Raw genomic sequence first — 68,924 nt, 5'->3', positions numbered from 1 at the left:
TGGAAGGCTGATCGGAAAATATTGACTTTTATAATGTCCAGGCGCAAACCCATCTTCACTGTTCAATGTCTATATTTTCCTAAGTAATCATTACATACATAGAAATGGTAAAGGCAGTTAAAGCCGTCTCCGTTTGAGCCCCGTTTTATCTAAAGCGATACTATGATCTATATTTTAGCTTGTAAATGCCAATCCCTTCCGCCCGTCATCGCTTATGCTCCCAGAGGCGGATCAGTCCCCGTTCATTGGGTAGCACCAGTCCCCAGCTGCGGCTACACTCTTACGGCCACCCATCCAAATACACCTTCTGGATCCACTTTCAACATCGGAACTCACACCGTGAACTATGTGTACTCCACCGTGGCTGGTTTTATTCTCACCTGCGGGATTAACATTGATGTGCGAGGTAACTGGAATTGACTATCGAATTTTTTAACTTAAACAAGCTTTTAAATTTTGGGGTTTTAAGTCAACCTCGTTCCCATGACCCGTACCGCGCCAAACGGCGCCATGAACACAGAAGACAGTGGGAACGAGGTTGTTTCGAAGAAGTCTTTCTAGTTTATATAGATTACTAAACTAGATCCTCAGTAGATTATTACCGTATAGAACTTTCTCGAATTTTAAACTTGTGCAAACTATGTTCGGTTTTGAAAGTTGCATTAGGTTTGCATGCTGTACATTTCTGGAAAACCTAATCATCTCAACGTTTTTACCATATTTAAACTGTTCCTTTTGAAACTCGCGAGGGGTAAAACCGTATTTAAGCAAAACTGAAATTCCGTCTCTTTTTGTTTCAGAGTGTTTCTGTAAGAATACCAATGTTGATATATACGTGCATCCAGAAAAGAGAACACGAATCGTTAACTGGGAGGAGCCAAAACCGAACTGTCCTGGGTTGAGGATCGTGCGTACCAAAGTAGAGCCGGCCATGACGCCTGGGGCGAGCCTCGGCATTGGGAGACACTTGATAAAGTATTCGTACGTCATGAGCAACGGAGTGAGCCTGCAATGTTCAGCTTCTGTTATGATAAAAGGTATAAATACTTATTCCGGAACAGGGAGCTGCCGGGGCAGCTGACCCCTTGCCTTTTAGGAGCAGGGGCAAGGGGGGGACATGCGTTTTCATTTTAAGTGATCACATTCTAAATCTTAACCATCGAACTCAGTTCCACAACACCGAAATCTTCTTGTAAAGTGAAAACGCGCTGAAACGAAGTTTAACAGACAATGTTCCAGTATGTGCTTTACAGAGGTGCCCTTTAACGAAAATCTGTCCCCTCGCATCCGAATTTATGCTGTCCGACAACTTAGTCTGTAGTTTTACTACAGGAGGAAACCTAAACTAAACTAACTTTATTAATACTGGATAGTTTTATCAGTTCTAAACTGTTCTTCCTAGAGGTCCAGTAAGGATCATCTCTTATTGATCCAGTGTTACTACAGGAGGAAACCTAAACGAAACTAACTTTATTAATACTGGATAGCTCTATAAATTCTAAAATGTTCTTCCTAGAAGTCCAGTAAGGATCATCTCTTATTGGTCCAGTGCTACTACAGGAGGAAACCTAAACTAAACCAAATTTAAATTTACACTGAATAGCTTTATCAACTCTAAATTGTTCTTTCTAAAAGTGTGGCAAAAATCATATCTTATTGATCGGCCAGTGTTACTTGTTGAACTAAACATAGTTTATTGTAACGATGAGGTCAGTAACGATCATATCTTTCGGCGCTTTCCTTCATACGGAAAAACCAGCCAGTATGATCTCCATAAGTATATCGCTATTTACATCTATCTAGCTCGGAAAATGCAGTTTCGCCGCTATATTCTTACGAAATACTCTATTCAGTCAATTTGAAATTGGTTGCTCAGTAAAGGAAAAAGCGCCCTTACTGTCCAGATAGGCCCAAAACTATTCCGATATTTTTTACTGGACAGCTCTTTTCAAAAGTCATTTCTACTTTAACCCAATCATTCTATTTTCTACAGTCATTCCATGTCAAGGGCAAGACTACAATCCAGCTACGCAGTTGTGCTGTTGTGGTAAACTGCATATTCTCAAAGTAGGATTCAAATGTTGTGGAAGACGCCGGTATGACTCCAAGACGACGAAGTGTTGTCCAGTAGGCTTCAACATTGTTAAAAATAATGAAACATGCCCGGAAGCAAAGTAACTTCTCATTTCTCCCTGAAAACGGCAAATTTTATGTTAAACAATTTAGTATACAAATGATTAGCGAATAAGCAATACATGATTAAATGAAATGATTGATTAACTCAATATAAAGCAGAACTAAAACAACAAAATTTCTCCTTTCTTTCCGGCAGACCAAGTTTGCTAGTCAGGTCCTTGCTATATTTGAAAGTTCATTGAGTGTGTTGAGAAATTTTTGCTCCCCCCCCGGCCAACAAATCATCGACCCTTGGCCCCCCCAGTTTTTTGGGAGTTAAACACATAAAGGGCTCCAGCACTCACTGAGAGGTTTGAAAACGGCAGATGCTGGGATCGGAAAGCGTCCTTCAGTCCGGAAAATATTTCTTATTTTCTTATCAAACCAAAGTGGGGCCCGCAGTCCTCGAACCAGAAGGCACGATCCTGCTCAGTGCTGCTGGACCAAAAACAAGAGTGACAGATCATTGTAAAAAACATTGTCCATTATACCCAGAGCAAAATGTCTCAGGGTGACGACAATGGTCTCCCAACTGTCACGATGATGGTTCGAATGCTGTATGGGGAAGATATTTTTATCATGAACCAAATGAAAAGATTAAGGTAAGATAGAAAAACATAGATGTTGATGATCTAGTGGTTAGGGCAATAGTCTCGCAACGTGAGAGACCCTGAGATACTGAAAAACTTTCTTTATTATGTTAATTGGAAATTTGCAGACATGTAATTCGCGGGAACATGCACGTATCTTTAATTATCTGCGGTTGTGATGTATGCATGTGGTAATTCTTGCACTATATGCACTATGGCATGAAATCAACAAAATTCTAAATGCTCTTTATTCACTTCATTTCCAAACTGATTCAGCCTGTTTTAGTTTAAAGTAAATGCAGTGAGTGAAAAAGGACACTTTACGGTTGTTAAACATACTTAAACGCTATTAGAAAACGATAAAAAGTCAAAATCAATATAAAAAAACCCCGCGCAGTCGCAGTAAACGAATAATAATCCCACAATCACCACATTGAGCAATGGCATATATATTGAGCCTTCGCCTTTCGAGTTTGATTATGACTTTCATAAAAAGGATGAAGTAAATGAAATAACCATAGCTGTTCAGCACAGCATCTCGTAGTCTAGTGGTGAAGACAACGTTTTCCCGAGTAGTAAATCGATTGTTCGAATCCTACCCTAATCGTTTTTTATTATGACTTTCGTTGAAAAAATAAAGTAAATGAAATAGCCATAGCATTTAAGCACAGCATCTCGTAGACTAGTGGAGAAGACAATGGTTTCCCGAGTAGTAAATCGATTGTTCGAATCCTATCCTAATCGTTTTTTATTATGACTTTCGTTTAAAAAATAAAGTAAATGAAATAACCATAGCTCTTGAGCACAACCTCTCGTAGTCTAGTGGCGAAGGCAATGGTCTCCCGAGTAGTAAATCGATAGTTCGAATCCGACCGTAACCGTTTTTCATTAGTGAACTTCGTGAAAAGGATAAAGTAAATTAAATAACCACAGCTGTTCAGCACAAGATCTCGTAGTGTTGTGGTCAAGATGTTAGTCTGATGTGTCTACAGGCGAAGGTTCAATCTCGTTTTAGATGAAAATTTTCGTTATTAATGAAACATAGTAAAGCTATGGTGAATAATTTGGTGCAGGCTTCCAACAATCACCAGTTAGCCTTGTGGTAAAGTCATGGACTATCAAGTACAAGATCGTGGTATCAAGAACAGTATGGTACGTTTCTCATGGCGGTGGAAAGCAAAAGAAAAAAAAAAGAAAAAATGGTGGGTATGTTGCTCGGTGGAGGTTTGTACTCGGTTAATCTTTGCAAATCAAAGTTAATCTTTAGGGAAATCAGGGGATTTGTAGGGTGAATGAGGGGTATATGAGTACAAAAAGACTTAGTAATAAAAAAAAAAAGTAGTTGGGCGGCCTCGGCTGCCGGGGCAAGGAAAAGGGTATAGGTGAGGAGGCACCATATAAAATGTTTAAGTCTTTTTGTACTCATTTAAACCTCTTTACCCCTATTTATCCCTCTATTTACTCCTATCTATCCCTGCTTTTACCTATCCTCATATATCCCTGATTATCCCCTAACACGATTAAATGTTTGAAGAAAGCTTGCTTTGAAAGTCAGGAAAGCCGGGGGAAAGAGAACCCCCCTCAGTCTACTCCTCGCCCAAGGCGAGGGCATATTCGCCCTCTCGCACTACTCCTCTCACACTCACAAATTCTCACCTTATTACCTTTGTTGTTCTTTTTCGGTTTGTCCAGGGCTTGAACCATCGACTGTATACTTGGCAGATCACCGTCTTCACCACTACACCACCAGTTCTTGTGGTGTAAGCCTAGAGTTTTTTATTTTACTTAATCCTTTTTGGAAGGATCTTTGATGAAATAGAAGAAAAAAAAAATTCCCATCTGGGATTCGAACCTCCGCCTTTAAACTCGGAGAGCACCGCCTTTACCAGTAGACCGCACGATCTTGCGCAGAAATGCTATACACCTTTTTATATTAGTGAATACGTTATGGCTAGGATCTCAAAAGAAATAACAATTTAAACGAGTTCCGTTTCATGTTCATGATTTTCTCTCGTCTAAAACGCACACAACTGTATCTTATTCGTAGTTTGTAAGTTGTAACCTAATAAAAAATATCACATACAGTCCTTAAAGCCTTAATTTTCCATAAGTTAGTTATATGCGGCGCAAATGAAGCTAATGGTTACGGTGCGATTGTTTTGTATTTTTAATGAAGTGAAATCAAAGTAAAGTACAAGAATTAATAATGCATTTCAAAATAGGTTTGAAAGAAAAAAACTACAAGAATTAAGAATACCGGAATGCATATTAGGGCGGATTCATATTAGAAACTCATCTTAGACGGGAAAGTTGATAGTAAAAACCCGTCTGAATATGAATTGGACTATTGATGAATTTATACGTATGATGGTTCGGGTAATGAGTAATCATTACGGTAATAATTTTGTTTAGTTTCCCTTAGCCTTGTTCCGTCCTTGACCGTGCTTATATATATCAGAAACTCGTCTCATTTTTCCGTCTAAATATGAATTTAAGACGAGTTTCTCTTCCTGACGGGTTCCTTTCCAACTTACCCGTCTTTTTAGACGGGAAATTTCGGAAGAGAAACCCGTCTGTGATTCACATCAGACGAGTATCCCGTCTTCGATGAGTTTCCCCTCTAAGACGAGTTTCCCGTCTGTAATATGAATTCGGATAAAAGTGTATGTATAACGCGTATAGTCATGAGGCAACAAGCATGCGCCTCGTACTCTCTTCAGTAGATTACGGATTGAAGCCTTTCAAGCAAACGAAGCAAATGAAGCCTTTCTTCGAAGAACTTTCAAATGAAATAGTTATGAATCGTCGCCGTAATATTGTTGAGCTGCTGTTTGTTTGGTTGTTACCCGGTTAACTGCGTAAATTGTGCTTTTGAACTGATCTTTTTCTTAGCGTATTTTATATTGGACGAATCGGCTAGACCAGCTAGTATTTTGGCTCTTTATACAGCAAAGTCTTAAAATAAATAGTCAATGTCTGTTTAACTGGATATTTGCTTCATTTATTTGCGATTTCAGATGATATCTTCGAGAGTACGACTACGAGGTATCGGGAATCCCGTCTGGAAGAGAAACTCGTCTTAAATTCATATTTAGACGGAAAAATGAGACGAGTTTCTGATATATATAAGCACCGTCAAGGACGGAACAAAGCTAAGGGAAACTAAACAAAATTATTACCGTAATGATTACACATTACCCGACCCATCATACGTATAATTTATCCACAGCCCAATTCATATTCAGACGGGTTTTTACTATCAACTTTCCCGTCTAAGATGAGTTTCTAATATGAATCCGCCCTAATATGCATTCCGGTATTCTTAATTCTTGTAGTTTTTTTCTTTCAAACCTATTTTGAAATGCATTATTAATTCTTGTACTTTACTTTGATTTCACTTCATTAAAAATACAAAACAATCGCACCGTAACCATTAGCTTCATTTGCGCCGCATATAACTAACTTATGGAAAATTAAGGCTTTAAGGACTGTATGTGATATTTTAGCGACAACACAAGTGGCTAATATTAGGTTACAACTTACAAACTACGAATAAGATACAGTTGTGTGCGTTTTGACGAGAGAAAATCATGAACATGAAACGGAACTCATTTAAATTGTTATTTCATTTGAGATCCTAGCCATAACGTATTCACTAATATAAAAAGGTGTATAGCATTTCTGCGCAAGATCGTGCGGTCTACTGGTAAAGGCGGTGCTCTCCGAGTTTAAAGGCGGAGGTTCGAATCCCAGATGGGAATGTTTTTTTTCTTCTATTTCATCAAAGATCCTTCCAAAAAGGATTAAGTAAAATAAAAAACTCTAGGCTTACACCACAAGAACTGGTGGTGTAGTGGTGAAGACGGTGATCTGCCAAGTATACAGTCGATGGTTCAAGCCCTGGATTAACCGAAAACGAACAAGGTAATAAAGTGAGAATTTGTGAGTGTGAGAGGAGTAGTGCGAGAGGGCGAATATGCCCTCGCCTTGGGCGAGGAGTAGACTGAGGGGGGTTCTCTTTCCCCCGGCTTTCCTGACTTTCAAAGCAAGCTTTCTTCAAACATTTAATCGTGTTAGGGGATAATCAGGGATATATGAGGATAGGTAAAAGCAGGGATAGATAGGAGTAAATAGGGGGATAAATAGGGGTAAAGAGGTTTAAATGAGTACAAAAAGACTTAAACATTTTATATGGTGCCTCCTCACCTATACCCTTTTCCTTGCCCCGGCAGCCCAACTACTTTTTTTTTTTATTACTAAGTCTTTTTGTACTCATATACCCCTCATTCACCCCACATATCCCCTGATTTCCCTAAAGATTAACTTTGATTTGCAAAGATTAACCGAGTACAAACCTCCACCGAGCAACATACCCACCATTTTTTCTTTTTTTTTTTCTTTTACTTTCCACCGCCATGAGAAACGTACCATACTGTTCTTGATACCACGATCTTGTACTTGATAGTCCATGACTTTACCACAAGGCTAACTGGTGATTGTTGGAAGCCTACACCAAATTATTCACCATAACTTTACCATGTTTCATTAATAACGAAAATTTTCATCTAAAACGAGATTGAACCTTCGCCTGTGGACATATCAGACTAACATCTTGACCACAACACTACGAGATCTTGTGCTGAACAGCTGTGGTTATTTAATTTACTTTATCCTTTTCACGAAGTTCACTAATGAAAAACGGTTACGGTCGGATTCGAACCATCGATTTACTACTCGGGAGACCATTGCCTTCGCCACTAGACTACGAGAGGTTGTGCTCAAGAGCTATGGTTATTCCATTTACTTAATCCAACCTTTTCACGAAAGTCATAATCAAAAACGATTAGGGTAGGATTCAAACCATCGATTTAACACTCGGGAGACCATTGCCTTCGCCACTAGACTACGAGAGGTTGTGCTCAACAGCTATGGCTATTTCATTTAGTTTACCCTTTTCACGAAAGTCATAATCAAAAACGATTAGGGTAGGATTCGAACCATCGCTTTACCACTCGGGAGACCATTACCTTCGCCACTAGACTACAAGAGGTTGTGCTAAACAGCTATGGTTATTTCATTTACTTTATCTATTTCCTGGCAACCTGGAAGCAGACTGCAAGAAGACAACCTTTCCTCGAAATCCCACAAGAGAGAGAACCGATAATTTGAGGTGTTACGCAGTGGATGCGACTCCATAAACCGAAGGCTTGGTATATATGACATTGCCCAATGTTGTGATTGTGGGATTATTTTTCGTCCACTGCGACTGCGCAGGATTTCTATATGCTAAATTTGATTTTTTATCCTTTTTTAATAACGTTTAAGTATGTTTAATAACCGGAAAGTGTCCTTTTTCACCCACTGCATTTACTATAAGCTAAAACAGGTTGAATCAGTTAGGAAATGAAGTGAATAAAGAGTATTTGGAATTTTATTGATTTCATTCAATTGTGCACCTAATGCACGAATGACACAGGACACAAACGTGGATTATTCACGGATGTACGTGTAGAGCGCATGTCTGCAAATTTCTAGTTAGCATGAAAAAAGAAAGTTTTACAAGGATTTGAACCATAATCTCTGAAGTCGCGAGCCATTAACGATACCACTAGACAATCAGCGCTTGACGTGAAAGGTTATACATTTATTTACGGCCAGCTAAATCCTTTTTCAATGTAAGAATGAAAATCATTCTTCCCAGTATTCGAGCCACCGACTTAAAAGTTGCGGCGAGACCATTATCTTCGCCAACAGATCTCGAAATTCACAACGATGTTCTTCTATCCGCTTACCTAAATAGTTTCTTTGGGGTCACGATGTCGAAGGTGTAAGAGGTATCCCGAAACTCTGCCACGCAGTGATTATAGTCGAAACAACTACAAAGGCCGCAGACTTAGTATATATGACATTGTTCAATGTGGTGATTGTGGGGTTATGATTCGTTCAATGTGAGAGCGCAGCGTTTTTAAATAATAAAATTTGGCTTCTTATCGTTTTCCAATAGCGTTTAAGTATGTTGCAGAAACGTATAAAGTGTCCTTTTTCACTTACTGGATTTACTGTAAGCTCTAACCAAATGATTTAGCAGTGAATTAACGACAGTAACCAAATGATTTAGCAGTGAATTAACGACATTTAAACTTTTGTTGACTTCATGCAATTTTGCGGGAATGACCACAAGCACAAATCATATGCGCAGATAATTCAAGGCTAATTTCCACTCCAGAAAACGAGCAGCGGATCGGATCGGATTTTTTTCCGAGCCTGGTCCGATCCATGAAGTGATTTCGGATCGGATAAAAAAAAGTTAAAACTATTTGAACTTTTTTTATCCGGTCTCGGACGCTTTCGAATCAATATAAGCCAAAAATTTCAACAGACGGCGCCCACGCGGATTATCCGATCCGATCCGATGCTCGTTTTCTGGAGTGGAAATTAGCCTTAAGGATAGTACATGTACGTGCGCGTCCCATTTATGACAATTTCCAATCATCATGATAAAAAAATAGATTGAACTAACGGTACTCAGTTTGCGCGACCTTTGTGTATACCATCAACACTTGATTTTGAAAGAGCTATATTTAATTATTTTACCTAAATCCTCTTTTTAAGCGGGTGATAATGAAAAGGATTCCCAGGATTAAACCCATCGACTTAAAAGTTCTGAGACCATTGTCTTTACCCCAATAAAAACAGATCTTGAAATTAAAAGGGACGTTTTTCTATTTAACCAAAATCTTTTCTTTTGGGTGGTAATAAAACATTTCCCCCATGCAGGATTCGAACCATCAACTTGCCCGTGGCGAGATCACTGTCGTCTCCCATAGACCATTTGCTCTTGGGATAATTGACGGCATTTTTATAGTTAACTTAAACCTTTTTCACGTTTATAATGAAAACATTCCTGCCAGTGCCGGACCTCCATCCTTCCACTTAAGACATGCGATAAGACAAAAAGCCAGAGCGCTAGAGCAGAACTCAATGCAAGAAGAGCAATTTCTCTCGAAAATCGAAATCCCAAGAGAGAGAACTGATAAATTGATGTGGCACAGTGCATACGACTCAAAAAGCCAAAGGCTCAATATATATGACAATGCTCAATGTGGTGATTGTGGGATTATTATTCGTTCATTGCGACTGCGCGGGGTTTCTTTGTACTTAATTTGACTTTTTTTTTTCGTTTTCCAATAGCGTTCAAGTATGTTTAATAAACATAAAATGTCCTTTTTCCCTCACTGCATTTCCTATAAGCTAAGAAAGGTTGATTTAGTTAAGAAATGAAGTGAATAAAGAATATTTAAAATTTTGTAGATTTAATGCAATAGTGGACATAGTGGACGAATAACCACGTGCACACATCACAACCGTAGATAATTAAAGATAGTACGCGCACATGCAAGGCGCATGTCTGCAAATTTCTAATTAGAATAAAAATGAAAGTTTTTAGCATAAAGAAGAAAGTATTGAAAATATATTTTCCCAGATTCGAATCACTGACCTAAAAGAATGATCCATATCAAAATATTTGACATCATAACCAAAGAAAGGTGATATTGTTTAATGTTTGCATGTATATGAACACGAAACATGCTTGCAACTTTACATAAGACAAGCATTTGACCATCAAAACAGCGTGGTTATCCATATCAAAATATTTGACATCATAACTAAAGCAAGGTTATATGGTTTAATGTTTGTATATGAACACGAAACATGATTGCAACTTTACATAGGACAAGCATTTGACCATTAAAACAGCGTGGCTATCCATATCAAAATATTTGACATCATAACTAAAGCAAGGTTATATGGTTTAATGTTTGTATATGAGCACGAAACATGCTTGCAACTTTACATAGGACAAGCATTTGACCATTAAAACAGCGTGGTTATCCATATCAAAATATTTGACATCATAACTAAAGCAAAGTTATATGGTTTAATGTTTGTATATGAACACGAAACATGATTGCAACTTTACATAGGACAAGCATTTGACCATTAAAACAGCGTGGTTACCCATGTCAAAATATTTGACATCATAACCAAAGCATGGTTATATTGTTTAATGTTTGTATATGAGCACGAAACATGCTTGCAACTTTACATAGGGCAAGCATTTGACCATTAAAACAGCGTGGTTACCCATGTCAAAATATTTGACATCATAACCACAGCATGCATGGTTATATTGTTTAATGTTTGTATATGAACACGAAACATACTTGCAACTTTACATAGGACAAGCATTTGACCATTAAAACAGCGTGGTTATCCATATCAAAATATTTGACATCATAACCAAAGCAAGGTTATATGGTTTAATGTTTGTATATGAACACGAAACATACTTGCAACTATACATAGGACAAGCATTTGACCATTAAAACACCGTTGTTATCCAAATTGTTATTACTGTTATTAATTGTTGTTATTATATATAATAACAAAATATATAACATCACAACGAAAGCATGGTTATATAACTTATATTGTTTAAAGTTCAGTGACTTCAGTCTTTCATGATGGGTCCCGTGAAAATGCAAAATAATAAAGTGTCGAGTAAAATGCCGCGTTTTTGCAACCGGAGAACATGACATAATCAGCCTGTAGATATTGAAAAAAAAAGTCGATTATGACATCCCGTGCCCAGCTTACGACGGCTTCCGCTCACACACTCAGCTCACGGAGTGACGGAGACGGAGGAGATCAAATGACAAACAGACACTTGTTATATGCATGGATTTCATAGTCAACTCAGCGAAGATATTACGTGCGAAATTCCTGTTTGGAAAGGAACCGAAACCTCTCTTTTGAATTTGGATTCATGCTGTGTATTTAATTTATCTTTGAATTTGAACTTCTTTCTCGTTTTGCATATAAAATTTGCCGTCCATATGACAACAGGATAATATAGTGCACCACTTCCGCGTTGTGGAATGTTCAAGTAAAATCTCAACAGTGGGTTAATGCAGAGCAAAGACTGTATTGTGAAAAAGTTTAGCTTAAAAGGTAAGGTTTTCTCTAGAGAAATGAATCAAACTAACTTGACCTGGGATTGTCTTTTTAAAGATATCATTCTTTATAAATGCTTATTCTGCACGACTGCACACCCATTGCCATAATGCTATGCTATGGCAATAATCTATCAAATAACTCTTTATATCAGCGATACTTTAATCGGCAATTCAATATTGTGGGCGAACGCTAAATATATGTTCTCTCAGATCTGTATATACACGCAATAATGTTTGTAAATGATACGATTGCGTACTTTGAGCTTGATCAAAGTTGCGAAGCTATATGTTCACAGTAGGTATATTGTGTCTATAGGATATTGGCATTAACTTTGTATATCTTGCTCCCATCTGACTGCATGGATACTACCCGCCATGCACATAAGTTGTACTATAGTCTATACGCTAGTTTATATATTTGCTTTCTTGTGAACATACTTTAATGTTTAGTCAATTCCTGTTTTATTTCACCAGACCAAACAACTTTATGAATCTTATGCAATTCAGCATAGCTCTCGAGAACAAACAACAACTCACCAAGCGCCGAGTATAGGAATAAATACATTGTGATACACCGCGGTTGTCTTGCTGGTCCACCTAATCTTATACATCGTTAGCAATAGCTACAGTATGTCTATGTTGTTTAAATTTCCAGGAAATGCATGTTTGTACATTTGCTAAATATATTACTGACCAGTCTGACTGTCCGAGTTTGAATTTATATAGCCTTGGTATCTGGTTTAAATCGATATGTTTATATATAGTTTAAGTTTACGAACTAGCCTGTGGGGTTTCCTGGAATAAGGATATCCAGATATCACGGGTAGGTTCTTTGTTAAAGAACCTCGAACGAATTATGTACAGGTTTCAAGCCTTGCATCTGATGTCATTGACTTCCACCGCGACCACTGTTTCTGGTGGATAAGTCTGGTAGATAACGGGTTCAGTTGTATCAAGCCGGTTTAGCTAGAACGGTGGATAAGTCAAAGTGTCATTTGACACTCTTACATCTCTCTTAAATCAGTCAACTTGAAATATTATGCACTGAGTATGTAGTTATAAACAGTATCTTTGTTAAAAACATTTAGTTCGCTTGTTGAATAAAACGTTAGACTTGCTTTCTATTTTGAACTTATCCACCGTTTAAGCTGAACGGACTTGATACAACCGACCCCCGCGGTAAAGAAACAAGGAATTCAATCAGCAGAGATTTCAGAAGTTAACTTACAAATTTGTATTTTATTTTCAAAGTTTCTAAAAGTTTCAGGATTTGCGGCAATTGCAGAAACAAAACATTCCTACTCTCCGAGTTGACGAACTGCTTAACTCAAGCTATAAGGCGCTTTCCTTTAATGGTCAGTCAAAATGGTCAAATCGGTCATATTTTGAATCGAAATAGAGTTTTGTTATAACAATAAACCGTGGCCCAAATATGCAGATATAAATAACGATGCACTTAGATGAAAAGTTCTTGAAGCACTCTAAAATATTAGTAATCTGTTGAAAGATAACAAGACCGGTCTGGTCGTTTTTTTTCCGCATACGCGTCCGAAGATGTGACAATTTTAAAAATTCGTCTATGAGTCCTCTAGTAGGCATCCAGTTCTACATTCCGTGGCTGTGAGCCTCCCAACCAAATCTAATCGCTTTGTCCGGTGGAGCTTACATAATCTTGTGCATACAATAAGTTTGGCATGTCAGTACAGGTTATCCGCAAAGGCCCGTAAAAATTTTTTCCTCGACAATTTCTCTTTAAAGTTTCCCTGTCAAGTTGGTTGAATCCGGAAAGCTTTTCGTTTGTATAAGACAATCAAAAGAGGTTTTTGGCGTAGAACTCGGTCAATATAGCGAGAGCTATAGGCGAGAGATTTGTTCCGTCCAATATAATCTCGTGATATTTTCACTATCAATGTGACATTCTGAAAGACAGTTTTCTGCCCTTTAGTCGGAAAAGACAACATCTTTTCGGTTTGTTAATCATTCTTATTGCATCTGTCAGTGTTCGACGGTTTTAATCAACAGTTCTGCGCTGTGTTCAATCATGCTCTACGTACACTACACTAAATTTATCGGCACGGCTAAAATTGGTACACGTGCCCAGTTTTGTTAGTGTTCAGGCTGCCAATACAAAACCCGAGCGCGGATGAAATTGGTACAAGTAGCCATGCATTTTAGCCGTACCGATCATGAAATTAAGTGTAGTTAAAGTCGCGTACGGCCGGGCTTCAGTAACTTCAGTCTTTCAAGATGGGTCCCGTGAAATGCAAAATGAGAAAGTGTTCTTTGTCACGGAGACAGGCTGTGCATACGATGGCCCACACTTTCTCCTTCAGAAATATTAGAGCATGTACGTTTTCCGCCTATATAGTTTGTGGTCCACCCTAAGACCGCCTTCGAGGACACCTCACCTTATATATTTCATTTTTTCTTTTTGCAGTGATATTTTAGATATGCGCATTCTTTTGCTTCTGCTGTTTGGTTTTGAGGTCATCTCATTTGTACCAACCAGAGCACGTAAGTTAGATTGCGTTTAATATCTCATTAGGAGTACATTGGTACATTGGGGTACATTGATCCACAGTCGGTAGCTTGCATATGCAAAGGTGAACTGAGTGAGGTCGGGTAGGGAGCGTGTGATCCCTTATGATTTGCGGAAGCCATCGGTAAATATAAACGGAATTGACTCTTGTCTATTTTTAGCAAAAGTTAACAGGAATTTTTATGGCACATCTGCATGTTGATTCCAAAAATTGATTCATGTATGTATCGTGGTGTCAACAACAGACATATGTTTTACCCCAGTTCAATCGCCCCATTTTTAGTTCGAGAAACAAATGAGAAACAGATTCTCTTTAACCTATAGGTTTAGACAGTGATATTCGGTGTTTCATCGACCGTCTAATAGTTTTGCATATTTCAAAATTCAGGTGCATTTCTTTTTCAGAAAATGATAGACAATATGTTGTACGGGACGGCGATGAAGTTGAAATAAAATGCTCTCCAGGCAATATCAGTGGCAGCTTCATCAAATGGGACGTTCCCGATGTGCTAACGAATCTCACCATTTCTCGGAATTCGAGTTTAAATGTAAAAAATCCTAGAACGAGCTCGCTGCAAGGGTTGTTTAACGTCTCGTGTCTCGTGAGCGGCAGCGTTAACGGGAGCAATCAAACCAATGGAACAACAACTGAACGGATTTTGTATCAAGTTGTGTTGTACAAAGGTAAGTCAACTTCTCAATATATTTCCCGTACTGAAAAGTGAAAACGTAATGGATGATAGCTTTGCAGATTCACTTATCCCGGGAGGATGATACAACTAATAAAATATATAGAAATAATTTCTTTAATTTTTTGACACGCCGCGCCGCGATCCATTAATGCATGCATCACAACATTAAAAACACAGACAGACTACCAGAAGGCTTCTTGTCAAATAGACTAATATGTCCATAAATAAAATTTTCAGCCGAGAAATATGTCAGAGTTTCAAATGCAGAAAACAAAATCTGGTAAACGCGTGATATTAAGACGCGGCCTTGAAGTCCGGTCCGGTCTGTGCAAATCTTTGTCTCATGAATAGACCATGCAAGCAACATTCCAGGCTTTGCAACAAGCACTTGAAATATCCCTAGAAGCTTTTTTTAAGCATCGCGTGCTTAACTCTTGAACTTGGGTTTACAAGATGTTCGTCGGAACATATATATCTTACATATAATCAACTTGTCTGCTGGTTTTGTTTTTTGTAAAGGTTTACTTACGTCTTCGTGCTGTCCACCAGGGTTTTCACAATGCAAGGAAGTTTCTTTGCAATTGACAACCACAAGAGAGGGAGGGATTTGTTAACATAAGATATTTTATGCATTCTTTTCAAAAAGTTCTTTGTTTCTCTCAATCCCCTTTGTTTCATCGATATCCCCCTATGAGGACTGCGTTATGCAAATACATAAGTTGTGGAAACCCTGTTGTCTACAAAACCATCTCAATAGAGACTGTACTATCTCTTTCTTTTTGCAGCGCCAAAAATCACCACTGAAGCATTTGACGTAACATTAATTAGTATCAAAGAAGGCGATCCTCATCGCGATGTAATTTTTCCATGCAAGACTATAGGATACCCAAGACCATTTATCAATTGGGTTTTCGGTGAAGTTACCCTGAACTTCACTAGTGGTGGGATTTCTGGACCAATCATTTTTGACCACAATTTAAATCGCGTTACAACGATGTTTCAAGTGTTTAAAAATGGTACGTTGCGTATTTCTAATGCAAACTACAAGGAAAGCGTACCATATAACAATTTCACCTGCGTCGCCTCATCGTTCATTGGCGTTGACAGAGTATCACATGTGTTTTCAATCGGAACTGGTGAGTAAAACGTATAAGCATTGTATTATTATATCTAAAATTGTTCTGCTCCCCTCCTCACTCATCAAGAAAATAGTTTTTATGTACATATCATTAAGAAATATTGTCATAATTTAAAATTGAGACTATGTGGCATAGTGTGGAGGTTATGGGGAGAAGGGGTCGTGGTGAATTGTAATAAATTCAAACCAAGCGTGCGGTGGATGATGGAGAGCATTATTTCTTCCAATTTCCTCCTGCATGAAACGATAACATTCCCATTTCACTTCCACTGATCTATGTTTCCTAACAGTGGGGGCTACAATCCACTGAATGCTATTTCCACCTGATACCCCAGAGATTGGGTGGGGTGGATTTAGGGTTAGGGGAAACAAATGACAAGGCTTTATTTTAAATTCAAATTCCACCAATGCAATTGCGATTTTAGAGTGTAGTAATTTATTCTGCATAATCCTGGATCCGCTACTGCGTAAAGAGAACACAAAAGACGCAGGCATCGTCTTTGATCAGGCATGAAGTTCTTGGCGTATAAAGTTATTTTTCTTTTAAATTGCAGTCGAAATCTACCTATTCGAGATATTTCTAGTCAATGCAAGTCAATATGGCACCCAACGCAAGGACATTGTGAAAAAGGTAGGCTGGTCTCTGATAATTTGATGCATTTTTGTTACTTACATTTACCATATATTGCGAGGCTAAATAGTAAAGAACTAACTTACTTCGATTACACCAAATCTTGATTTCCAGTTGATCTTCACTGGAATCTATGCCTATGACATCGCATAAAGCCCTAGAATCGCCCAACGCCTGTATGTTCACCGCTTTTACCACAAATAATGGCAGGTTGACGTTACACCTATATATCAGTGCTTCCTTTACCCTTAGATTGAAAGTGTATTTGAAAATAGCCTGTCCCTTCGGTCGATAAATGTTACTCATGTGAATCTCACGTAAGTAAAAAAGTGGCATTTTGTGCAAGTAAATCTCCAAAATATCTTGATGTTGGAATTGATATATAAGATCGTTCTTTCTGATCGTTATATACAAGCATTTGAGATTGCTTCGACAAATCGTAGAGTGTAAAAATGTCTCTTCAAAGCGGTTCAAAATGGAGTTGTCGATTTCTAAATTTGAGCAAATTGTCTGTTAGATTGGTATGGGTTATATATGTACATATATTTGCCAATATTTGCAGTGTTCAGTAAAACACTCAAACTACTTTAAGTAACAGAAAATTAGTTTCAGGAAAGTTTAGTTTAGTCAGTTAGTATTTAAGTAAGATAAATCAAATCTGGCATTATCATTACACGCATGAATTAAACTTATAAATTTTATTACGAAATACTTTTTCTTCATTTAAACGTAAGTAAGAGAGAAATTCTTTACCAAAACCACTCTTTCCTACAAGTACAAAGTACTTAGCTAACAAAGAACTGTTTCGTACTGCACAAAAACTACTTTTCAAGTAATAATACAGAATTAGTTTACTTAAGTAAAGATAACGAAAGTAGTTATAGCTATAGTAGGAAATAATACATGGATTGCATATCTCTGGCTTTTAGGTCTGGGAAAGTTGATATTGTTCTGACTTGGCTTACAAAAACCCTCGAGGACAAGAAGTATCTTGAAAAAGAAGGCAATGATTATCTTCTCAAATCTCACGAATTGGCTAGTGATGTACGCAAGAGACTTGTGGATAATGGAGTCGCCATAGCTAAATTTATAATGGATGGTAGAGTAACCATTTTTATAACCATTTTTGAAGCCACGTTCATATCGCCTTTTATTTCATTATACGAAGGCTCTGAGTGTACATCCAAACGCGGGTTATGAAATTAATTTCACACTGTAAAAACAGATGTGTTAAAATGACCCATTTTTACAGGTCCTAACCAATTTGAACTGGTTATTTTAAATTTTTAACCAGTTAAAGAATTGGTTGGTCAAATGTAACCAATAAAATATTGGTCATTTCTACCGAAACTTAAAGAGTTTTGTTTTTTTATCGCTGTATATTGCATCTTATATTGCGTGAGGCAGGCTGCTAGATCGTGAGCAAGTGCACTTGTCATAAAAGCTCATAGAGAAAATCGTTCCTTGTACAGACGAACAAATAAAACTCGTCACGTGAAAACTTGCTTGTCTGCATGTAACCGGTTTTGTAGTACTGCCGAAACGACGAATCGTAGTATGAAAGATTAATTCTTTATTATTTGTTGATTGTCTTACAGCTAAACCAGGCCCAGCCATCGATTTAACCGTGAACGATGTATCAGAAACAACAGTGAGTTTTAGCTGGAAAAATCCAGAAAATTTTATAATCGATGAATACCAAATACAATTTACTGAAGGCGGATCTGAATGGAAGAATTCAGATAAGGTACGTCTCACAAAAGTATGCCGGTTTACAATTTGTTGCAAGCCATTGCAAACCATAGTCTTTTCGGTGAACATGTTGAGATTTGTTGTCAAGTCAGGGAAAGGATATTCAGTAATGTTTTCCATCAGAAGCGGTGGGGGGGAGGGGAGGTGACAACCCCTGAGTGACAAATTTGTCGGGTAAATCATAACAAAAAGAGGTAGATCAATTGATTTAAAAGCGATGTTTTACTTCACCAGAGCCTCTTCTCTGACCACCCCTCCCCTCCTCAACATTGATACCCAGGTTATGCCCTCGATACCAATTTACCTTTGCTAGTCAGGGCTTAAGCCTTCTCTTTAACACAGATCCCTGTCTTTTCACGCAGATTCCTGGTAGTAAAAAAAGCACAGTCCTTGATGGACTCGAAGAAGGAACAAAGTATCTGATTAGATTGCAATCCATAAATAAAAATGGAGTTGGTGATTATGAATCCAAGCCCGTCGAGGCTAACACAGGTACAGTATAAAAATAAACTTTTTTATAGAGAACCAAGGGCCATCTGTAATGAACAATTTCAATGTGATACTATAAAAGGAACATAAACCAAACTTTATTTATTTATACTGGATAGCTCTATCAGTTCTAAACTGCTCTCCCTAGAGGTCTAGTAAGGATCATCTCTTATTGATCCAGTGTTAATACAGGAGGAAACCTAAACTAAACTAACTTTATTTATACTGGATAGCTCTATCAGTTCTAAACTGTTCTTCCTAGAGGTCCAGTAACGATCATCTCTTATTGATCCAGTGTTAATACAGGAGGAAACCTAAACTAAACTAACTTTATTTATACTGGATAGCTCTATCAGTTCTAAACTGCTCTTCCTGGAGGTCTAGTAAGGATCATCTCTTATTGATCCAGTGTTAATACAGGAGGAAACCTAAACTAAACTAACTTTATTTATACTGGATAGCTCTATCAGTTTTAAACTGTTCTTCCTAGAGGTCCAGTAAGGATCATCTCTTATTGATCCAGTGTTACTACAGGAGGAAACCTAAACTAAACTAATTTTATTAACACCGGACATCAGTTTTTAACTGAGGTTCAGTAAGTCATGCGGACATCGCAACCCTCCGGATGTACGGAGGCATGAAAATTTTCGATTTTTCTTCCCAGATACCGTGCCAGTCACCATAATCGTTGTAGTTGTTGTTCTTGTCGTTTCTATCTATTTTTTTGCCATTTCATTTACGTTTAGAAAACGTTGATTTTAAGAATATCAGTTTATGGGGAACAAAAGCGCTTTCCTTTAAGCGACCAAAATTACCAAACAGCGGTCATATTTGGAATCGAAATAGAAAAACTGCTTTTCTCGTGCTAGACAGATGTGATACACTTGATACACTTGAACGATAGCTACACTTGAATGCAGAGTTTTTAGAAGTGCTCCATGTCAACGAATGGGTTTACTTCTCGTTTTTTCCGACGAACGATAAGATTTCTATAACTCAGTAAACTCCCACTTGTTCGCTTTCTCTCTAGATGGCAAGCGACTTTATGTGATACGAGACGGCGGTGATGTGGAAATAAAATGCTCGCCTAGCAGTTCTAATTTCAGCAACATCACCTGGGACGTTCCTGATGAGTTTCCAAACTTCAACGTTACTCGAAATTCAAGTTTGATCGTGACAAATCCTAGAACGAGTTCGCTGCAAGGGTTGTTTAACGTCTCGTGTCTTGCGAGCGGCAGAAATAACGGGAGCAATCAAACCAATGGAACAACAACAACTGAACGGATTTTGTATCAAATTGTGTTGTACAAAGGTAAGTCAACTTCTCAATATATTTCCCGTACTGAAAAGTGAAAACATATGGATGATAGCTTTGCAGATTCACGTATAATTTATTATATATATATATATATACTGTATATGCTTCATACATATGGAGAGCGTGTTGTCCCGGGAGGATGATACAACTAATAAAATATATAGCAATAGTTCCTTCAAAATTTCGAGGGTGACTTGAATCGAACATTCCTTGTGAGGTTTTTAAAAGGTAAATGCATTATTGGGAACAGAAAATTCACGTATAAAATGTTTAAATAATACCGATAAGACATGCATTCAGTGGGATTTTTGGCACTTCACTCGATGCATTTAAATTCTAGGGGTTTAAATTCTAGGCATGTAAATGCTAGTGCCTTCATTTCGAGTGGAATTATAAACACTTCAAATTCATGAGCCAGGAACAGTTGATGGAAAAGTGAGTCAACAATAGGTCAACCGGCAGGAATCGAACCTAGTGGCAAGAGCATTGCACCGACATCACAAAAACGTAGGTTCGATTCCTGCCGGAGGACCTATAGTTTCCCTCAACTGTTCCTAGCTTGAATTGGAAGTGTGAATATAATTCCACTCGAAATTAAGATCCTTTAATGCCGATAAGAGTGAGTTGCGCGATCGTTAAACGTGTGAATTAATGTAAAATATCTGTCTTGATTCTAGCTCGGATTTTCCAGGCGTAGACATTTGAATACAATTTATTTACTATATTTTGTTTACGGAAAGCAAAATTTGGTAAACCCGTGATATTAAGACGCGGCCTTGAAGTCCGGTCCGGTCTGTGCAAATCTTTGTCTCATGAATAGACCATGCAAGCAACATTCCAGGCTTTGCAACAGGCACTTGAAATATTCCTAAAAGCTTTTTTATTTGAGCATCGCGTGCTTAACTCTTGAACTTGGGTTTACAAGATGTTCGTCGGAACATATATATCTTACATATAATCAACTTGTCTGCTGGTGATGGTTTTTGTAAAGGTTTACTTACGTCTTCGTGCTGTCCACCAGGGTTTTCACAATGCAAGGAAGTTTCTTTGCAATTGACAACCACAAGAGAGGGAGGGATTTGTTAACATAAGATATTTTATGCATTCTTTTCAAAAAGTTCTTTGTTTCTCTCAATCCCCTTTGTTTCATCGATATCCCCCTATGAGGACTGCGTTATGCAAATACATAAGTTGTGGAAACCTTGTTGTCTACAAAACCATCTCTATAGAGACTGTACTATCTCTTTCTTTTTGCAGCGCCAAAAATCACCACTGAAGCATTTGACGTAACATTAATTAGTATCAAAGAAGGCGATCCTCATCGCGATGTAATTTTTCCATGCAAGACTATAGGATACCCAAGACCATTTATCAATTGGGTTTTCGGTGAAGTTACCCTGAACTTCACTAGTGGTGGGATTTCTGGACCAACCACTTTGATCCACAATTTTAATAAAGTTACAACGTTTTTTCGAGTGTTTAAAAATGGTACGTTGCGTATTAATAATGCAAACTACGAGAATAGCGTACCATATAACAATTTCACCTGCGTCGCCTCATCGTTCATTGGCGTTGACAGAGTATCACATGTGTTTTTAATTGGAACTGGTGAGTAAAACGTATAAGCATTTTATTATTATATCTAAAATTGTTCTGCTTCCCTCTTCACACACCAAGAAAATAGTTTTTATGTACATATCATTAAGAAATATTGTCATAATTTAAAATTGAGACTGTGTGGACTGGAGGGTCGTGATGAATTGTAATATATTTAGACCAAGCGCGCGGTGGATGATGGAGAGCATTATTTCTTCCAATTTCCTCCTGCATGAAACGATAACATTCCTATTTCACTTCCACTGATCTTATGTTTCCTAACAGTGGGGGTTACAATGCACTGAATGCTATTTCCACCTGATACCACAGAGACTATGTGCATGAGGGGGGGGGGGGATTGAGGGTTAGGCGAAACAAATGACAAGGCTTTATTTTAAATTCAAAGTATATATACTTAATGACAACGCTATTGGTTATGAATTTTTATATAATTTTTACATAAAAATCCACCAATGCAATTGCGATTTTAGAGTGTAGTAATTTATTCTGCATAATCCTGGATCCGCTACTGCGTAAAGAGAACACAAAAGACGCAGGCATCGTCTTTGATCAGGCATGAAGTTCTTGGCGTATAAAGTTATTTTTCTTTTAAATTGCAGTCGAAATCTACCTATTCGAGATATTTCTAGTCAATGCAAGTCAATATGGCACCCAACGCAAGGACATTGTGAAAAAGGTAAGCTGCTCCCTGATAATTTGATGCATTTTTGTTACTTAGATTTACCATATATTGCGAGGCTAAATAGTAAAGAACTAACTTACTTCGATTACACCAAATCTTGATTTCCAGTTGATCTTCACTTGAATCTATGCCTATGACGTCGCATAAAGCCCTAGAATCGCCCAACGCCTGTATGTTCACCGCTTTTACCACAAATAATGGTTGACGTTACACGTATATATCAGAGCTTCCTTTACCCTTAGATTGAAAGTGTATTTGAAAACAGCCTGTCCCTTCGGTCGATAAATGTTACTCATGTGAATCTCACGTAAGTAGCTAAAAGCTTGATATTTTGTGCAAGTAGATCTCCAAAATATCTTGATGTTGGAATTCATGAGATCGTGCTTTCTGATCGTTATATACAAGCATTTGAGATCGCTTCGATAAATCGTAGAGTGTAAAAATGTCCCTTCAAAGCGGTTCCAAATGGAGTCGTCGATTTCTAAATTTGAGCAAATTGTCAGTTAGATTGGTATGGATTATATATGTACGCATATTTGCCTATATTTGCAGTGTTCAGCGAGGCACTCAAACTACTTTAAGTAAGAGAAAATTAGTTTTAGGAAAGTTTAGTTCAGTCAGTAAGTATTCCTAAAAGAACGTAAGATAAATTAAATTTGGCATTATCATTACATGCATGAATTAAACTGATAAATTTTATTACGAAAAACTGATAAAATTATTACGAAATATTTCTTACTTCATTAAAACATAAAGCCCTGGTCAAACGGGAATGATAGTTGATGAGAGTTGATGAATTTGAAACAGTTCAAAGTCGATGAAAGTTGATAAGAGTGCACGAGAGTGTATGAGAGTTCGCGGTCAAACGCAAGCGAGAGTTGCAACTCTCATCAACTCTCATCAACTATCATTCTCGTTTGACCAGGGCTTAAGTAAAAAAGAGTCTACAAAGTCTACCAAAAACCTCTCTTTCCTACAAATACAAAGTATTTTGCGAAGAACAACTTCGTACTCCACAAAAACTACCTCGCGTTTCAAATAAATACAGATTTATTTACTTATAAGCAAAGTTAACGAAATATATTTACTTCGTTACTGCGCACTGCCAAACACTGTCTAAGTAGTTAGGTTTCTTATTATATAGTAGAAAATAATACATGCATACCTCTGGCTTTTAGGTCGGGGAGGGTTGATATTGTTCTGACTTGGCTTACAAAAACCCTCGAGGATAAGAAGTATCTAGAGAAAAAAGGCAATGATTATCTTCTCAAATCTCACGAATTGGCTAGTGATGTACGCAAGAGACTTGTGGATAATGGAGTCGCCATAGCTAAATTTATAATGGATGGTAGAGTAACTTTTTTTATAACCATTTTTGAAGCCACGTTCATATCACCTTTTAGTTCAATATACGAAGGCTCTAAGTGTACATCCAAACTTGGGTTATGAAATTAATTTCACACTGTAAAAACAGATGGGTTAAAATGACCCATTTTTACAGGTCCTAACCAATTTGAATTGATTATTCTAAATTTTTAACCAGTTAAAGAATTGGTTGGTCAAATGTAACCAATTAAATATTGGTCATTTCAACCGAAACTTAAAGAGTTTTATTTTTTTATCACTGTATATTGCATCTTATATTATATGAGCAAGTGCACTTGTCATAAAAGCTCATAGAGAAAATCGTTGCTTGTACAGACGAACAAATAAAACTCGTCACATGAAAACTTGCTTGTCTGCATGTAACCGGTTTTGTAGTACTGCCGAAACGACGAATGGTAGTATGAAAGAATTCTTTGTTATCTGTTGTTTGTCTTACAGCTAAACCAGGCCCAGCCACCGATTTAACCGTGAACGAGGAATTAGAAACAACAGTGAGTTTTAGCTGGAAAAATCCAGAAAATTTTATAATCGATGAATACCAAATACAATTTACTGAAGGCGGATCTGAATGGAAGAATTCAGATAAGGTACGTCTGACAAAAGTATACCGGTTTACAATTTGTTGCAAGCCATTGCAAACCATAGTCTTTTGGGTGAACATGTTGAGATTTGTTGTCAAGTCAGGGAAAGGATATTCAGTAATGTATTCCATCAGAAACGGGGGGGAGGTGACAACCCCTGAGTGACAAATTTGTCGGGCAAATCATAACAAAAAGAAGTAGATCAATTGAGCATAGAAGCGACGTTTTACTTCACCTGAGCCTCTTCTCTGCCCCAAAAGCCCCCCCCCCTTAACATTGATACCCAGGTAGCGTCCCGATACCATTTTACCTTCGCTAGTCAGGGCTTAAGCCTTCTCTTTAACACAGATCCCTGTCTTTTCACGCAGATTCCTGGTAGTAAAAAAAGCACTGTCCTTGATGGACTCGAAGAAGGAACAAAGTATCTAATTAGATTGCAATCCATAAATAAAAAAGGAGTTGGTGATTATGAATCCAAGCCCGTCGTCGCTACCACTAAAGGTACAGTAATAATAAACTTTTTTATAGAAAACCATGCACGGGTCATCTGTAATGAACAATGTCAATGTGGTACTATAAAAGGAAACCAAACTAAACTTTATTTATTTATACTAGATAGCTCTATCAGTTCTAAACTGTTCTTCCCGAAGGATCGGAAGTCCAGTAAGGATCTTCTCTTATTGATCCAATGGTACTACAGGAGAAAACCTGAACTAAACTAATTTTATTGACACCGGACAGCTCTATCAGTTTTAAACTGTTCTGTCTAGAGGTCCAGGGGCCGGTTGAACGAAGGCCTGATAGCGCTATCCACCAAATAGTGATTTTTTAATCGTTCTAAAAATGCTTGGGAAGCAACAAAATTTTAGCTTTGGAAGCAACAATTATTAAAGAAGATCCTCAATTTAGAAACACTAGGGTTTAATAAAACAAAGTTTCAGCCAACAACGGGCGATTTTAGAGCGATGGAAAAATCCACTATCCGGTTGATAGCGCTATCCGGCTTTCATACAACCGACCGCAGTAAGTCACGTGAACATCGTAACTCCCCCGATGTATGAAGGCATGAAAATTTTCGATTTTTCTTCCCAGATACCGTGCCAGTCACCATAATCGTTGTAGTTGTTGTTCTTGTCGTTGTGGTGGTGATCGCATTGATTGTAGCTTTTGTGTATTACCGTAAGAGATTAAAGGATGCTCCGATTGTGGAGATAATACCATTACAGAACGAGGTGTGTTGATAACATCATAATCATTATCGACAACACCATAGCATACTATACTAAACAATATCATGCCACATGGTACCACTTCACATACCACCACCACATTCCCAAATTATGTGCTATACCATAGCTCATATTTGTACAATTATATACCAAATACCAAAGACCATATTAAAGACCATATACAAAATTCCATACTCTATACAATGTACCATATCACATACCAAATACCATACCATACCATACCATATCATACCATACCATACCATACCATACCATACCATATCATACCATACCATACCATACCATACCATACCATACCATACCATACCATACCATACAATACAAACAACATACTATACCACGCAGTACCAGAACCAATACCACTACTATAGCAGTCATCCTGCACTCTTTACCATATCATACTGAACACTCGGGTACCTCGTATCCTAACAGCAACCAAATCTTTCCTTTATAGCCCTACATGTTTTCACTACCTGGAGTCCACACCACCAACATTTACGAACGCGACCATCGAACTTTTTGTCCTTACGGTGGGAGTGCTTTCCAGGGGGCCGCCGAGCCCAGTGAAAAGGAGTACTTCTCGTGGCGGGAAATTCCTCGTGAGTCGCTCGATATGAAAAATGAGCTGGGTCAAGGAGAATTTGGCATGGTGATGAAAGCCATATGGACCGACCAAGAGAACAATGCCCCACTCCCCGTGGCTGTTAAGACAATCAAGGGTGAGTAGTCTTGTTGGGGTAGTTTTCACGGGCACAACTTAAGTTAATGTTACATTCAAGTTAATTTTACTATCAAGAAAACCTTACTGACTAGCTGGAAAGATAAAGTTTTTTACATCTCTTAAACCATTTTTAAAACGTTGACAATCAAATTCAAAACGGCAATGTTGATGTGACCCTATTTCTTACTTGTATCTGGAGCTCTGAATCTCTGAAGCTCTAAACGTCTTTAGATGTCTAAATACGCACGAGTTTGGATTCATTCTCCGATAGATTAGATTAGAGATAATATTCCAGTAATATTGATCCGTTCGAACTATGGTTATATAATTTCAGACACTGCAACGGAGAATGACCGCAAAGAGCTCTTCAAAGAGTTAAGATTGATGTCGGAAATATCAGATCATCCGAATATTGTCAAAATGATTGGAGCTTGCTCAAAAGGAGGTATGTATTCAGACTAAAATAAGTATTCCTGTTTCACTGTATGAGACCGTTAAACTCCGTATCCGTTATCTTCATAGAGGTCCAGTGAACATTTTCGTTGATTCAATCCGTGTTACTACAGGAAAAAATCTTTACTATAATGCGTCTCTGCATAACTAGTTACCTCCATGTCATTCATATCAGACTTGACGATTTCCGGAGGGATAACAATAGGAAATGACTTGATAAGATTTTGATATTTTTATGGGGGTGGGGGGGGGAGTTTGTTTGAGGTGTTGCGGGTGTGAGTTATGGGGGGAGATGGAGAAGCATTCTTGAATCTCTGTATAGTTTTATCTCCCGATTTTTTCGGGCACCATTCATGATATTAAGAAATATGAATATTTGTTGTAGGAATACTATGTCTTATTCTTGGAGTAGCACATTCTTCTTCGCTTTTAGACGATACAGGTTGCTTACACTGGGGAGGGAGGGTGGCAAGGATCTTTTCGTGTGAGGCACAAAGCTTTCCGCCTTTCAATATGTATAATGGCATCTGTATTTTTAGGTCCTTTGTGGATTGTTGTTGAGTTGTGTGAACACGGAAACTTGCTGAGTTTCCTTCGTAAGAATCGAAAAGAAATCTTGGAAAGGCAAGGTGACTACATCTCGTCACTCGACCCTCTGCTTCGAGTGAGAATCGGCTACGACGTGTCGAAGGGAATGCGTTATTTGGAAGACAAAAAGGTAGTCTTATACGAAGTGCTTCTAGTGAAGTCATCAATCACGGCGTATTTTCTTTCACGATCTCCGCCTGTGTGAATTAAATCTTTTTTCATTTATAAGCATTAGGCTTATGATTTAGGAATATTAGTGTAATACTGTCATGTTACCAACGGGACAAGCTGAAAAATGATCGGTGGGAACCCTCGACCTTCGGTTTGCCAGTCCAACCTGCAGTAAAAACGGTGTGATTAAATGATATTTCGGAAATGAGTCTAGTTCCTTACGTATTTGAAATCAGCGTGTCTTAAAGTGATGCTATAATAATAACACAGAAACTACGACCACCCGACAATTTAAAAAAGAACAAAATTACTCTGTCTGAAGATGGCTTTGAAATAAAGTTGAAAAAATTTATACTTTCAACCCGTGTCTTGTTCGATTCAATTATTGATTCTCAAGATGTCCTGTCTTTTCGGAATTTGATTTTTACTGACTACTTTAATACTCACCCAGAGTATAGCACCATCACAATATAATATTCACCTCATATGCACATCGCCGTGATATTCGTTTAGTTTGTAATCGTAAGCAAGCATAATTATGTAACTGGAATCACTTTCAGATCGTGCACAGAGATTTGGCGGCAAGAAATGTTTTGTTGGGAAAGAATAAGGTCGCCAAAATCGCTGACTTTGGTTTATCACGTGATATCTACGATGAGGGAACTTACGAGAAAAAAACTGGGGTGAGTGTGCTGAAGATATTAAACTAGGGCCATACAGGAATATTTAGGGGTGTATCCAGGTTATATTCGACTTTCCGTTATATTTTTATTACCAAGGTATACTCGTATACCATATACTGGTATACTCGACCTTCTGGTATCAGTACCATATACTAGTACCATACTAGCACTATACACATCATCAGTACCATGTAACAGTACCATACACTGGTATACTCGACCTTCTGGTATCAGTACCATTTACAAGTACCATATTAGTACTATACATATCATCAGTATCATCTACCAATACCATACACTGGTAAACTCGACCTTCGCTATTTTTTATTGCCAAGGTCTGGTGTATATTTTTTACTGGTATATATTTTTTACTCCTTTCATCCAATCAGCATTCAGATATTTTAACATCGATCGTGATTATAAGGCTTGTAATTAAAGGAATTCAATAGTCAACGATTGAAATCAACGACTTTAGTACAGCATTGAATTTCTCGTGTCACGTTACTCGATCCTGGCCATGTTGTTTCACGGGGTTTGATTTTTTCTCTTCTCTCTATTCATCAGGGAAAGCTACCAATCAAGTGGATGGCCATCGAATCTTTAACAGACCAGACTTACGATTCAAAAAGCGATGTGTATGTTCTGAATTCCTGTGACTCCAAATACTAAATATTAATTCTATAAATTCCAATTATTTTATCAAAGTTTTAACTTATATTTGGATGGGAACGTTGACTCAATTTCACATTTTATTTTTTCCCAAAAGGTGGTCGTTTGGAATTCTCTTGTGGGAAATAGAAACCGCTGGTAAGTTTTCTTTTAAATTTGTATACATTCTATGCTATAAGTATAGGTAATAGTATGGTTTCGAGTGCAATTTGGAAAAAACATGCACGAGTGAGTTTTTCAAAGACTCAAAATAGCACGAGTCCGAAGGACGAGTGCTATTTTGGGTCTTTGAAAAACTCACGAGTGTATGCTTTTTTCCAAATTGCACGAGAAACCATACTATTACTTGTTAATAATATACATGAAAATGTTCGAGACAAACACACGAGTATTTCTTGTATTTCTTGTCCCTATGTACATTTTGTTGATCGATTTTTCCTTTATATTGAATATTTCTTTTAGCGACGTTATATTTCTTAAATATTTTGTTGTGAAACCATTGTTTTAACGTTAAAAAGTCGCGAAAATCCAAATCTCCGTTTTTGATTTCCGTCGCCATCTTGGTTGTTTTGTTTGGGGCAAGCATTATATTTTTCCCGCCAAAACGTAGCTCAAATTTGATTGGCTGATATATTTATGACAGCCAATCAGATTGGTCTGTTACAAATTTTTGCACTGTTGTTACAGATTTTTGCACTGTTGTTACAGATTTTTGCACTGTTGTTACAGATTTTTGCACTGCTGTTCGGGATTAATTGCACTGAAATCGACCAATCACAGTCGAGAAACATTTTCATGTATATTATTAATTGGTTTTCAAATCAGGTGAGAATGTGCCTCAAAGTTTTTAATCTCGTTTCTCCGTGATTTCATCGCGTAGGAAGGGCACCGTATCCGGGTATTCCTGGCAGAGATATTAGTCATCATCTTTTGAATGGTTTCCGGATGGATAAACCTGACGAAACACCTTTTGAAATGTAAGTTAGGTCTGTTAGGAACCAAGGGTAAACTATGATTTAGAAATAGACTATGATGGAGTCAAATAAGTATAGATGTGCAAAAAATACACACAAATTTGAATTCTAAAGTCACTTGCTTTGCTCCACCCTCCCCTTCAGGACCGTTCCTTGGGAGGGGGGGGGTGTATTCATATATTCATGTTCGTACAACTGTAGAAACAATAGCTAACGAATATATAAATATGCATCCCCTTCCCCATTAGCTTCGTGCGACGGCCCTGTTCCCCTCTCCCTCCGAGTTATCATTTCAGCTGTTTTTATCGTCCTTTGTGTGTCAGTTATGCTCATTCACCTGGAATGTTCTGTTTTAGCTTTGACATTATGAAGAAGTGTTGGGAAGCAAGTCCAAAACTCCGGCCACATTTTGCAGAGATCGAGACTAAGCTCGAAGCCTACCTTGAAGAAAGATCGGTACGAGAATAGCTTTGTAAACATAACCTGTTCCAAAATCAATTCATCTATTTCATGTTAATTCATAATTACAAATTGCGTTTTCTCCATGTAGATAATTGCGATTTCTTCATGCAATCATCAAAAATGCTACGTTTAACCTAGGCCTAACAGCAACTAAATCTAACAATTTTTTTTAAAATTTAACAGTGAAGGTGGATATAGATATATTCTTAACTGCAAGTTAAACGTTTTCGCATGTGATACAAAATAAAGCACACACGACTCGCTAATATTCTAAACCTATTTGTCAAAACTATAAGGCACTGTTGCACTATGCAACTTTCCTTGCAACTCTAATTTTGAGGGATGTTAATTTGTAAAGAGTGTTGTTCGAAATGCTAAGAAAACGTTAGCAGATCTTAAGAAATGTTTGTATTTGACAATTTTACATGCCTCAGGAGTAGAATTGCATTGCAAATTGCATATGTAACACCGCTAGGCAGAGCAAGCTATTTTAAATGCTCTTTCAAACTATGCTAGAATAAGCAAGTCTAGCATATGCAGTGGTTTGACAAATTAATTTTTTTCCAGGATTATTTACCAGTGCTAATTGAAGATGACACGGCCGAGGACGCCGAAGAGGCTTACTATAACTATATTGTTGGCAATGAAGAAGAGGAGGACTCGACCTTATGAAAAATCAATACACTGAGATTTGTTGGAATTTATCGACCTCGGATCTTTTAATAGGGACAATATGACGGTAATATTTTCAATGTTTTATATATATGTTCTGATTTGGACCTTCTGAAGGGGTCTCTAATATTTATAATTGCATCGTACATGTTGCATGTGACTTCTGGTAAAATATGCTCTAAAATATAAATATACACACATATGACATAATATTTTTTAACACGAATGTGAACGTGAATGATACAAGTATGAACAAGAAATTATTTAACGGAAACATTTTGTATACGTGTGCACGTTCTGTAACGAACGTTTATCATATTTCTAATTACGTGTCCAATACAAATTTAACTAAACCGCGTTGTTGCCATTGTCATTGACTCGTAATTCGTTAAATACAAAAGAGATTTTACGATTCGAGGAAGGAAATGTTAAATTGAGAAGCCAATTCAACAGTGGAAATTCATAGTAACAAAGTAAATATATAAATTCGAACTTCTTGAAACTTTAGACACTTGCCTTCATAGGTTTTATCTCAAACTATTTTGGCCATCCAGGAATCCAGGTCGATTATTTCTTACAGATAGGACGTACATTGAATTCTAGGCGTTAAATCCCTCGCCATTTCAAACGATGGAAATAATTTCCTAAGGCTAGGCTAGACTTAAACTTTAATATGCATGAAATGACTCAAATGAGTCGATAGCATCTCTATATTTCGGAAACAAATAGTTATAAAACTGAAGTAAACTTCGCCCGTTTTTCTGCCTGCATTGAGCAGGCAATTTATGGATTCTTACAGCTTAAGTAATGCTTAAAAAAATCAACCTTCAAAACATTAAAACAATACAAAATCTTCGAGACCAAACGACAAATGATTGGTGTTGTATTCTTCGAATATTTATGCAGCGAATATTGGCATTTTGCAGCCGACCCAAAGTACAAATTTACACTTTCAAAAACCCTTTTGAAGTTAAAGCAATGTTGTGGTAGCTTTTCGTAATCGGTTATAGCTTTGCAAAGCGATATATCAAGCTCATATATAGATGATATAATTATAATACGAGTAATCTTTTGATGACAGCCAATGCGGAATAAACAACGACACCTACTGGCTACTTGTTTAAAATACTTGGAGTTGGAAGCCCATCGTTCCTCTTTCATCGCTCATCCGTATCTGTATCATCGTTGTTCGTCGATTTGATTGTTCATAAATGAATAACTGCTTATTTTGTTTTTAAAATTGTAAAATTTTAAATTTTACAAATTTCGAAATTTGTTTGCAAAATGACAGTTTACTGACGTTCGCAATGATTTAAATACAAACTTTCCGCCTCGGCCAATCAGGACGTTGCTGATTACCAGTCTTTTCTCGTTTGACAACTTCGGATTCCGCTCAATGATTACGCTATAAAAAGCCCATAAGGCATGAATGACCAGTCGACGATTTAAAAATGTACAGTAAATAAAAAAACAAATTCCGAATAAACAGGAGATCTTGAGAGTCGAGATCAAGCAAGACACAAGTTAAGACTGTAAATTTTCCATGTCACTAGAGTCTATAGCCGGGTGTAATTCTAAATCTCCGATGCTCACGGTCAAGGAATAAAAAAATTAAACATGCGACGAAGCTAATTTATAATTTTTAAATGAATGTATTTATATTTGTGCTTCTATTTACCGTTTCTATTAATTCTACACTGGCAGTCAAAAAGAACTGCTTAAGCCTCAAATGTTGTTATTATCGCATGTAACAGCTAGGAATCGTGACTATTAATCTTTTAATATTATGTATATGCATTCAAAAAGAACTACTTTAACTCAGTCTTTATAAGAAAGTCTAAAATTACGATGAAACTACTTTTCATCTCGTTACTTTACCGTGCGGATGTAGCTATGTTATATACGCAAATGTTTATCTATCTGGTGATAGTCAAATAAACGTGATACAAGGCGTCCTTTGATGGCGGCAAAACTTCCGAAAGGCAAAACTCTACCGCATCCGACAATTTCTCGACAAAGCCACCCCATTGATCAAGCGCCGCGTTAATGTCGTGATACAAGTCCAAACCAGGGTCTTTAGCAACGGCGTAGATCCCAGCCTCAGTAGCATCTTCTATGGCGCCTTTAATCTGTTCGTCCAGTTCAGTCTGGTTTAAAGCCCACTCCTTCACCAACTCCTGCGCCTTTCGTTGAGCTGGTTTCTTTAACGAAGCTTTCACTCCGGCACGAAACTGGTAGGTCATCACAGCTTTGAAGAATACCTGTTTCGTGAGCTGCTTTTCCGAATATGCCTTTCCAATGGTTTGATATAGTCTTGCTATATCACCGGACCTCATTAAAGGAAGCTTTTTGAACTTGCTTCCGGCTGCTGTCCTTATTAGCTTTCCTCCGAAACCTGCCCACGGACCAGAGATGAAATCAACGGCGTTAACGCAAAGATTCTCAGCGATAAACCCTAAAATAGGTTGTTCCTGGAAGAGGTTTGCACCTTTTACCGTAGCTGTGTAGTCCAACTGTATAAAATCGCTAAAGTCCTCATCCAGCGTCGATCTAATGCGTGCTATTTTCTCCTTCGGTATGGAAAGCGTTTCGGAGTAGTCGTCTTTGCCTTCGAATCCACCATCGGCTTCCTGCAGGTGAAAGTCCACGCCGTGGGTGAAGAACGTGTTCATGGACAGCGAGTGTCCGAAGGTGATTGTTTGACCTTGTTTGATTTCTCGGGGTTCGTTCGATGCGCGGCAGAGACCAGATGATAAGTGAACGCTGATTTCGTCCGCGGGTTTGCCGAATAAAGATTCCCAGCCGAGGAAAACGTTGTCTGTCGGAGCCGAGAGTAGTGTCACGTTGTCTACCCTGACGTTCACTGAATCACCGTTGCCCAAAACGCACTGGTCGATCCAAATACCGAGGATAGTGACGCCAACTATCACCAAAACAGCCACCCCGACCACCGCAACAGCGATTGCAGCTTTTTTTGATGTCATCCTATACATTAATTTTTACACAGATAACGAAAATCAGAGATGATAACTTTATGACATATGTTCCTACATAAGTTAAAGTATAATCTATATATATATATATATATAATATATATATATATATATATATATATATATATATATATATATATATATATATATATATATACTATACGTTAACGATACGATAATATTCCTAAATCAGGTATGCTAAATCAGTTCTCGTGACCTTTGTAATGTAGGTTCTTAGGTCCTTATAATGTTGTGTGCTTTTGTCTAGTTTAGGCAGTAGTTGTTATGCCACATTTGATGAAAAATAAACATGAATATACAAAATTTGCAAAACCTGCCATGCAGGATCTTATTTCCAACATTTAACAATCATTCTTTGCATGCAGTTTGCTACGATGGCTCGTGTCTGTATTGTAGATAAAAATGTACTTACCTATAACGACTTTGATTGAGAGAATTTGAAAACTTCACTCAGAATTGCTTGTATCGCGCCGTTGACCCGGCGAGCTCCAACTGAAAAGTAAATTGTGTTTCGTGTGTGCATGCAACTGTATATTTATAGCTAACACATTTCACACCATTTGCATAATCTGGCGGAGAATGCTTTTCATTACAAAACATCGCAACGCTATAAAAGCCCATAATTGTTTAAAACACGTCCCATTTTGTTTAATAAATTAACTTCCCTCTTGTTTAATAATAAAATGTTATAGAAACGTTTTGTTCTTCAAACACGCAAAGAACTTCTGCCGCGGAAGCTATAAATCGCTATAATGTTTCATTCTTTTGGAATTATCATAGACTTAGACTAATAGGGTATTAGTTGTTCATTTGAATGGATGTCTTTAAAATATTTTTACAAGAGTACCTTTGTTAAGCTATCGTAGTAAATTTTAGAGCCAAAACTAGAGCGATAATTGGAGAGGGGGATTTCTTTTGAACACGCGTATTCGTACAAAAGAAACCCGCCGTTCTCTCTTCCAAAAACATGCCGTCTTATAGCAAACTCTGTGCTGTGGTATTCGAAATATAACAATATCCAATGCCTGCGTTCTCCCTTCGTATGTTGTCGGTGCTCTGATAATTACATCATTAAAATTCAAAGCTTATTCATTATACAGAACAATTCTAAACAATTAACTTCCTTACATTGTTTTTAACACGCAATGTCATAAAAAAATTCCCAACGCAGAACGCTTCTATTGACTTGTCTAGAGTCTAGACTAACTCTTATCTTTCTCTATCTCTATATCTCTTCGTGGCTTTGACATTCTCTTTCCATCCACTTCGGTTTGCTGCTAAAGCTCTGACAGTCGTCCATGATTTCCACCCAGCTACTCGTCTTTCGTCTTCACTCTTAATATCTTTACTGAAGGTCATTTGGCGAAATAACGGAAATTAGAAATAAGTCTATGTCTTATGTATATTCAAAAGATTTTTTTCATGAAGATTCCCTTTTTTTCTGTCCTAATGAATTTGGTTTATATTAACAAGTCTGTCTCGTTTGCAGTCAGACCGGAGGCGTAGGTAGCTAAGTTGTTTTTTTAGTTATATTTCCTGTTTTCGACAAAATGGCGGTTGTTGCCAAGGCTGCAATGTTGAGTGTTGTTGAATACGTCATTGTGTGTAGTTTTGTGTTTTTGTCTCTAGCATATGGCATTCCAGCATGCATACGTGCGTTAGTGCAGGCTTTTAAACCTAATTAAGATTTAGATATTTCTGCCCTAGATTCCCTATAATAGCCTATAGGCTAGGTGATTAAATAATTAACTGCGAACGTTGTCTCACAACATAAAACTTCCTTCGGTATTTAAAAATAAAACCATGCATGAAACATCTTTGTTTTGTAACACGCAAAAACTTCCTAAACACTGCACAATCGAATGTCTAATTCAATCAATATCTAAATTGTTTTAATTTGCAAATAGTTTTTGCGAGCTTTAAGCGCCAGGAATACTTCATGGAATTGAATGGAATTCGGTATAGCATGTTTCGTTCAACGTTAATTGTTTTCCCCTGCGAATTGCAATTGTCTGCGTGCATGCAGTGTTAAAACATAATTACAAAATTGCATGTAGTGTGTAGATTATCATTTCGGTTTTGAACAGAATCCCACGCAGTATCTATCAGAACATCCCACGATTTAAGAAAAAAAGGTTAAATATAAGATCAACTTGTCAGAATTAAACTTGCTTCTACACAATGTGGAAAATTTTTGAAATTTTTCAACATTTACTATAAAGGTATGAAGCTAAATACGAATACAAACTATAAATATAATCTGTTTCTTAGAGAGGTTTTGTCAAAAACGGTTGATTCCCCCTCATATTTTATTCAGTATATTTCACACACACAGTCTTGACTTCTGTATAGAACTCCAGAGATTCAAAATTTCCCTCGCGTCCAATCCCCGACGCCTTAATGCCACCAAAAGGCACATTGAGATCACGCAATAGCCAACAATTGCACCAAACAGTGCCAACCTAAGGATGGAAGAATGGAAGTGTTTTAATCGCAGTTTCGGCAATGGAATCAAAGTGTATTTACCATTTACCATAACCATCGAAAGAATGGTATGTCATGTTGTGTTACCATTTGTTAGGGGCTCTTTATATGAGCCCGGTTACCCGAGATTCAACGAAGCATGAGATGATTTTGAGGTATTGAAATGAGCAGATAACATGATCCTGGCAGTCGTATAATCGCCACAACAGTAGCATGTGCTTGTTTGGTGTCATAAAGATTTATTTCAATACCTCAAAGTCCCCTCGCGCTTCGTTGAATCTCGAGTATTAAACCGGGCTCATGTAAATAGCCCCTTAGTATTGGCTGACAACGAGCATACCTCCATTCTTTGTGCAACTCTGTGAACTCTACCAACGTTTTCAGACCAAATGGAAGCACACAAACCATATTTCACGTTGTTCGCTCGACCTATCACCTACAAGCACAGATGCAGAAACGTCACAACTGGAAGTAAAACGTATGTGAGAAATGGTCGAAAACGGGAAGATCCAAATACGAAAAATGTTTCGTAAACTACCTCCTCTTCATCGTCGAATGGAGTGATGCACACAACAGGACCTGTATCGTGAACGAGGTTAAGTTTTTCAGATTATATATACGTTTTTCATGTCATAAGGTAGAACTTGTATACCACTATATCGCAAACCCACATACAACAACACACCGAACTGGTCATACATAACAAACAATACAGTATATAATCAATATACCATACCATACCATACAATACCATACCACTATACCAAAACATACTCACCAAATATTTCCTCTTGCATGCACGTGCTGTCATCCTTTAAACTCGTTATTACAGTTGGCAACATGAAGTAACCCTAACAGAATATGAAATACGTTTGAATATACAACACATTCCCTGGAGATTCACTATACAGTTTACACCGTGATCAGACCGAGCCTTCCTATAATTGCATAACATTAAACATTACACTCTTGTTTTCTTTAGGTAATTCAGGCATTGGATCCTTTCCTTCGCCACATTCAATAACCCCTCCTTCATCTCTTGCTATCTTCACGTAATTCTTTACCTGATTTCACATCAAGCATGAAAAGTTTATATCAAGTAAGTTACATTAAAGTTTTTCTCACTGTGGCCTGTGGCCAAACCGTTTAGGTTATCTCGAGCGTACCTTTGCTAAATGTTCCTTGCTGATGAGAGCACCAACTTTAGTATCTTTGTCACTTGGCCGTCCAACTTTTAAGTCCCTATAGTAGAAAGTTGGTAAACTATTGTGGTTTATCATAAATAATATTAACTCCACAAACGTTTTCAACACTTTTCAAGTGCTACTTAAGCCTCAGCTACACAGGCTATTTTTGACGGCGAATTTCTTCTTCTTGTGTATGTTATTGAGTAAAATCAAGCAAATGGATTACTTTACTTCGTCAAGCTTATGCAACTGTGTATATAATCTCTTCAATAACATACGCCAAAAAGAAAAAATAGCCCGTGTAGCCGCGGCATCAAAATGAAATACAGAACAAACAAATCACAGCATCTCCCATTGTCCATAAATCTTGTTTCATGTGCTTACTTGGTTGCGCTAACAAATCTTTTCAGGAAGGCCTTATAAATAGATCGTTGCACAAAAATTCTACTCGTGCTTAGACAAACCTCTCCTTGGTTAGTAAAACCGGACCTAAAACGTCAAGAAAATTACTTAACATTCGCATAACTGAATTAGATCTTACATGAGTAACTTTTGGAACTTATTTGCTGTTATTGTTAATACAAATTATCCAAATGCTAAACATTGCTACCTCAGACAGCCGGGTACGCATTTCTCAAGATCACTGTCTTCAAATATTATCGCAGCGTTTTTGCCACCAAGCTGTTATATAACAAGAAAAGAAAAAAAGAAGAAAGTTGAAGAGAAATTTTTGCAAAGAAAACATCGAATTGGAATTAAAATCCTGGATGAATGTTGGCAAGTTTTTCTCATTGACGCAAACTTTTCTTTTTAATTTTCAGGTGCGTGAAAAATGCCGAGGTTTAGTGTGAATTTCGCAAAGAAGGCAAATTGGAAAATTAAAACAGGCTTAGCAGACCTCCAGGGAGAGTTTTTTAAAGTATGGTGCACTATTCTCAATGATGTATCGTCCAGTGGCAGTTGAACCGGTGAATGAGATGATGGGAACGTCTGGATGTTTAACCAGAGCAGCTCCACACTTTGGACCCACACCAAACACAATGTTCACCACCCCAGGAGGTAGACCTTTGGAAATAAACATAAAAAAGCAAGTTCAATTAAAACATCAAAGTTCCTAGTAGCAATTCTAGGTTTGAGCTACATTAATATAGCTGGTTTGAATATGGTGGAACCCTCTGTGGATTCATTCATCCAATATGTACATTGTCAATAAGTTCCTTACTGAATCATCAAAATGAGTTTAAATCTAGAGCAAGATAGTTTATTGTCTATAGCAAACCTGCTTCATTTAAGACACTTGCAAACATCCATGCTGTGACAGATGTCATCTCACTTGGCTTGCACACAACTGTGTTTCCTGCAGCAATTGCAGGAGCTATTTTGAATGTGAGAAGATACATTGGAAGATTCCAAGGGGAGATGAGACCGGCCACGCCCACTGGCTCGTGTGTTGTGTAATTAACTGCACCCTGACCTTTCTTTACAGTCGATCTGAAACATTTGCAAACATTGCATGATCTTATAAACTGTCTTGAGAGTTTTCTGTACATTAGTTCACATACTTCATATTCACTATTCTTATGACAATGTTTTCTTAGCTGTTGTAGTGTTCGAGTGGATTATGAACCATACCTGTTGACCTGGTTTTGAATTGCAATAGCAAAAGATCTCATATTTAGTAGAACTCTTGGAATATCCACAATCGTTGACAACCACACAGGCTTCCCTTGGTCCTTCGACTCCATCTTAGCAAACTCATCCAGACGTGATTCAATGATATCTGCTATTTTCATCATGATCCTTGCTCTCTCTTGTATTGAAGTTTTGGACCAGCTAAAGTGGAATCAAAGCGTGTTTTACCTACAGTATGCTGGTACTACATCACTAGTATGCGGTTGAAATAATTTTAATTGATATCTGATTTCCCAAATACATACAAAATAGTCCCCCTGTAGCCTATTATCTCACAGGTACAACATTCCTGTAATGAGATCACCAATAATTAATATGTACAGCACATGGGTTGTGCTATGGTGCAGAAATTAACTTGTTAACACATCTTAAAATGATATATATAGCACATCTAAATATATGAATAGAGACATGGTTTTCCCACAATGGAGACAATGGATTAATTGCATAATAAACCTGTAATAGCATATTACATCGTCGAATTACCCAACCGTACGATATACAGTAACGGTGTACACCTTTGTACAGGGTAAACCCATCTCAACAATGAGTCTAAGTTCATTTCTGGATGCCTTGAGGTTTGCAGAGTTTCTAGACGATGTCTCTAGTGGAAATGACATCTTGATTGATAGCATTTCATAGAAAAGAAGGAAGGGCACAAAACCGTACAATGTACAACAAGCAGGCCGGAATGCAGGGCCAGTCAACCTTACCTAGGAAAGGCTTTTTTTGCAGCCTGAACTGCGAGATCGATTTCCTCATTTCCACTATCAGGTACCCGGGCATGTGGTTTGCCCGTCGAGGGATCGAAGCTGTCTATGTGCTGAGCACAAGCCACGAATTTTCCGTCGATAAAATTCTCTAAGGTCAATAGATCCGCCATGTTATGTGATTTAGCTTGGGTGGGTGTGAAGTAGGTGAGGACATGCATGAGTACGTATTTTTTAAATTTCATAGTTTCAAACAATCATGATGCATTCTTTGTTTAGATACAGCTTAAACTTAAAGAGAACTGCAAAATCGTAGATGTATAACTGACATAGTTCTTTCTCTGTGTTCTATTTACAAAGTTTGTTACATTCTAATTTGAATATTTTAAAACAATTATTCCAGCCGCGCGCGATTCTTCAGGAATCTGGGCACCGATAAAAATTTCGCGCCAGTGGCGGGAAAATTGATATTTTTGAAAACAAAATGGCGCCCAATCAAGGAGTGGAAATATAGAAATGTTTTTAAAATTTGGGCCAATTTCAAAAGAATAGTCAATACGCTCAGTTTCGTTGCTAGAGAATGGATTATAACGCCTCGCATGAGTGTTACAAGGTGTTGAGTATTACAATCTGATGTATAACTTCCTAATGTGTGTTTTATTTGCTTGGAAATTGGAGAATTTAGCAATTTAAATTGAGCCGATTTTCAAGTTTTAAATGAGTACGCGAAATTTTGAGGTAGGTTTGACGTTTGTTGAAAGTCTTTTAATAGTGCTTATGGTTTTATATTTAGTTTTCCTGGGGATTAGGTAAAATAAAAGCAAATTCATGTGTTGGTTATAATATCTGGTGTGACTGTGTTAATTTATATCATAACTGTACCTAATTTTGTACAAATATATTATAGGTTTTGTATACACATCAGAAATTAAAGAAAGCGAAAACTTGGCAGGTAACATGAATGGTTGGATAATTATATAGCTTAAGTTTCCTTGGAAGATTTCACTCATAATATTTAATGTAATTTCTGGCTTTATTTGTTTTTATAAGGATGGGTGTCTCAAGGTATCTTGCAGGGGTACAAAGGTATGCAGTGGGGTTACCCTGAAAATCTTAAATTAAGCATAAAGAGCACAATGTACTAGTTAGACTATCATGCATTAGAGCTAGACTAAAATTGGTGGCCATTTGTATATTATTGTTCTGTACGTGTGTTAATTGTTATCAACTTCAGGCTGTCCTTTATGATGATCAAGATTGTTCCTTAGAGGTGTTTCATATTCATCCAAATAAGGTAGATGCAGTATTTCAAATTTTGAAAAAAAATTTTGGCCGTCCAATGTTATCTCATCTGGTTTAATCCTCTCCCAACCACTCGATCATTCCCCTTTCTTTTTCAATGATGCAATTCCCAGTATTTTGTTATATTAAGATATTTCCTGGAAGCGATGTAGAATGTGAACGTTACCTGATCAGCATCGTAGATGAAAAGATTGCTGATGATAAAGGTTCAAACTGTGGCACGGCCAGCCAAGACATTTCCTCCAAAAGGCACTTGGCATACCTCCCTTCAGCAAGAACTGATCATTCAGGGTCAACATGGCGGAAAAGAAAAAGAGATTTCAGAGTAAGATTTATTATTTCGCACAGCTCTTGTTAGGCTGTATTTAATTTAAACATGTTATGACTAGCCATGCAGAGTTCTCATGACCATATTAACTCTGATAAACAATTAAAGATTAGCATGAATATGTTAAAGCCGTAAGAAAGTTCTCCCCCCTGTCAAGAGTCAAGACTTCCCCCCTGTCAAGAGTTTCATAGAAGTATGTTACCGTAACTAAAATTTCATAAAGCTTTCAAAACAATATGAATCAGCTAAATAACTAATGCGAGTTTCTTGTCAGAATTTCATTCAAACAAGTACAATGTATGACCTTTTCATATACAATTAAACCCCACACTTGTTTGACGTGAAATTTTAGATTATCAAGCTTATGTTTTATTTACAATATCCAGGAAACATTGAGACCTAATCTCCCATCTCCAGATCAAGATTATGAACTTCCTGAAAATTTAAAACCTCGTTCCCCGCTGTGCTTCAAAAGACCTTCAACCAATGATGATTATGGCCTGTCAAAACCATCCACAATTTCAAGACTTTTACCAGCAAAAAGCGACAACCTACATTTAACTTCCACTGTCCTAGATGAAAACGATGCAGCAAGAATGAGTCTATTAGTCAGAACTTCCCGAGGGGAAACCAGTTTTCATCAACAGAGAAATGAAACTAGTTGTTTTCCACAGAGAAATTTTCAGGAGACAATGTCAGTTTTTGCTCAAGATATAGATTTGGAAAACACTCCTGGGGATTTCGAAGTGCTCGCTGCCCAAGTCAATGTTGATGAAGAAGATCTCATTTTGCAGAAGAGCAATCAAGTAACGATGCAAAACCCTTTTCCAGCTCCTAAGAGGAACAAATCGGAACTTTTGTCGTTATTTGGTGGAGCAAAGAACATGGTGATAGCCCGTGGCGAGAAACCAGGCCTCAGGTCCATTGAAGGAGACGAATTTCCACCCGAAAGTTATTCAACAGTAACCAAATGTAAGAGCGCTTCTGATGAGAGTATATCTCCTTCGACCAAAAGTCTTTTTTACCAGTCATTTGACATGTCTCTTGGTGATGAAGACGATTTTTTTGACAACTCTTTTCAATCATTATATAATCCTAAGTCAGAGAGTTTCATCCCTGGTGCCACATCAAAGCCGACTTCTTTATTTCCGCAGTCTAATGCATCTACAGGCAATGATAGTATTTGTGTGAAAAATTATAATTTTGACCTCGATGATGGACAGGCTGTGTTTAGCAGAAATTTTGACAGGAATTCGTCTCCGAGAACTAGCGATTTGGAAAACAAGAATCGAGGTTTACGCAAACCTGAAACAATCAAATCTGGTTTATGCTCCACGGGGGGTTACACAAGTTCCCCCAGTTCCGCATTTGACGAATGGTGTGTTCAGAATAACAACGATATTATGGATCTTCAAAATCATGACTTGGGGAATGATACTGCGCTATCAGATGATTTTGACGATGCTGAGATTTCTCTTTTCGACGGGTTTTCTGAGGGGCCACAGAGCTCTTTGTTTCCTTCAAATAATATGAGATTTCGAAAACAATGTTTTGGTAGTGAAAAGTTTGATCGTTCAAACGTAAGTAAGCTGTAACTTAAATTAATACCCGTTCAATGAATCAGCTGAACTCTTTTTAAGAGTTAAAAAATTACCAGGGCCTCCTGTCTTGTGAATCTATTATTAGTCGTGAACGAATTCTGGCATAGTGTACCCGCTTACAGTAATATTATCAATATTGTAGGCTGATGATCATTCAGACCAAAGCTCACTCAGAGAAAACGCTTTTGAGAAGGAAATAAACAATATTTCGGTTCAAAATCATTCACTCTCGAGAGTCTCAAGAAAGTACAATCATTTTACGCCACCTTTAATTTCATTATCCTCTGGTGATAAGAAGCATGTGTCATCAATCTCTACCTATCAAACAGATTTGAAAGCGCCAAGTTTCGACCGTGCTGTTCCTGAACCAAATTCTCGTCAAGTAAGTGTTGATCCTGGATCAATAAGAGATGATCCTTACTGGACCTTTTGGAGGAACAGTTTAGAACTGATAGAGCTATCCTGCATGACCAGTATATTGATTCCTAGTGCATACATTCTTATTCTATCATATTTAGCAATCTTTCTCTGGTGAACTCCACTTTCCCTCGAACATCGAAAGCTCAGACAGTGTCACGCCAACCCGTCAGATCACCATAACAACCAAATTTTCTTCAGCCATGGATTATAAATGTGTTTTGAAATCTGCTTTAAGAGGTGGGTATGTTCTAAGCCGTTTCAAGTGTCAAACAGACATGCAGTCGGGTTTTAAATCGGGTTTTACTCCCCCCCTCGGTCCTCCAGCCCCTGCTGACTACATCGTCCTTGTTTTCTCTAGAACACCTGAACATCATATTGTTTGGACTGGCTCAGAAGTATCATGGAATTCTAGGAAAAGCTGATATCGCTTCATCTGATGACACCGTGTCAGGTTGGGAACGGCTCTTACAAATTACAAGCTTTATTAATTTTGACAAGTAGAGATGATTTGAAACTGAACGAGGTCGTGGTGGTAATTGATGCTGGATTTTCTTTTTTTCAGATGAAAAAGAGAATGTCAAAGGACCTTCCTGTTCACATGGTATGTTCAGTATGTCCGTGGGTATTAGTGATCATCATAGTGCCGATTTTCCTGTGAGATTGAGAAGTAGCTATATTTCTACTTCATGTGATGACCATTATAAGTTTTACTTGTGCGTAAGGAAGAGTATATATTAAAAGTTAACCTTAATTAGCATGGGAGAGGTCGTTATGAAGGGGTCGTTATGATTGATCAATTTCAGGTCCAGGGAAGCTTCGTGCAGTCAAGAAGGACGGCCCAAATAAGGTATGTTTTTCAAGTATCGTTGCTAATTTACGGTGAAATGCAATGAATTATGCGCTTTTGATTGAAAAGGTCCAAACTTCCCCCAGAACTCTTCCTTTGGGGTTAGTTTTGACCCTTTTGACTTTACAGTTCAGTGATCTGTATAATATGTGCACCAGAATAACTTTGTGTTTTACCATTTTACCAATTAGGGTCGCCATTTCTATACTTGTCCTGCCTCGGGTTCAAATCAATGCAAGGTAACTCATTCACCTCTCACCTGGCTGGGATAAGCAAGACTGAACTGAAATTGGGCGGAAAGCTCTTGGCTAGACTGAATTGCAACTTTGTTTCTCAACTTTCTCTCCAGTTTTTCCTATGGGCTGATGAGAATCACGCGACTTCCACTAATGGAAACAAGAAAATTTCACTCACCTCAAGCGACAGCATAAGGACATTCTTCAAAAGCAAGGTGATACACAATAAAGCTCGACAACTTTTTGAAAGCTTTATGAAAGAGTTTGAATACGGCTATATTCTGATGTTTTCTACTAATTATGTTGAAGAGCTTGTTTTACAAATTTTTTTTTCTATTTTCAGGGTATTTATTTCTATCATAATTGCATTCTGGAAAGAAGGTCAAAACCCACAAAATATTATGGAAAGGTATATTTATTTTCAAAAGTATAATCTTCAATAGATTTTTCATTTAAGTGCTGTAGTAAGTTCGCCACATTTATGCTTTTAAGAGTAACGTTTGTTGAGTTGTTGCTGGAATTTTATATACTATAAACTAATGTTGTTCACTGTACTGATGTGTAGATATCTATTCATTCGATCTTTGCAGAAATACTCGAGAAAAGCTGCCGTTGTTAATGAAAAGAAGGCGATGTACATCACGCTAAAATATAGGGACAGTTCGTCTTTATATACTAAAGGTGAGTCGTATGTGCGGCCGTTTGAATGATGATAGCTTGAGTTTTGAGGTGGACTCAAGATCAGTAATTTAATGTTTTTAACGTGTTAATTTATAGTAAAAATATCAATTCTGGAAGTAAAATTTCATTGAATTTCTATGCAGATGATCTTTGGATCATTTCCAAAAACGTCAATTTTGATCCGAAAGCGACGTTCGTCGCAAAGAGCTCGTTTTATGGGCCATCTTCAAACGGTGATCTGGAAATTGAGCCTGTCAGGTCTGTATATGATCTGGACTGTGATGTATTAGTAGAACGTTGAACATTTTATGTTTCATATATTAACGGTTATGAGTTGTGACTGACTATGTAATGATCAGAAAACATTAAGTTTCATGAAAGTTTCTGGGGACGTTTTCGTAAGGAAGACGGTTTATGACTCACAGATCTATCTTGGTATTTTGATAACTTAGACTACCTTGATTTTTCTAGTGGTTATTCCACATCAAACTGGCGTTCCGGAGGTAAGTTCAGGGATTGTCTGTAGTAAAAAGAAGATTTCCTACGATCATATCTTCCAAATCAAGCTTTTCCTGATAAATTTCATTCATTCAGATACAGTTCATGCAATCTGGGCTTGTAATGCTGGAACGGAGTTATCATGCATACAAAATCTTGATGAACATGTGTCATTACAGCAGATGCCTCTTCTCCCATATATACTAAATGGGTAAGTCTAACCCTAAACCAAAGTACTCAATCTTGAATATACTACCATTGTCTTGCTTTACCTTATCTAAGATGTCTTCTACAGATCTCATCCTTCCTTCAACTCCCGTCGATCTGGTCCAGGCTTTTTTTCTGCGCCACTTTCTGGCAGAGTCGACAGAAACTCTCTGGGGATTCCCTGGCCAGTCATTGTGAGTACAAGCTTTAAACAACTCCTAAAATCAATCAGAGATTATCACACAAAGTGCTGTTGTTTTTTCCTCCCGATAAGCATCTACAAGAGCATGCATTTCAAAGTTAATCCCAAACAGATGAGAAAGTGTAAACGCGTTTTGAGCAGTTCATATTCAGGAGAATTGCTTGAACAAGTTACAAGCAATGGAAACAGGCATTCCACTGCTAAAATTAACAAATATACTGTTCATTTTTTACAGGAACAAGAAGTTAATGAAATCATCGCTCTGTACAAGCTAAACCCAGTGAATTTTTTAAAACATTTTTAGCATGTTCTAATATAACTGCCAGCCACAACGCTGGCTGTTTCCTAATGTTTGTTTTAAACTCAAAAGTGTGCTTTAACCTGTTCATAGTGGTTGATTTGGGGCAATCCGATTTCTCATCTTTTGTAGGATCAATCAACAGCCATTCGTTCTTGTGCGAAAATGTTTGTTTCCGAAAACGATAATGGCGGCAAGGAATGTCTTCCCATTACCCTGATACACGGTTATTAGTTGTTTATTTGTTTTCCCCACTCGAGTTAAAGCTTGAATGTCTAACCATCTCATTTCGAAACGACTTTCCTTAATGTCCATTTTGGCACTTTTATCGAAATATCGTCTTCTTTAAAGGTGTATTTGGAGCGGGAAAAAGTTTTCTTCTGGCTGTCGTTGTGTTGCTGATGGTAAAATTATTCGAGATGGCTGACGCTTCTGGGTAGGAGAGCATCGGCTTGACTGATAAAACAACTCTGTTTTTTAAAAACATCAGTAACATTCCTAAACCATGTCGACACATTTTCTACAATCCCTTCACAAGTATTTATCTTGCTTGCAATGCTGTTATTCTGTAGATCAAGTGGTCCTATCACTTGGAAAATTCTTATCTCCTCGACAACAAACGTGGCGGTTGATCGAATCCTTCTTGGGTGAGATTTAAATGTCATTCACTGAGAATGTTGGGTCTGCGCAGGGGGGTGCTGCTCTGTAGGAATATCTTTCACATATTTTTGAACCGAGCTTCCCCCCCCGGTTATAAATATAGCAAAGGCCGAAACACAAATTGTTTCTTAAATTCCTCAACACACGCTTAAAATGCCAACTTTTTTAGGCTTTTAGATCTCGGCTTTGATCAGTTTGTTCGTGTTGGTAGCGTGAGAAAGATCGCAAAGCCTGTGTTGCCATTCAGTATTCACAGCGTTGGAACAGAATCCCAGGAATTGAAGGAACTTCAAGGAATGTTGAAAACGGAATTGACGAGCTTAGAAAAAGCGTGAGCACGAATATTTTGGAAACTTGTTGAAATACACACTTCTTAGTGAACTCTTTGTAAACTGCCAATGATATTATTCCAATTCCTTAGGTTCGTTCGTAAGAGCATTGAGATGCATAAATTGGGAGAGAATAGAAAGGTATTTTCTGCTCAGATTTTTTGCTTTTTTTGTCCACATTTTTCCCATCTATCAAATTTTTGACAGTGATTTTGCATTGTTTTTCCTATATAATCTTGTACCATGTAGCGATTGGCTAACGTTCGTGTGGTTGGAGTCACGTGTGCAGCGTGCACTTTTGCATCGCTCGAAAGGCTGAAATTCCCGGTAGGCTAACGTAAAGTCATCTTTTCAGAGACAAAGATTGTGTAGTTAAGCCAAACAAAACTCGTATCGTTAGTTTTTCGATTATCAACTACATGGCTTCTAGATTTTGGCCAGAGATCATGCACCTTCCTGGCCCTGACGATGTTATGTTACTTTTTGTCTTTTTCCACGGAGGTGAAAACACTTTGTCTTGTAGGTTTTACTTCTGGATGAGTGCAGTCAAATGACCGAGCCAACGTCTTTGCTTCCAATAGCCAGGTAACTTCAAAACCCTCAGAGGTGATATCATATTGCGTAATAATCCGAAGTCGTTACACTAATTTGTGGCCAGAAATATCATTAATCAACTTCTCTCTTCTGTAAGATTTGGATGTAGGAAGCTCGTTCTCGTTGGCGATCCAAAGGTAAAGTAGCAGTTTTAAAGCGCTGATTTTTAAATCGCCAATTCGGCTGGAATATTGAATTAGGTTTCTCTGTTTTTTAGCAACTGAATCCAACAATCCAAGGCTCAGAACCATCACACGAATCTGGTTTGGAACAAACTCTTTTTGATAGGCTTATTAAAATGGTTGGTATTCCTTGATATCGATAGACAATCGGTAATTTATCCATATTCCTGTTTTCTGATGAAAAATTTAAACTGAAAATCTTTTGCAGGACATGAAACCAATCCTTTTACGTACCCAGGTATAGTAATGATGGCTTATAGCTGATGTAGGTAATAATGGTGATGAGTTATGTAGTATTTTGGTAATGGCGTTTGTTAACCGTCGTATATTTTCATTAACATTCCAGTATCGTTGTCATCCGTTGATCAGCTCGATATCAAACAGGTGCGGTGTTTATAGTCTCTAACTGTACTTTATATCTTGATATGTTACCTTCTCAGGACACGTGTATGCATGAAAATGTTGTGGTGTGATTCGTTTATTGTTTTGTTTTTGTTTTCAGATTATTCTATAACGACCAGTTGTTAGACGGTGTCAATGCCGAGGAACGGAAGCCTCTGGTTGTAAGTAACATTGGATACAACAGTATAGAGATTTTGCGTGTTCCTCTGATTCCTCTGATAAAAATTCTCTGGCAGTTGGAAATTGAGAATTCCCCGTTGTAGAGAAACTGAGGAATTCTCCGTTTTGAGTAAATTTAGGAATTCTCATGCAGATGTAGGGAATTTGAGGAATTTTTATTTATGTCAGAAAAATTTTCTGAAATTGATTCAATATTTCTAGGATTTCATCCCTACGCTGTGTTTCTACGATGTTGCGAATGGCAAAGAGGAGTGTTCCCAGGATGGAAGTTACTTCAATACTTCTGAAGTAATAATATATGCAACGCTTGTCTCTTGTTTGTCTTGTTGATTTGATCATGATTCATGCACTTCTCAGATCTATCATCTATGTATATTTCTCGACATAAAAGCAAGCCGAAATATAAACAATACACTTCCGGTTAGAATCAAGATTATGAGCTAAGAGACGTTTGCCCGTGTATCCAGAAAGGGCTAGTTATCAAAAAGATTCAGCAGCTGTCTGAAATATACAGGAAAACTTCTCGTTGTTTCGACCTACGTCAGGGTTATTACTAAGAAGGCCGTCGAAACGACGAGAAGATAAATTTTCTTGTGTATTTTGGTTAATTTTTGGACCTCATTAATTTTGATGTTTCAAGTAGCCGCCATGCCGTCTTCTAGTGATCTGTGAAAGCTTCCATCTGATTGTTCTGCCAGTTTAGTACTTGTAGTAGCAACAAATGTTTCAGAATATGTAACTATGCATATCGTAGGTAGTGTATAAGCGAGATATCTTGCATCGTACAAGCAAGTCATCTGATTCTCTCTTACTGAATAATATGCAAAATACCTCTCGAAATCTTTGATTTAGGCAAAATTTGTTGTCACTTTAATCAAATCACTTCTGGAATCGGAAATTGAGCCGAAACAAATAGGTAATCATTACTCTCATTGAAAATCCGTGTACAACAATTAACGGCACCTTGAATCGACTTAATTAATTTGAAACTTTGCATAACTTCAGGGGTTATTTCGCAGTACAAATCACAACTGACTGCCATCAACAATTCGTTGTCTGCAGACGGGTAAGTTAAGCATCTGGATAGACAAAGCATTTTGAGCATCAATAATAGCAATGAGCCGATGAATTACGATGATATATAAAAACCAGGCATTCGTATGATGTATGTTATTTAATTTATAAGCGACGTCTTCCCAATGCCATCTTAAACGATCTTCTATAACAGCTGAAATTATATAAATTTTGAATTTTGTTTTTTTTTATTATACATATACAGAGCGACATCTCAAAAAGAGTTGGCTGGCATACAGGTAAAATATCAGCACTTGCAAAACACAATGTTATTGCTTGGTTTGAATTTGCAAAACCTTAACGTCCAAACTCCATGCACTGAGTTTAGATATCGACTGTGGACGCGTTTCAAGGTGGTGAAAAAGATGTCATAATTCTCTCGTGTGTTAGGACAAAACACATAGGATTCATCGACTGTGAAAGGTAATTCAAGTGCTCCCTTCCTTTTGCATTTCCTCAATTCATCCTTTTCTTATATTTTTGCCTCTCTAAATAGACGAACGAACGTCGCTTTGACCAGAGCAAAAAGGTAGTTGCTATAAAAATGAATTCTTCGTAATTTTCGTACGCCTATGTGATGATGAAACAAATTAAAACCACAGCATTTCATTTCTCAAGACATCTTTGTATCGTTGGCCGTGGAAAAATGTTATCCTCCAATGCTCTGTGGAAGAAGATTCTCACGATTTGTCGAGGTTTGGTATATATTGTTAGGTTTTGGTTAAAAACAAGAGAAGCTCAATAGTTAAACTTCTGTTTTTTTTCAAAACCATTTCCTCATAGATTCCCCTTTGGGTTTACAATCGTCTGAATCCTACGTCAAGGAATGGAAAGAAAGACGCCCCAAGACTGATGGTACATTTACCAAATCTCTTCAATTATACCCGTGTTCTTTTTGTACGATAGCTATATATGGTCTATGTGATTAGAATTTTATCCTTTAAATTAAAGGTTCTTCCTCAGGGCCAAAGAAGAGACGGAATTCTAGGAAAGGTGGTGGGCCAGGTGGGATTAGGACCACGCCCAAATTATCCAACAGAACTCTCACTGGACAGACAGTCGATACTTGCAAGTCTGTTACAGCATCTGGTCAAACTAAAACGAAGAGACCAGCATCGATTGAGTTGAATGAAATATTTGAAAGCAATTCGAATGTGGCCTGTGGTGAAAATGATTGTGATGATATCGACTGGGGCCCTACAATAACAATCTCCGATAATGATCCGGTACCGGAAGCCTTTGATGACAATGACGATATAATCAACACTAATGAAGATGAATTTCTGAACTCAGATAACGACGTTAAGGAAATTGAAATTCTCAGTGATTCACGGCTTGACGTCGCTGATGATAACATCGGCGAATGCTGTGAAGGAAAGAAAGATTTGGGAAGGGAAGAAACCGCAGGGAAACAGGTTCATGATTTGGGGAAGAATTGTTGTTCTGAATACGTGTTTGACGATGATTTCTTGCTTGACAGTGAACTGTGCAATATGGAGTACTAGGAATCATGGATACGATATCTAACGGTTTTTCTGAGCGATCGAGGGTCTCGAAAAGAAAGCAGAAAGCCACTGACGTTTTTTATTTTGTTTCAAAATAGAATTCGGCGTTTCTATTGTATTGATTAGCATCAATGTGATTAAGAATGAGCGAGATTCACAGTCTTGCTTGCTGTGATGATGATCCATCATTTCGTCACAGGGAACAGTTAATTCTCTTTGTCCTTTTGACAGTATCTTCATTTAGGTCGAATAGATTGAGAGAAATTCAGTGTATTCCAACAGGAATCGCGTTTATATTATGTTGTATAAAAAGATGTTATATTAGATTATGTCAATGTTTTATAAAATGAAAAATTAACCTGTTAATCCGAATAATTGAAAATTCAACTTCAGAAATATGTACTATGGCTTCTCCTATATTTTTCCTAATCGTAATTGATCTTTTATACAATCTGGAGCAAAAGAAGAATTGGTCCCTAATATCTCAGGATTCTGTGGGTTCGCCCACCGGGAATATTGACAGGATGTTGTAGCAACGGTGAGACCTAATCCGAACCTTGTTTATACTTTATAGTCCTATGACTTCTAAACTGTTTTTCTCTGAAGCCTTTAAAATTTGGCATTTTTACACACACAATGGCCTTTTCTAATGTCATCTTGCTTAGGTCGAAAATTAGTCAAAAAAATGATATATTATGTCCCCCTACGCATGTATATTGATCTTCAAAAAGAGCAAAACGTAAGAAACGCCTACTTAATTATTTTTTAAGCACTTGTATAAACGATATCCTAATAAGCGACCTGTATTTTTTAATTAAATTTGACTTATTGAAACGTTAGCGATGACAGTCATGGCAGCTGCTCCCAAGATCACAATCGAACACAATGGAACGCGCTAGAATTTGTGGAGGCTGGATCATTTCCTTATATTTAATTTGATTGATCGTCATTTTAGACGCTGCTAAAAACATCTGACCAAAGACTCGTGATTCTCATTCTACTTCGTGAATACACTGACTCAAGGGCTTGTTTATTCCACATTGATCCATACTTGTTTGTCCCAGTTGTTGCCGGCACATTGAGTTTACTCCTTAATCAACGGTAAGTGGCTTTAATTTTGTTACAGAGTAAAATTACAGAACGCTGTGTCTTGAACATTGCATATAAATATAATAATCTATATACATTTTATAGAACGTTCGTTGATTTAAACCCTTTTGTGAAATTAAGGGTATATAGAAAGACTCTTGGAGTGTTATCGGGGATTTTTCAACAGAAAATGTCTGTTACAAGTTGAAATAAACAGTTCTGTACTGAAAGTAGACTATAAGCGTTACTTATAACAATAATAGCGGTAATCTGTTTCAAACCAGACTCATATAGAAACAGGATATCTTTGTAAAATATATTCATGATTTAGTATAGCGTATATTCTAGCAAGTTCAAAACGGCGAACTTGCATGCACAGAGTTTATACTTTAAACTTTGGTTGATAGGAAAGGCACTTTGAAGTTAAAGGCAAAATATAACGGCTATATTACCTATATAGTTATTCACAAAAGAACTAAAACATACAGTCATATCCCTTTTAGTCAATTTGTTCTGAAAAATAAACCTGTATAACCTCGTATATTTATTGTAATTTTTGTTTCCATTTTCCTCAGAATATTCTCAGAAGGATGTTTATTTTCAAATGTGCTCACGTTATTTTTGGCATGTTTTTCCTGGGCGTATCGGTTGGGGAGAACTGTGAAGGCTGGCTTCGTTACGGTAGATATGAAATATCTCAACTTATAGATCTGTTAGCGATATATAAGTTTTCTCTCAAATCTCGCTGAATATATTTATTATTTTGAAGTTGATCCATTTCCAAGATTGAAATGAATTTGTCAATAACATATATCTCCATTAGATTAATTCATAACTGTCAAATATGTATCTTGAAATCATTGCCATTGGCGTTGCATATCTTTCGGAGTTGCCTGAGTAAATAAGTTTAGGATGAATAACTCATGAATTAGGCATCGCGTTGCCCCATGCATGTCATATTAAAACTTCAAAAGTTAGATTATGATAACCGACCTACCTTTTTCTAGGTTATTTCTCTCATTTCACAAGTACACCATTCTCACCGTGCCCAGGAGCAAATTCTACCATCGTCAATCTTCATCAAATATCTTCTTTGCCAAGCGCTTCAAATCCGGTATTTCGCAGCTCGTTCCAGTTTCCTAGGGCGCCAATTATGAAGATGGATTGTCTCAATGAAGACCCAGTCACGTGGATGAAGCTGAAAGTAAGTCTTACGACGAAATGAATGAATTTGGATTATTCCATTCGAATTACTAAACCAACTTCATTCGCAACAGTTTTTTATTCATGCTGGATAGCTCTATCAGTTCTAAACTGTTCTTCCTAGAGGTCCAGTAAGGATCATCTCTTATTGATCCAATGTTACTACATGAGGAAACATAAACTAAACTAACTTTATTCATACTGGATAGCTCTATCAGTTCTAAACTGTTCTTCCTAGAGGCCTAGTAAGGATCATCTCTTATTGATCCAGTGTTACTACAGGAGGAAACTTAAACTAAACTAACTTTTTTATACGTGACCGCTCTTTATAATCCTAAAGGTCTTTTCACACGATCCAATTTTGTTGGATTCAACTCACTTCTGATGGATGTTTCATAGTCTGTTGTCTTGTAATGTATACGAGCAACAAATCCACTGAAGCCAATGCACTATTGCTTCATCAATAACCGACTATATTCCATACGTCAGAAGTGAATTGGATCGTGTGAATAGACCTTATATATCAATCTAATAATTCCTCCCTGTATTGTAGGAACCTGTCTTACTAAAACATTGCCAATTTTTTGAACGAGCTTTGAAGTGGAATCTTGAGTACCTTTCGAAGGAGTTAACAGATGAATACGCTGTGTCTCTATCAGATTCCAGGAAATTTCTGTACTATGACAGTACGGTTGACTATTCGAATTACGAGAAATCAGGATGGAAGCCGCCGTACAGAATTCAATATAACAGCTTTGAGGAGTTCTTGGAAATGGCCTCTGAGCTTTCACAAGCGGACAATGGAACGCATGCGTATTTCCAGGTAGGTTTACTGGCGAAAGCAGGAGCGATGCAGAGCGATTCCTGTTGATCTCACCGATGTATGTCTTGATTTATGTCATATTCAAATCGATTTTATAGGCCACACGTAGTCTAAAAATATTGCATTACATCAACAGCAATTACAACAGGAAGAGATTGTCTTCAGAACTGAATATTATCGCATCAATAAGTACTATAATTTTATTGGCTTTAATAAAGAACAGCTTTATGCAGTAATAAACATTGTGCTATAGTTTATTTGGGTCTTTTTACATCTTGTTTATTCTTCTACAATGCTAGACTCTGCTCCTAAACGAGGAACAAAATACATCAGTTCAAAGCGATCTGAATAATTTCGACTATAGCTGGCTTCTTCACGTTGCATTTGAGCTGGGTTGGAGCACGAATGTTCTTAACATGTTGTTTGTTGGTATGCCCGACGTAGTAACACCGTTACATTACGATATCATGGAGAACGTCTTTATACAGGTATTTATTTGCTACCCAGGTATTTGCTACCCAGGTATTTACTACCCAGGTATTTACTACCCAGGTATTTGCTACCTTGTGGAAAAGGTTTTAAAGGGACCATTGATCTCCACGTCTCTCGACACCAGATTAGTTAGCTACATGCAGCAGTTGTGTATTTGATATATATTTATACCATTTCGCCTTTAAACTTGGTAATTTAACTAATTTTAATATGCTCTTTCTGGATATATACTTTTCTTCTCCATAACAATGAGCTTGTCTAACCATACAAATTATCAATTGTCGATGAAAACTGCTACGCCTGGAAATTCATCTTTTTCCCCTGTTTTTCAACTGAAACCAGTTTTCTAAGCAGCCATCTTTTTTCAGCTACAAGGCAGAAAACGGTTCATTCTGTTCAGTCCGGATCAATACACGAATCTTTACCCTCATCCGATTGGCCATCCCCACGATCGTCAATCCCAGGTGGATTTAGACACGCCAGATTACGAAAGATTTCCCAAGTTTCGCAATGTTCAATCCATCGAGGCAATCCTGGAACCTGGAGACGTGTTGTATGTTCCCACGAACTGGTGGCATCATGTCGAGTCGAATAAGAACGAGTATGTGTTAGCCACTGAGATGAATATAACTGGAACGCTGCCTTTCCGATGTAGATTCATTGTTTGAAAGGAAACTAAAAAAATCTCAAGTCACCTAGTTCTTATATACAGCCTTGCAGAAAGTTAAGAAAGCCAGGCAATTCTGATTTCTGACCGAGAATGAATTAGCATTCACACCAGTCTACGCTTTACCGAGAATCAATTGGCATTCATATTGTTTTGTGTTCATATTTATAGCTTCACTGTGTCTCTGAATTTCTGGTTCGAGGATCATCTATCAGAGAGGATCACCTCAAAGATTGCAGCCAGCGCTGCATCCGGTACCCAGTCAACACTGACACCAACAGAAAATATGGCTTTCAGAAGACACATCGAGACCATCGTTTATAACATGACGAGGAGCCCAGAGAAGGTAGACATATTGCAAGTAATTGTTTTCACTGAGTATAAGGAAGTTGGACAAGACAATTTTCGTTTGTCCCTCCATTGTTTTGACAGGTGAAAATTCACCCTAGACGTCTTTGTCCTACTTGAGCCGATCTCTTCCCTTCCATGCCAGCATGAACTCTATAATATTCCGATTGCCCTTTTAGGTGAAAGAAATACTCGAAGATATTTTACATGGCAGATTTGGGAGTTAACATTACCGTATCCTATGATATTATATTCTCTTTTCCTCTCCCATTCGTCCTCATTCTGTACCTAATAATCTCCGCAACATTCCTAATACCTCCCTTGCCACCACTATCCCCTCATACCACCTCTATGATAGCATCTTTCCCATACCTTACTCCTACACTATCCTTACAACCCCCTCCCCTCAAACCAATATGTGCAAAACTGCATCCATCGTAACTGTCTCCCGGAAAGCCTAATAACTTTTCACCGTCTCTAATTTACCATCACGGCTACAAAATGAAGTAGTTACCAAAATATGGTTAGGAATAACATTTGGGAAATTTGACCAAAGGGTGTTTAATAAAAAGTTGAAACCTTTTGGTATATTAAGGTTCATTTCACTTATCTATCCAAGCAACGTTTATGGTATTACCCCTCTGGGATTTTCATTGTACGCGTGTTTTCAAGGCAGCCAATCACAGCCGTTTCTTTACATCAGCCTAGCCAATCAGATCTCATGCGAATTTGACAGCAAAGCATGGCATGCATTGCATTTGTGCATGGCAAAAGTTCGAGGAAGAAGGCAAAGGAAATTGTAATACAATAATACAATTGTACATTTTATTAATAAAATGGCTTGTTTGAACATCGATTTACATGCTACTTATCGACATGGGGTGTGCAGTTTACGTTTGGTGAGTAATTTAATGCCTTTACCGTTTAAATTGCATTCGAGTAAACAAGTTGCTTGCCTCGTGTTAATAATTTGTGAAAGTTTATTCCGTTATATTCTCGCTTTTGTATTTATATTTGATCAATAATTTTTTGCTGTCTATTTGATGTTGCTTTGATGTGCCCGTTCTCAAATAATTATCGGTCCGATGCATAGTAGAAACGTATTTAAAGTAGGTTCTTTTCAGCTGTTAGCTACGTTTAGTACAGAGCTTTGACAATAGTGTAGTTCGTGCTGATGGATGTTGACGCGTCTGCTATGTGCAAGTATATTTGCCGACACTTCTGCAGTTTATAACACAAGACAAACTATTCTTTTCTTGCAAATGTATGTCTTGATGTATGGTTGACTCCAGTCATAGATTTCAGTATTAGTTATTACATGTATTGCCAAGGCATTTAATAGTAGGCATTAGTAGCCATTACGGTCCTGTTTGTAGACAGGACACACGCATGGAGGGAGGTTTTTTGTCATTTGAAACGTTCAATTTCACCTAAACGCTCGCCTCTCGTGTAAACAGAGCCTTGCTTAAGACATATTTAAAACAAACTACGCGAAGTCTCGCAAAAGTTGATTTACTAGTCGTATAAGATTGACAGCAAATATATGGCGTGTTTTTAAATCCACCTAAACAACAAGTACTTCGCAGTACATCATGTTACTTAAGGGATTACCAACTAGCAGTTTCTCACGGTAGGACACCGCAGTCGAAACACATTTGAATTCTCCCTCCCCGCTATTTGAAAACACTTCACGTATGTCATCGACTTTGAAAGGAACTCTGTCATTCTCCTGCTTGCTAAGTTTCACTTGCAGCACAGCACCTGGACACGGTTTGGTATAGTTCGAAGCGAACTCGGTTACTCCATAGTTGCTTAATCCAATCCAAAGATCTCCATTATCATCAAAATTGATATTATCTGGCGCCAGCCCCAAATGAACACGCTACAGAGAGAATGGAAATCAACTTCCTGTCACAAACTGCTTGTTTACATTTCAAACTTCTATACTTTTAAAAATACGACGCGCTCTCTTACGACGCACGTCTAAATATCTAAAATTTGTTAGGTTCGCTATGCTTTAAATAATTGGACACATGCGAAATTTGCACCAGAGTACCCTTATATTGTTAAAAGCTGAACAAGCCTCACAGACGCAATTTACTTTTTGAGGATGTTGTTCCTGGTCGCATGGATCCAGAGTCATGCGCAGCTCTTGTGTTTTCAACATATTTTCGTCCCATGAGTCCTCGATCCTCTGGCGAGGAAACGGAGCCTCTGGGATGATCCAAACTGGAAGCAACAAATCCTGGTTAATACGAACTGCGCATGTGTAATAAGCATTTGATACTTTTCGAAACAAGCTTGCGAACATTGAACGTGATATTTGTGATGTTTTGTTTTTAAAACGTTGTTAGTCATAATAAGTCATTGCCATTGGATGTTCCATACGGCGTCAACGACCAATCAGAATTATTTCGAGTATCCCAGATGTTTCGTTCCCTCGCAAGGGGATCGCGGGCTCAGGGAACCAGATAATGTTTTCAAGAGAGGACAAATAAAGGTAAACAAGCGATAAATGAGATTCTGGTATTGTGCCTACCTGCAGCTCTATCAAATCATTCTCGTCTGTACGTTTAAAAACAACAACCTCGGCTTCAAAGGAAAGCGCCACAAAAACGTATCTATAAAATATCAATAATCAAAAAATACTAGACATCATGGGTAGATAGTTGCTTTGGAGAGCAATTTTAAGGTAATCTTTCAAATTCTGCTGAAAGCCTGATTAGGAGATTGGCGGGAAATTTCCCGCCCCAAATAACAGAGTTCGATGATTTAAGCTCACCTTCCACTTGCATCTATATTGATTCCGTTCGGAAAAATAAAGCGATCTGCAACAAACGTGGCTCCTGTGCCGTCGTGGAAAACAACATTTCCCAACTTAAGCGGATATAGTGCTTCCACGTATCCCAACCAAACATTGCCCTCAAAGTAACGATCGTTTGTTGTATAAAAACTGTCTGGCCCTAGGCAACAGAGAGGGAAAACGGCTCGTTCGGTGAATGATCAGTGAATTTATATTACTGATTCATCTAGGTGACCCAGGATATGTGTGTCCAGTTTCGTATATTGCAGTCAGTGACGCTCGCTCGCAAGCTTGAGCTTACAACACCTACATACACTCAAGCATGCGTGTTGGCGCCACTGACTGCAATATATGAAACTGGAGAAACATACCCCTGGGCAACCTAGGATCATATCCACACATACCTACAGCCACGACGTCATTCGGAGAATATATCTTTTCATCAACAACGGTTTTCCTATGTTTCAGCACCATGTTCTCTTGGTCAAACTGGAAAACCTCAATACTATGTTTCCCCAAGGCATGGTTTACAACGAAGAGGCTGATTTCTTCAGTTTTTGGATCAACGTACAAGTCAATTCCGTGAGGAATGAGTGTCGAGTCGTCAAAGTTCTCGTAGGATAAAGGGGTTGGTTTCTCGTCAGGTTTGTTGAGATCAAAAGCATAGAGCATCCCTTTACTCTGCATCATTTTCGGGTCAAAATGATCAGGGTTTTTTAAGTCTTTATATCCCTGAAAAATTTGAACAGTGAACTACTTACTGGTGTTCCGTTATTTGTTGCTTTTGGGCGAATTTTTGATCCAATGGACACAATTGTCCTTCTTCAACCCTACGACTGCTTATTAGTGCAACATTCATGTTCTGGGTTATATGGTCTGTTTTTTATTCATAATCGAATTCCGATTATGCTTGATGCCTCCAATCAGAATGCACTACCCAAGTTTGGGTTGTGGGACATAAAATATTGCACTAATTGTCTGTTTTTTATTCATAATCGAATTCCGATTATGCTTGATGGCAGCCAATCAGAACGCACTACCCAAGTTTGGGTAGTGGGACATAAAATCTTGCACTAATTACGTCTGCGCGCAGATTACCCCATTTGCAGGATTTTTTAATTTCACCTATTGGGAAAAAGTTCTTGTCAGGGGTGAAGGGTGAAGAAGAAGAGGGGTGAATGATTAAAAATTTGTGAAAGGCTGCATGTGAACCAGCGTTGAGAGTTGACAAATTCACTAAAAAGTCCTGTTTATCATAGCAGCGAGGTTGATTTGACTAACACAACTCTCACTGGTCTATTGCGCTCGTGATTGGCTAATCTTATTGACTTCTCGCATTTGATTGGTTCATGTTCCGTGAAACGTAACGCGGGTAGTGGAAGTAAAATTGAAGTACGACAAACTTACTGATGAAATAACAGCGAGTCCATTTGGTAGCACATCAATATCTTCTGAACCATTAACTGCGAAATGAATAAACTTCAAGGCTCAATTCCGAGATGAAAATCGACCATTCTCTTATATGGAAAGCAAATTCTGCGTGTTGCAGCCATTCAACCCCCCCCTTTTTTTATTCAGATCAATTATCGAATTCTTCAAAAACTAAGAGAAAAAAAGGAGGGCGTTGCAAATAGCTACGACGCAACCAGCTCTGAACGTGCTTTAAACAGTTACCAAGCCAGGCTTAGCCAGCCAGCATATTTAAATTCAAATAAGATTAATTATTACCATGAATTATCTTGCACGGCCCAGGATTGTGGTTGAACACTGGTACACCAAATCCCATCATACGCCTGAAAATTAAAATAAATCTATAGGATTTTTTAAAGGCAATCGTTGGGATTATTGGCTTTATCAGCCGTTGCACATCGAGTGAAGTGGGGGAGGTGGGGGTATAGAGGTGGAGGGTGGAGAGGGGCGTAAGCAACTGTAATAGACCTTTCTTATAGTGAAGTCAAATGCGGACAGTATGATGCTACATGAAATTTGATTGGCTGTACAAAACTATCGAGCCAATCAAACTTCGTGTAACATCAGACTTTCCGCGTTTGACGTCATTATGAAAAAGGTGGCCCTGATTCCTCGGCGCTTTTTCTTGGCATAACGCGGGAAATTTCGCCTGTTTCTTTTGAATTGCGACCACTTGAACGAATTACTTATTACTCTATTGCTCACAATTCAAAAGAAGCTGGCGAAATATTTCACGTTTGGCTTGAAAATTTCGCCCGTGCAATGAAGGCTTTAGCTCCTGTTCACACGATTTAATTTTAGTCGGATCCATTTCACTTCTGAACGATGGAATGCAGTTTGTTATTGATACAACAGTACTGCATTGGCTTTAGTTAATTTACTGCCCCATATACATTACAAATCAACACACTATAAAACATCCTTCAGAAAGTGAGTCTGAAATGAGCCATAACGTACAGTATATTGTCAGCTTTGGCTGAAAAGCGAATGACAAAATTTGATTCGCAAGACATGATGAAAGCAAAGAGCTGTATAATTATCGCATGGTTGACTTTCCAGCAAGTCCCATTGATGATTGATGATGTGCCGTCTTTGGACTTTGTAACCATTATGACCGCGAGGCTTGCAGCATAAATTCTTCAAGTTATATTCTTCATATGTAAACAGTCGACGAAATTCGTTTTAGCATGGTTAATAGTGTCATAGTGATAAGAACTATGGAATTGTCCTGGCAAGGCGGCAAATCGCTGACTGTTGCTGACTGACATTGAAATTGCTACATATATTGTATGGATTGTATTAAACAATGTGTGTGTTGATATTTCCCCACCATTCAAACGGGAATGCATGGGTAGGTAATATTAGTAAGATTCATTGGCACGCTTCCAGCGTCCTTCAGATAAAAATTTCCATATCCAAGGATCAGAATGTGGACTAAAAATCGCCTATACACCACAACAACTCGTATGTCAACTTAGGGTGTCTCACAGACTTGACTTACAGTTTACTATTTAGGACAATAACACGCACCAACAACCAAGCGAAGAATCCAATCAGCAAAGCTTGTTTTATATACCCCATATTCCACGTTCTTTAAAATTAACACGATCAGCAAAGCCAGAATATACAGTACCACAGAGTCCACCTTTGAACTTAGAAGGCTAGGAGGTATATTATTATTATTATTGTAAAAACCGGTTGTCATCAATGTCCGTAATTAAATACTCATTTATAAGCCATAAAAGACTTAATATTCCAACCAATCAGCGTCTTTGCTGGAGTTTCGGCGTCTATAAAAACTGCTAATGAGGGCCCATTGCGGATTGGAAAAAATATTTTGAGCTTTAGTGAATATGTTTAGAAGCTATAGTGAAATATATTATATAGTAATCTTGGAAAAACGTGGTCTTGTCCTGGTGGAAATTTTTGAGAGGGTTTAAATCTTGGATCAGTAACAAATGTGAGGTATCTGGGCACTTTGGGCAAGAGCAACAACGCATTTTTCCCGGAGTTACGAATATCTTGTCGAGACATTTTTTTCTTGCGCAAACATTCCCCGCTTCTTCCACGCCTTCATTGTTTTTCATGCAATGACGTGTCGGTTCGTGTAGGTAGTCTACAAGTAAGGGTAGAGCACTCATGCAGCATCAAAGTAGCCAGTCCTCGGCTCTAAGTTTACTGATTAGAATAATATATTTTGTAATAAAAGCATTCCCATCGTACGTTGCGATATTATGACGGAAGGGAATTCCCCACACCATTCTGATATATTTCAATGCGCTATACGGCTTATACGTATGGTTTGGAGCTCTTTGCTTTGGATAATTCCTTATTTGCTTGTACAGATTGTGTAAAAAATCGTATTGATCGTGCGGGTAAGTGCACACTCCGATATATGCATTTTAACTCCAGTAAATTCGGGCAAGCAATGCAAATTTTGACCTATTGTCTCACGACTCATTGATCCCCTTGATTGTTATGAAATTTCTTTGCCCAGTGTTTATCATAAAATCGTTTTATAATCGTTTTTAAAATCGATTCTGTTTGCATATGCATTTAGTGATAAGAGCTTTAAAGCTTTTCTTTACATTCGTAAGTGATGTTTTGTCTTAAGACGTCTTCAGACTAAGTGGAATTGAATGTGGAATAAAAACAATTTCCAATAACATATATTTCATTGGATATCAAGCATCTGAAGACAGAAATTTAATGTCTCTTTCAAGAAGCATGGCAAAAGCCAAAACTACTGAATACTAGCAACTGCGCTAGTAGTTTGCACAGGATTGAAGATTTAATATAACTATATAAGCGCGAATTCCAAAGGCAAAGTGTAAGACAAAGCGAATGTATCATACCGTTTATTTACATTCTTGAACGATTTAACTTCTATACTTTTTAAAGTACGATGTGCTTCTGAATTTCGCGATCGAACATTTAGGTTCGCAAGGCATCTAAATGCGAATATGAACTGTATTGTTTATGTTCAGAAGCTCTATATTGAAGACTGGCACGTGCGCCGGAGTTAACGCCAGAACAGGCGTCTTGTTTCTCTTAATAAAATATGCTCAAATTTTTGGCAAGGTGTTTAGCAAGATTTGTTTTCAATAAGATAAATTAGTAGAGTAATTGGAAAAATAGGAACGTATTGGGTTAAAACAAATGTGAAATTAAAAGGTTGGATAAGATAAAGAAATATGTAGAAGTCTTTATTCATGAAAATCTGGTTTGTATAGCTAGGTCAATAATAGGTGGCTCCTAGCTTGCCAATCAGTATTCAAAGTTACAAATATAGGGGGAGGGGGCAAAAGGAGCAAATTCCCCTGGGGGCTGGGTCCCCCTAAAATACTGCAGGATTATAATTGAAATATTGTTGAAGATATAAGTACATAGACCTAGTTCTAAAAAATATATAAGTTTTGGCCTTTGGGGTTTTATACTTGAAATTAATGCATTATATAGTTAATATTGTGTATAGTTAAAATCAAAGCAAAGGGTATAGTATCTGCTTCACCCTAAATATCACTGAATTTATTAAGAATTGGTGGTGACCTCAAACCTTTCCTAAAGAAGCTTTATCACCCAAAAGGAATTTGCGAATGCTATATACCTAGGTTTCAGGCCCTATTTTATCATCACAGTGGTACAAAATTGCATTAACCATAAAATTTAACTGATAGCATTTCAAAATAAACTCTAAAGAAACACAAACAAGCAATGATATTAGAAGATACAATAATATTTTTCTACATTTGTACAATTGTACTGAATATTGAAGGCTGCAGTGAGTAGTTCGAAGACGAAGATTCCAAATGTTCTATGTTGGACTTTAGTTTACACCACTGTTGACTAATTTCATGTAGCTATTCTATTTATTGTTAGTATAAATGCATGCCTAAAATGTGCTTTAACAGTTATCCTCAAGCAATATTAGGTATAGTTTTCAAGAATGCACAACATTTATCTCATACTGTCTCTTGTTTTTTCAACTAGCAGCTCTACAACAACTTATATCCTATGAAAATCTAGCGTGAAGATTTTTACGCGTTATTTCACTGCTTTTAACCGTATTAATATCTTGCTCCCATACTGTACATATAATTGGAACTGAATCAAAATAAGTGATGAAGATTGTTTTTGTTACTTAATAGATTTTCCTCTGTTTTTCAAAGTCAAAGAGCGTTGCCAGCAGGAGCTCACAAACATGATATGAATGGAAATATTTGTAAACTAATCCAGTCCTGAATTCAAAGTTCGCAGCAACGTAATTATAAAACGTTTGACTGACGATGTAGCGACAACAATGCCACTGGAATGGATCACGTCATTCATTCATATCCTCTAAACGGCAGAGTCAGAGAGAAGATAAAAAAGGACGTTGCTATTGCAGTCTGTGCTTTGTCAAATAGCAATGGCGGAACAGTGGAAATACGTGTTGAAGAAACGGAAGGTAACTTGGTTTCCACCACGACACTCGCCTCCTTGACTCGAACGCTAGAACAGTCATTAATATCCCGGTTTGGAGCTCATATAACCAACTCAGTTGACTTTGATGAGGTCAAACATGAAAAAAATATTTTAATCACAGTCACTAAAGGCCCATTACTCGTCGCATTTAAATGCAATCTTTATCGTCCCACTCGAAAACAAGTTGAGCTCATTCGCAATATCCCGGATTCGCTGGAATTAATAAACACAAGATGTGTTGAACCAGTCGAACTTGGCTCGCACCAGAAGACATTCCTTAAAGGTCAAGACTGTGGTTTCGTAGAAAATGAGGTTATTCAATTCAAGCTCCTGAAATCAGATTCATCAAAGCGCGTCACACTCGCAGATCGTATGATTGGTAAAAGTAACAAATTCAGTTGTTACGTATCAGCGTTCGCTAACCACAGAGGTGGTCACATTTACTATGGTATTAATGACGATGGCATTATCCATGGAGAGAAAACAGAAAAAAATTCTGAAATTCTGAAGAAAGTTGAAAAAGCCATCCAGAAGATGATCTGGCCTGACGTGATTGGTCAACCAAAACGAGGAGAGCACTGGGAAATTTTCTTTCAACCAGTGCTGGGCGAGAAGTCCAACCTTATCCCATCAACGTTTGTGATCGTGATCTTTATCGCTCGTTGTTGTGGTGGAGTGTTCACAGAGGAACCAGAAAGCTATGAAATGGTGGAGGGAAAAGTTAAAAGAATGTCGTTCACAACAATGAATGAGGAACTACAACAATCTATTGGTCTATACAAGAGAAAGCCAGTAATTCCTTCCGCAATTAAACGTATTTCATTAAGCCCAGCAGCAGAAAAACGTTGCATTGAGGTTAATGAAGTTTTAACCGAGGACATAAATAACGTGAAATGGAAATCTTTTGCACAATCGGCCAAGCGTTTTGAACATCAAAAATATCCGGGGAAACTTGAAGTAAAGTTAATGGTATTTTTGAGGAAGTTGATGGCAACATATCGACAAGGCAACGAAGCGTCTAACTTGTTTACTGAATACCGAGGATGTTTCTCGCGAGCAGGGGAACCTTTTGAAAGTTTTTTTCGATTCTCGGAAAAAGTAGTGGCGCGCGTGTCTGGCAAAGCTGCGAGTGAATCTCGGGATATCTCAACTGACGCTTTAGCCATCGCGGAAATGATGGAGCACGGGCTTCTTACTGCTGCTGCTCTTTTGATTGCGGCTTTGGTGTATGATAGTCGAAACGACAAAGGACCTTCGCCGGTGGAACTCTGTCTCATGGCAATGGAACACCTGAAGTATGTTGAAGAAGCTACAGTGGCACGACCAGACATGATTCATACTGCACATATCTTGTTAGCAGCATATTATCTGGGATATAATATGTCAGGAAAGATGATCAAAGAACACATCGATAAAGAGAGCCTTCAAAAAGCCAAAACAAGTATCATGACAGTAAATGAATCAGATTGTGATGGAAATCGACTTATGCCATACAGGGAAATTTGGTTAACATTGGCACAAGCAATACTTTACAAAAGGCGTGCACAACTCCAACCTGAAAAGCAAACGAAATTCCTCAGCGATGCGTTTAAGTTGGCAAAGAAAGCTGAGAATCTCGCTAAAGATTCTGGTCTGAAGGAAATGGTTTGCTGGGCTCAGACTGCAATTGCTTCTTGTACTGAGGCATTATTACGTACAAATTTTCTGAAAACATAATCACCGACGATAGAGTTACTCTACTACTGAAAGAGTTAAAACAAAGTATAATGGCCCTAAAGTATATATCATAGGCGCCTCAAATTTTATACAATCAATTTTATTCATATAATAATCGTTTCATTGCTGGCCAAAGCTGGTAGATGTTTGGCCCGTTTCAGACGTCGAACTTTTCATGTGCCGAATCAAATGCAAATGAACTTAAACAAACACTTTAGCTCATTTAGCTCATTAACATAAGCTAGGTTCAGCCTGGGCTCAGCACATAAAAAGTTCGACGGCCGAAACGGGCCTTACTGTATTTGTAGATCCAATCTAGCACAACGTTCTTGTAGTTCTAAGGTTGCATGGCAACTCTCAACAATATGTGATTTAAATATAAGTATGCAATAATGAAAACTTTATTAATCAATTTTTAGGTTATATGCATGCAATTGTAAATCTTAAGATACTGAATACCGGCTACTTCAATCAATGAATGACTATATATACTTATGATAATACACACAATATCCAACAGTAAGTATACACTGTAAAAACAGATGGGTAAAAATACCCATGCCTTTTTACAGGTCGTAAACAATTTGAATTGGTTATTTTAAACATTTAAAGAATTGCTTGGTCAGATGTGGCCAATAAATGAGAATGTAAATGAGAATATTGTGAGATTTTTTATATATCAGTAAATTTAATAGATTATTTCATTTTAAGTTATTATTTTTATTTCGGCGTTTTGCATGTTTCATTTCGATGCTGACGTATGCATTGGTTTGGATATTTAAATTTGGTATATAGTATTAACTCGTATTTTTAAATGGTTGAAATCTGAAAGGTCACTTTCATCCATTATTTTGGGTTAAAATTGCCAATTTAAATGGGTTGTCTCAGATGCATCCAAACAAACCCTTTTTGTTTTTTTGACCCAAAAAGTATGGTTTAAAACAACTATTGCTAATGGGTCATCAATGGGTCATTTTGACCCATTTTATTATTTGATTAAAACGAGCCATTTTTAAGCGGGTTGTGTCAGACGTATTTAAACGACCCGTTTTTTGGGTCATTTTGACCCAGCTTTTACAGTGTATAAAATTTAGGTGAAAACTACAGAAGTTCAGGATTGGGCGGCTCTTTATTCCGGTACCAAAATATGCAGTATGTTGTTCAAATTGCGATCGTCATCATTCATTTGATCGGGCCAAAATTCATGGTGGTTTTTTCAAGGCCAAGTTCTTTAAGCATTTCTACGGATGTAAAACATTCTTAATAATGGAAAGTTGGAAACTTAATTGAATAGTATCGGAGTACACCGACAGGAGCAACCGCACATTTCTAGAACAAAAATCGATTAGTGTGAAACGTCTTTTTTCCCTGGTCTGGGGATATTTTGTCGGGACATTTTTTCTTGCGCGAAACATCCCCGCCCCTTTCCCGCCTTCCAGCGCGTTTTTCGTGTGATGACGTGTCTGTAGTCTACACTACAAACGATCCCCCAGCGTCATTTTTCAGCAAACTAAAGTAGCCAGTCCTCCAATTCTGGATTAACTGATTAGCAAAATGCATCTTTAGCTGTTGAACAGCGATAAAAAGTCCACACGATTCCAGTCGTACGTGATATTGTTACAATATTGGATTAAACCAGAATGACGTCGTTTTCTCGATTGGGGGATCGCAGGGAATTCCCCTTAGCTTGTCTAATTTTAATAAATATTGTTTCCTAATATATGATTGTTTACAAGTTCTTGCGCTATATTGCGTTGAAATAATTCCTTAGATGTTATCAGGTTGCGTCGAAAGCAGTATATTTATCGTGTGGGTAAGTACACGCACCGATCATATATGCATTTTAACTTTAATTCAGTAAAAAAGGGCAATATTCGAATGTCGTAATGTGAGTCATGCATAATTTAGTCTGGGCATCACGGGTTCGATTGTTTCGAAATTCTAGCAAATCCTTGCATTTTTTACC

At 37.6% G+C, this 68,924-nt stretch overlaps 10 protein-coding genes across 10 annotated transcripts in view; 7 read left to right on the top strand and 3 right to left on the bottom strand.

Annotated features, from left to right (window-relative positions):
* LOC114526951 overlaps positions 1-2,292 on the top strand; it is a 6,547-nt gene extending 4,255 nt beyond the window's left edge. Inside the window, exons 7-9 of the mRNA XM_028548496.1 lie at positions 179-406; positions 801-1,037; positions 1,994-2,292. Coding sequence (XP_028404297.1) covers positions 179-406; positions 801-1,037; positions 1,994-2,178 — 650 coding nt within the window. The 3' untranslated portion in view covers positions 2,179-2,292. The remainder of the gene's footprint in view (positions 1-178; positions 407-800; positions 1,038-1,993) is intronic.
* A 9,183-nt stretch (positions 2,293-11,475) lies between these two features.
* On the top strand, positions 11,476-31,597 carry LOC114526994. The gene is made up of 26 exons (XM_028548550.1): positions 11,476-11,777; positions 14,220-14,296; positions 14,727-15,005; positions 15,799-16,149; positions 16,706-16,782; positions 17,035-17,099; positions 17,712-17,881; positions 18,381-18,529; positions 18,897-19,026; positions 20,054-20,335; positions 21,599-21,949; positions 22,558-22,634; positions 22,883-22,947; positions 23,819-23,988; positions 24,465-24,613; positions 24,976-25,108; positions 25,700-25,839; positions 26,312-26,576; positions 26,913-27,023; positions 27,571-27,749; positions 28,351-28,473; positions 29,038-29,108; positions 29,240-29,280; positions 30,023-30,119; positions 30,473-30,572; positions 31,146-31,597. The coding sequence occupies exons 2-26, from the start codon at positions 14,233-14,235 to the stop codon at positions 31,248-31,250; spliced, it is 3,744 nt and encodes a 1,247-aa protein (XP_028404351.1). The 5' UTR covers positions 11,476-11,777; positions 14,220-14,232; the 3' UTR covers positions 31,251-31,597.
* Positions 31,598-32,911: 1,314 nt separating this feature from the next.
* LOC114526978 lies at positions 32,912-34,752 on the bottom strand. Its single transcript, XM_028548535.1, has 2 exons — positions 34,677-34,752; positions 32,912-34,235 (listed from the first exon to the last, which is right to left on the bottom strand). The coding sequence occupies exon 2, from the start codon at positions 34,232-34,234 to the stop codon at positions 33,167-33,169; it is 1,068 nt and encodes a 355-aa protein (XP_028404336.1). The 5' UTR covers position 34,235; positions 34,677-34,752; the 3' UTR covers positions 32,912-33,166.
* A 1,723-nt stretch (positions 34,753-36,475) lies between these two features.
* On the bottom strand, positions 36,476-40,691 carry LOC114526895 (2-aminomuconic semialdehyde dehydrogenase-like). Its single transcript, XM_028548430.1, has 12 exons — positions 40,341-40,691; positions 39,568-39,768; positions 39,215-39,426; positions 38,834-39,000; positions 38,546-38,616; positions 38,320-38,424; positions 37,915-37,990; positions 37,714-37,812; positions 37,527-37,599; positions 37,287-37,327; positions 37,089-37,184; positions 36,476-36,726 (listed from the first exon to the last, which is right to left on the bottom strand). Exons 1-12 carry the CDS (start codon positions 40,580-40,582, stop codon positions 36,574-36,576), a joined length of 1,536 nt encoding a protein of 511 aa, XP_028404231.1. The 5' UTR covers positions 40,583-40,691; the 3' UTR covers positions 36,476-36,573.
* A 269-nt stretch (positions 40,692-40,960) lies between these two features.
* Positions 40,961-47,397, top strand: LOC114526842 (protein ZGRF1-like). The gene is made up of 22 exons (XM_028548369.1): positions 40,961-41,075; positions 41,245-41,289; positions 41,388-41,423; positions 41,572-41,631; positions 41,770-41,964; positions 42,354-43,547; positions 43,711-43,950; positions 44,087-44,225; positions 44,347-44,439; positions 44,551-44,589; positions 44,792-44,835; positions 45,027-45,074; positions 45,185-45,286; positions 45,415-45,480; positions 45,662-45,752; positions 45,896-46,010; positions 46,224-46,255; positions 46,347-46,461; positions 46,546-46,651; positions 46,895-46,939; positions 47,090-47,183; positions 47,309-47,397. Exons 1-22 carry the CDS (start codon positions 41,055-41,057, stop codon positions 47,395-47,397), a joined length of 3,009 nt encoding a protein of 1,002 aa, XP_028404170.1. The 5' UTR covers positions 40,961-41,054.
* Positions 47,398-47,502: 105 nt separating this feature from the next.
* LOC114526841 (protein ZGRF1-like) lies at positions 47,503-48,856 on the top strand. The gene is made up of 7 exons (XM_028548367.1): positions 47,503-47,604; positions 47,787-47,948; positions 48,039-48,087; positions 48,196-48,273; positions 48,470-48,531; positions 48,638-48,677; positions 48,758-48,856. Exons 1-7 carry the CDS (start codon positions 47,513-47,515, stop codon positions 48,854-48,856), a joined length of 582 nt encoding a protein of 193 aa, XP_028404168.1. The 5' UTR covers positions 47,503-47,512.
* Positions 48,857-48,919: 63 nt separating this feature from the next.
* LOC114526840 (protein ZGRF1-like) lies at positions 48,920-51,883 on the top strand. Its single transcript, XM_028548366.1, has 12 exons — positions 48,920-48,960; positions 49,069-49,106; positions 49,225-49,285; positions 49,506-49,592; positions 50,157-50,220; positions 50,310-50,370; positions 50,584-50,617; positions 50,707-50,801; positions 50,875-50,907; positions 50,997-51,073; positions 51,162-51,233; positions 51,330-51,883. The coding sequence occupies exons 1-12, from the start codon at positions 48,934-48,936 to the stop codon at positions 51,881-51,883; spliced, it is 1,203 nt and encodes a 400-aa protein (XP_028404167.1). The 5' UTR covers positions 48,920-48,933.
* A 961-nt stretch (positions 51,884-52,844) lies between these two features.
* On the top strand, positions 52,845-57,211 carry LOC114526899 (hypoxia-inducible factor 1-alpha inhibitor-like). The gene is made up of 8 exons (XM_028548433.1): positions 52,845-52,984; positions 53,548-53,653; positions 53,980-54,176; positions 54,729-54,998; positions 55,298-55,486; positions 55,859-56,091; positions 56,329-56,503; positions 56,685-57,211. Exons 2-8 carry the CDS (start codon positions 53,563-53,565, stop codon positions 56,730-56,732), a joined length of 1,203 nt encoding a protein of 400 aa, XP_028404234.1. The 5' UTR covers positions 52,845-52,984; positions 53,548-53,562; the 3' UTR covers positions 56,733-57,211.
* Positions 57,207-62,401, bottom strand: LOC114526900 (serum paraoxonase/arylesterase 2-like). Its single transcript, XM_028548435.1, has 7 exons — positions 62,280-62,401; positions 61,037-61,101; positions 60,716-60,771; positions 59,713-60,040; positions 59,288-59,468; positions 59,045-59,126; positions 57,207-58,387 (listed from the first exon to the last, which is right to left on the bottom strand). Exons 1-7 carry the CDS (start codon positions 62,357-62,359, stop codon positions 58,070-58,072), a joined length of 1,110 nt encoding a protein of 369 aa, XP_028404236.1. The 5' UTR covers positions 62,360-62,401; the 3' UTR covers positions 57,207-58,069.
* LOC114526898 lies at positions 59,870-67,472 on the top strand. The gene is made up of 2 exons (XM_028548432.1): positions 59,870-59,952; positions 64,927-67,472. Exon 2 carries the CDS (start codon positions 65,090-65,092, stop codon positions 66,956-66,958), a length of 1,869 nt encoding a protein of 622 aa, XP_028404233.1. The 5' UTR covers positions 59,870-59,952; positions 64,927-65,089; the 3' UTR covers positions 66,959-67,472.
* Positions 67,473-68,924: the final 1,452 nt, after the last annotated feature.

The sequence above is a fragment of the Dendronephthya gigantea genome, unplaced genomic scaffold, assembly GCF_004324835.1.
Source record: "Dendronephthya gigantea isolate DGI-Jeju-01 unplaced genomic scaffold, DenGig_1.0 000042F, whole genome shotgun sequence".
Classification (NCBI taxonomy): Eukaryota; Metazoa; Cnidaria; class Anthozoa; order Malacalcyonacea; family Nephtheidae; genus Dendronephthya; species Dendronephthya gigantea.
This window is presented reverse-complemented; position numbering and strand designations above follow the sequence as displayed.

Bases quoted from the DNA above. Each gene is read 5' to 3' on its own strand.
- LOC114526994 (XM_028548550.1), top strand. From the start codon at position 14,233: ATGCGCATTCTTTTGCTTCTGCTGTTTGGTTTTGAGGTCATCTCATTT. The intron at 15,006-15,798 runs GTAAGTCAACTT...TTCTTTTTGCAG, and splicing joins TCAAGTTGTGTTGTACAAAG to CGCCAAAAATCACCACTGAA. The intron at 20,336-21,598 runs GTAAGTCAACTT...TTCTTTTTGCAG, and splicing joins TCAAATTGTGTTGTACAAAG to CGCCAAAAATCACCACTGAA.
- LOC114526978 (XM_028548535.1), bottom strand. From the start codon at position 34,234: ATGACATCAAAAAAAGCTGCAATCGCTGTTGCGGTGGTCGGGGTGGCT.
- LOC114526895 (XM_028548430.1), bottom strand. From the start codon at position 40,582: ATGAAATTTAAAAAATACGTACTCATGCATGTCCTCACCTACTTCACA. The intron at 39,427-39,567 runs GTATGGTTCATA...CAAATGTTTCAG, and splicing joins ATTCAAAACCAGGTCAACAG to ATCGACTGTAAAGAAAGGTC. The intron at 39,001-39,214 runs GTTTGCTATAGA...TTATTTCCAAAG, and splicing joins AAGTGTCTTAAATGAAGCAG to GTCTACCTCCTGGGGTGGTG.
- LOC114526842 (XM_028548369.1), top strand. From the start codon at position 41,055: ATGAGTACGCGAAATTTTGAG. The intron at 44,590-44,791 runs GTATGTTCAGTA...GATCAATTTCAG, and splicing joins AGGACCTTCCTGTTCACATG to GTCCAGGGAAGCTTCGTGCA. The intron at 46,652-46,894 runs GTGAGTACAAGC...CATTTTTTACAG, and splicing joins GGATTCCCTGGCCAGTCATT to GAACAAGAAGTTAATGAAAT.
- LOC114526841 (XM_028548367.1), top strand. From the start codon at position 47,513: ATGCTGTTATTCTGTAGATCAAGTGGTCCTATCACTTGGAAAATTCTT. The intron at 47,605-47,786 runs GTGAGATTTAAA...CAACTTTTTTAG, and splicing joins GTTGATCGAATCCTTCTTGG to GCTTTTAGATCTCGGCTTTG. The intron at 48,274-48,469 runs GTAGGCTAACGT...TTTGTCTTGTAG, and splicing joins TCGAAAGGCTGAAATTCCCG to GTTTTACTTCTGGATGAGTG.
- LOC114526840 (XM_028548366.1), top strand. From the start codon at position 48,934: ATGAAACCAATCCTTTTACGTACCCAG. The intron at 49,286-49,505 runs GTAAGTAACATT...CAATATTTCTAG, and splicing joins AGGAACGGAAGCCTCTGGTT to GATTTCATCCCTACGCTGTG. The intron at 50,802-50,874 runs GTAATTCAAGTG...CTCTCTAAATAG, and splicing joins GGATTCATCGACTGTGAAAG to ACGAACGAACGTCGCTTTGA.
- LOC114526899 (XM_028548433.1), top strand. From the start codon at position 53,563: ATGTTTATTTTCAAATGTGCTCACGTTATTTTTGGCATGTTTTTCCTG. The intron at 53,654-53,979 runs GTAGATATGAAA...ACCTTTTTCTAG, and splicing joins TGAAGGCTGGCTTCGTTACG to GTTATTTCTCTCATTTCACA. The intron at 55,487-55,858 runs GTATTTATTTGC...ATCTTTTTTCAG, and splicing joins TGGAGAACGTCTTTATACAG to CTACAAGGCAGAAAACGGTT.
- LOC114526900 (XM_028548435.1), bottom strand. From the start codon at position 62,359: ATGGGGTATATAAAACAAGCTTTGCTGATTGGATTCTTCGCTTGGTTG. The intron at 59,127-59,287 runs GTGAGCTTAAAT...GATATTTTATAG, and splicing joins AATATAGATGCAAGTGGAAG to ATACGTTTTTGTGGCGCTTT. The intron at 58,388-59,044 runs GTAGGCACAATA...TTCTCTCTGTAG, and splicing joins ATGATTTGATAGAGCTGCAG to CGTGTTCATTTGGGGCTGGC.
- LOC114526898 (XM_028548432.1), top strand. From the start codon at position 65,090: ATGGATCACGTCATTCATTCATATCCTCTAAACGGCAGAGTCAGAGAG.